The 72,089-nt window shown below is 31.1% G+C and overlaps 1 protein-coding gene across 1 annotated transcript; it reads left to right on the forward strand.

Annotated features, from left to right (window-relative positions):
* The first annotated feature begins 3,517 nt into the window (after nt 1–3,517).
* MS3_00009285 (uncharacterized protein) lies at nt 3,518–41,233 on the forward strand. Its single transcript, XM_051217640.1, has 11 exons — nt 3,518–3,935; nt 9,527–9,609; nt 11,331–11,541; nt 16,305–17,268; nt 19,510–20,682; nt 21,628–21,749; nt 23,234–23,584; nt 26,017–26,151; nt 29,870–29,958; nt 36,573–36,777; nt 37,865–41,233. The coding sequence occupies exons 1-11, from the start codon at nt 3,912–3,914 to the stop codon at nt 37,991–37,993; spliced, it is 3,486 nt and encodes a 1,161-aa protein (XP_051073951.1). The 5' UTR covers nt 3,518–3,911; the 3' UTR covers nt 37,994–41,233.
* Nucleotides 41,234–72,089: the final 30,856 nt, after the last annotated feature.

Consider the following 72,089-nt stretch of genomic DNA (forward strand, 5'->3'; position numbering starts at 1 on the left):
GGAGCTGGAAAGGATTGCGCAGGACAGGGTTGGATGGAGAATGCTGGTGAGCGGCCTATGCTCCTTCACGAGGAGTAACTGGCGAATGTAAGTAGGCAAGCGCAAAATACTTCAGATCTGTTGACCAGACACTATGAGCAACAACCTACAGTGAGAGAGAACACACCAGATTTCAGCGGAGGAATAAATCGAGAAGAAGCGTTGGAAGTGGATAGGACACACACTGAAGAAAACATCCAACTGTGTCACAATTCAAGCCATCACTTGGAATCCTCAAGATTAAAGGAGAAGAGAAAAACCAATGGACACGCTACTTCGATTAATGGAAACAGAAATGAGAAGAATGAACAAAAAATGAATAGAACTTGGAAAGAAGGCCTAAGACAGAGTGGGTTGGAGAATACTGGTCGGCGGCCTATACTCTTTTGGGAGTAACAGGCATAAGTAAAAAAAGTAAAAACATTAACTATATGTGAAATGAATCGGATAACGACTAGCTTTTCCTCATTTGGTGCATATAGATCCATAGACACCTTGACAATATATATTCACAACACTAAACAGTTATGTTTAAGAATTTGCCTGAATAAATAGATAAGAATAGAATAAAACAAAATGACAATCTGACACATATTACAACTGAAATCAGTCAGTTGATTAATCAGAAAATGGTATATTTTATAAGGAAGATAATTTAAGCATATGACTAATTGTTAAGATGAATTTTCTTTTTCTTTTAAACATAAATATCTGATCATAATGGTATTTGATTTCATCATTAAAGTATATCAAAGTACAAAAATAAGAAAAATCACAGTCATTTTTGTATGCAATACTTTCTTTCATTAATGAAATAAGTCATATATGTATATATTGAAAACAAAAACACTGGAATAATATTCGTTTACTCATCATATGCCAATTCATTTTAAGCAAAGATGGATCGTGGCTAGCTGTGGAATCCAGGATGCGCGTTTCGACCTAGTTGGGACTCCTCAGCTGTATGTACCAGCATCCCAGAGTTGATGTTCACTCCGAGACTCGAAACCAGCACCGTTCACTTCAAACGCCATCGCGTTATCCACTTAGATACTGAGTCCTGATAACCACCTGCTTGTGCAATGGGGTAAACATCAACTCTGCGATGCAGGTACATCCAGTTGACGAATCCCAACTAGGACGAAACGTGAGTCCTGGATTCCACTGCTAGTCATTATCCATCTTTGCTTAAAAAGCTTGTGACTTAAGGTGATCTGCACAGGATGCACATATGCCAACATGAGACTGATCAATTGCAGTCTTAAATAACAATGGGAAGATACAAGTAAAACAACATCAAGTGAATTTTCTTTACTAATTCATTTGTTTATGAGTACTATATAATATGATTTTAATAATACAATATAATTAAATAATGGAAACGTTTCAAAACTTAAATATGGATGATGTTTATTTCCATTATAATTGAATTAGTAGTATCGTTGTTTAAACGAAACAATTATGATACAGTAAATCAGTTTTTGGTGAATGTAAAATCAATAAAAGTGATTTGTGAAAAGTAATAAAATAATCTTGGAACTATTTACTTTATTGATTGAACGAAATAAAAAAAAATTATAATGAAATCAATTAACAAATGAAATTTTATTTAGTTGATTGAACAATTTTTTAGAATTAATTTCGTTACAAAATACGAATAAGTATCACAGCTATTATTTTCTAATTTGATACACTTTAGTAGTAAATATTAGTAAGCTAGTTGGAAACTAAATTCACAACATTCAACATAAGTTTCAAATCTGTCAATTTGTATTATTGGAAAATTTGAAATTAAAACATCGGATGTGAAACGTTTCTTAGCTTTTACTGACTCTTCTACTGATATTAGTCAGTTATAAGAATCTTTAAGTAGAACTGTCGTTGAGAAGTAAATTAATAGTTTACATCAGAGTTCAGTGACTATCGGTAAAATTTTCAAATATCCATTGAATAATTAATGTTAGTCCATTTTGTTTATTTAAAGGTACATCAACATTATTTGCGAAACGACGATATAACTCACTAGTTGTACTAACCAGATGTCACTTACACCTAGAGAAGTAATATACAATCATACAGAGAAATGGCCAATCTGATTTTCAGTATACTGTTACTTATTGATTTCGAATACTATGCATAAGATTTTGTTTCTTTTTTTCTGCTCTTTTAATCTTGTTTTTATAAAATTCTGTTTAGTACATCGATTTCAAATTCATTGACTAACTTTTGTGCAAACGGCATTCTTAAATCACGTTACTGTCCATAACTTTAGTATATTTGTGAATAATAATAAAGATTGAAATAGAATGGAGTGATTTTATTCTGTGAATCTTAGTGGATGAGACTATAATTTATGAATGACCTTAGAGCTATACTAAAATGGTATTGAGAAATTTCAACTACTTACTGGTGTTAAAATCGGATTATAAATTAGCATTAAGAATTCGGACTAGTAGTTATAGTATACATAAAAAACTGACATCACCTATGATGTTGAATTGTTATTCAGCCGATACGAATAAATGAAATTGATACGAAAATCTAAGTCTCTGTACTCACTGCTGAGGGGTCCCACAATAGGACGAAACGGCCGTCCAGTGCTTCCAGGTTTTCAATGGTGGTCATACATCAATCGGTTCATGATCTCAATAAAAGGCTTAATAATCTCCACAAACCCGTACTTAGAAAAAAGAAACAAAATATTCTTATTCATTATTATTTAGTGTGTATGAGAATGGAATTGCAGGTTATTAAGTATCTTTTCTTTGAAATTAATTATTATCTTAATTGAACAGCTAGTACTAGTTACCAAAGGAAAATATTTTATAAAGGTTTCTAAAGTTAAGTATGTACAATCTACGTTATTTTTATGTGGCGAAAAAATTCCGTAATATGTATTAATTTTCTTCCATATATTGTTAAAGATTGTTTGCTGTTTCGCATAACTATTGTAAGATAAACACATCTATTATCGAATGACGGGATGCTCAGACCAGATATTTTATAGACAGGGTCATTGTGTGGAGGTTGACTATACAGTATAAAGATTTATTCAAATTTATATATAAATACACACAATCATAAGTACAGAGTCAGTCAATTAATCAATTAATCAATCAATTGTGAGTTTACAAATTCTAGATGCACACACAAACACTTTGCTTTAGGGTAACATTACTGTGCTCTCAAAGTGTATTGTTAGTATTTTTCTTGAAACACTATTGTAAACATGTCTGAGTACAAGTCTCATTTAAAAATACTATATATCTACACAATTATAAACATATTTATGTGTGCTCACGTGCCGTTATCACAATAGAAAAAACCAAGTAAACAAAACTCAGTCTTTTAAATAGCCAGTTAGTGAGCTTGCAACAGATACACCATCGACCTTGACAATGCTGAATGTGTGTGTATCTGACTTTATTATAAAATATGTAGTTCTATTTGTTGTGTCATTATTTATCTTGGTTTCAAAGTTTATGTGTGTATATTTGTAATTGTGCATATATGTGTACGTATATAAATGTTTACCTTCTGTGAGCACTCATCTATGAGTATGAAATATCTTGAAAATTCTTAAAAACGACTCATACTACAGAAGTATTAAAAATTATTAAGTGTTGTGGTATATTTCTTGGCAGGAACGAACATTTATTTCTCTATAATTGGTATTACAGTGTATAATAGACAAATACACATTTTGTGCATTATATCTCAGTCTATAACATAAACGTATATACATATACTGAATATAATACCATTTAAATATTGATAAACTGGACTATTATTTATTCAATATATTGTAAAATATTCATTATACTATTCAATATTCAACGAACTAATTCAATTTTCAAGAAAGTCATCTCATCATGAATGAATCTTTTGATGATCAGGTGAGTTTCACTTTTCTATTGATAAGATTGGATTTTCTATGATAATTATAGGTAACTGATTATTTTGCAGGTAGTTTCATTCCATATCTCAACTGAACTCAGTAACAGAACTTTTCAGAAACAAGTATTGGTTATAAGCTATTCAATTCATGTTTATGATTGTTCTTTAATGTTAAATCATAATATCTGGAGTAAATTAATCAAAGTGATTCAATTCATTGTATGACAGCTCTAGTTTTAATATCTAAATTCCCAGTTACTTTACAGCTGCACACATTTTTCCAATTTCCGCAAGATTATTATGATAACATATATTCATCTGTTACTAACATTGCTTGTCTGATTTTTTGTTATATTTGATTTATAAATGAAGTGATATGCTGTTTGCTCAGACGGAAATCAATAGAAAGGCTTTCCAACCTCTATTCTAACAATGAAATGTTGAGTTAAAATAATCACTTCGATATCATACCTAATAAATAAAGCTATGCGATATTCTTTAATGATTTATTGAAAATAACTATAATACTAGGTTGTTCTTACCAGAAGAGCCATTTTCACAACTTCGGGGTGAGACAGATATCAATATTTGTACTGAATGACAGTCTCCTTATATTGGCAACTGATCGGAGTTGGAAGTGTAAGTAATTGAATTATAGCTTATAGGACTGTAAGTGTTAGATTACGTCCCGTGTAGGGTCATGAGTGCGCCTCAGAGTGGAGTCTTAAACCTAGACAAAAGATCTGACTGAAAATATATTTCATCATTCTTTCATTATATATAAAATTTGGTTTCACGAACAGTAAATAGCATCGATATATTAAGGGTTTGTTTGGAGTCAATAAGAAAACAGATATAATTTGGATTAATTTTTGCTCACTATTATGAGTAAGGATTTTCATATAATGTTAAATCAATTTTTGTTTCTTCTAAATCTAGAACCAGTATATTTGAGTTCTAGAGACGTTACATTTAAATTACTCAACTGTTCCCTGAAAATTTAAATACATAATAGTTATAAATAGTGATACCTGAATAACACTATGATGAACGCTATTTATCCAAATAGGGAAACAATGTTTTATCTCACATGAAGCAAAACATGTCCTTAGTACGTAAACTTTGTTCAGTGCCAATCTATTCAATTCCATACACAACACTAAAAGTCATACATTTAATTTGTCAACATTATTTAGCTTTCGAAAATTTTTTGATATAATTATTATCCAGTATCATTATCGAGTAACTGCATCATTTACAATTCGAATGAACAGCAAGCTAAGTCAAGAATTGACAGAAGTTTTCAAATAAGAACCATGCTCATCGTAAAATGAAAATTTTCAGGAGTTAATGCCTTTTGATGTCCTCGGATCGACACTAATGAACACTTCTAAACTGGAGTAAATTATCTGTTCATTGGTTCATGGTTTTTAATGATATCTTATAGGCTTACATAAATTCGTGTTGAAACTTACCTTTAAAATATGCATAAACTCTATGAAATTATGTAATTCATTCTATGGCCGACTAACAAGGATGTGAAACCCATTTTATCTGTTTATAATTTACTATATACTAATATTCTGACAATACAAATCATTACATGTCTAATGTTCTTGTTCTATCATAAATGTTTGAAGATGGAATCGTTGGAAGGTATTACATTACTGAACTATTTCAAGTACGACTTAGTAGATATATTCAAATTATTTTGCTGCAAACCTGAAACAAATAAATACAGCAAATGAATAGAATGTTTTGCTAACCACCAGAGAACTTTGTAGTGAAAGTTGATATGTACTAATTAAGAATATTCATAACAAATCAACAGCCTCAATTGAAATGAAGGTTTTAGTAGATTCGGTTCTAGATTACTTAACAATCAATGGATTATAAACATTAAGGAAAACCGAATTAAATTCATCTGCTTGGTTTGAAGAGGAACGAAAAAAATATGAATATACTTTTCATTAGTGACGATATCATGGGAAATATTGGAAAACTTTCAAATAAACATTCATGTACAGATAACAATTTATACAGGAGTTGTACCACTTCCTCAGTGTTATTATCTTTAGCACAGTCCAAACTGTTTTGTTAATCAATTTTCGTTTACTAAGTTTCAAACAACAGATATCATGGGATAGTGAATGTATTATGTTTAATCATAAAACTGGTTTATTTGTTTAAAACTATTCCAATGTATTGAAATGCGACTCGAATTAAGAGTCAGTTAATAAGTAACTCAGCCTTAGTGTTTTCTCTATCAAATTTTGACTAGATAGCTAGAGAGAATCACTGTGCAGGTACGACTTTAAACAATCAAGCAATAAGAAGATATTAATATCGTTTTAATAAATTAGTCTTTAGTCATATAAAACTGAATCCATTTGCAATGTAGGGATACATATTCAGTTAAAAGATTTGAAATGATTTAATTACTGTTATCTAACTTGATAAATTATGTAAACAGAACTATGGGTCTTTTTCAATTTTTGTGGAACTGTATGCACGTGATATAAATCTATTGCTTTATGAAATAAAATATTGTAGTATGTTTGTAATGAGATGCATTTACTCATATCATAAACTGTGAAGTTTGAAAAGTAAGAAGTAAATAGTACTAAAGTTTGACATTTGTACTGACTATGCATTGATGGTGTCTTAGTAGTAATGCTGACATTGATTGTGAGCAATGGTATTAATTATTCATTCTTCTATGAAGACATCAGCAATAACGCTATATAATGCAGACTGTTTTAAAATGAGAATAAAGTTAGTGATTCCTATAGCGTTTTTAGTTACCATACTGTCATTACATCGCATTCAGGACATGAATTTTGTAACTTAATCAATGAATTTGAACAGAGTTACTGTTTTTATACTTTCTCGTCATTCTTATGAACAAAAATGGTTGTGAAAAAAAACTTTGTTTAGTGTCAGAAGGATGATTTCGCATACAATTCACAACTCAAAATTATCATCACAGTTTCATCTTTTCATTCGATCCCATTTATATGATTTGGCATCCTTTAATTAGTTTAGTAAAACAATAGCAGAAACCAGTAGGTCCTGGGTTCGAATCTCGCAGTGGGGGCGAGGTCGTGGATGCGCACTGCTGAGGAGTCCCACAATAGGACGAAACGGCCATTCAATGCTTCCAGGTTTTCCATGGTGGTCTAGCTTCAACTGATTTATGATCTTAACCATTGAAATAACAGAAATGGCATAAAAATAAACCAAAGTTTTTAAGCATGACACTGAAACAATGTAATTCAACTAAATATCTTAATTATACAATTATCAACAACTATTTTTATATAACTATGTATAATTTTCCATTAATAAACCTCATCATTACAAAATGATTGATAAATACGAAAACAACCCACTTATAGTAGTAGATAATGCATGAGGTTTATAAAATGTTTGTCTGTTATTACATATAAGCTATTCAGACCACGTTATAAGCGGAGATAAACTTAAGTCACCTTCAAACATCGCACATCAAGACATAGTGCATGCAAAAGAACATCACTTGGACCACTTACCACATTACAACTTAATAATAATATTTGATCAGGGTTAATGACTAGATAGAAAGGTTACTAGTCAACACTCCGTGATCTAATTGGTAAATACCTTAGTCCTACAGAATATCAGCTGCTAACCTGATGATACTACTCCAACACTGACGTTGGTTCGGATCACTTATAGATGAATAAACTCCCCCAGGTGTAGAGATATACCATGATGCAAAGTACCAACTTGTACTTAGCTTCAACCAGGTGATTCATGCGAGCAATCCCAAACCAACTAGTATTTGGGATGCCGTCTATCAGTGGTAACCAGCACCCTCATTTCATTTTATTCGTTCCCTATAGCTACTGACTTGAAGTAAAGCAACATTAAGTCGGTTATATCTTTTAAATTTTCAAAACAATTTCTTCTGTATAGTTATGCTTAGTTTGAACATTGATGAGCGTTTCAATTTTATTGAATGACAAATTTGGACACTTTCTTTATTGTCATGATTTATTGTACGGATATGGTATCGATCTAGTTGATTTTTAGCTTAATGATTTATAGACTTAGTTTTAATTTGTCAGTTATGTAATCGAAGGTGACTTTTACTGGTTGAAAATTTTGTAATAAGGATATTTCTTACAGTAAATGATTGCATAGTATTTAGTAAGTAGAAGATTTTTCTCAAGATTCATTTACAAGTCTTTACCAGTTTAATCAAAAGTGCCATATGTTCGTATGGTTATTCATACATCACTTCGTATACTGATCGCTCTGACAGAACCTGGAAATGTGGACCTTCGGATGTTAGCACATTAGCTGGACTGCAGTACATTGATTGCAAGATATGCAATATTCTATTCTGTCTTGTGTAAATGTGTGACTGAGCACAGGTAAAACTTTCTATTAATCACCTAACTTATTGAGTGTTAAATGTCAATCAACCGGGTATAAAGTAAATTAGCGTACAAACTTCTTCTACCATTCAACTGTTCTTTCTGAATTTCCAAGCTTTGTCAATAATCTAATCTTTAGATTAAATTCATATCCACAAAACTTCCCAACGAAATTCACTTAAGTCTAGTCGCATATTTTCATAAATGATTTTTGAATAGAAATTTATGATTTGACTAATCAAAGGGCTACCAGTCTATAAAAGAAACGATTTTTCTCTATCACACATTATATGATCAGATTGATTTAAACAAGTTACTAATTAACATTTTATTTAATATAATATCATCATAAAATTAAGAATATGACTTTTGATTGCTAATAAGACAACTACACTTGAATACCTTTTCTTCATTTTTTAATCTTCGATAGTGATTCTTGAAGTTTTAAGCTTAACAGAGAGATATAAGGAAAATAATACTGTTAAAGATCTGAACGAACTTAAGCTTTAAACATACAATTGAAAAAATCTCGTATTGATATTGAATTACATGAATAGCATTGTTTTATAACTAAACATATTTACTCAAATTGTATGCTAAGTAGCTACATTTCGTGGTATTAAAAAAGATATATTGTTCTACTCCTTAATTCGTTGTTGATAATTTCGGGAGTTGATTTGAATTAAATTATGCTTTCAATAGTCTGACGCTATAGTATATCGTCATCTTGTGTAATAGATATTTAACAAACAATATAAAGTATTGTTAGTTTTTACAAATGACTTCATTAATAGAGTAGTGATGATGTATCTGTTCCAAGATTTATTTAATGTTCTCTTCGGTATTTTTTCAATTTATAGAGTGGACACAATAGTAGGCCGTCTAAATTGTTGTAATTAATGTGACAAGCTATAATTTCAATCGATTTAGGAGTTCTTTTCTATGAAAACTTCCATATATTATTCAAACACTGTGAAGAGTTACGTTATTTGCATACAAAAAGTTCTAAGTCAAAACATTTACGAGCATATAAATTATGAACATGTTGAAATGAGGTTTCACTTATCATCCAATAAATTACAAGAATCATATTTAAAGTTTGTTTACCAATTTCTCATGGTTATTTATTAATCGAAGATGTTTTAATATATTTTTTTGGATTTATTCAGGATACAGAATTCACGTATGAAATACCGGATTGTTTAATGGATGGAGACTATATTGAAATTCATGGAGTTTGTCATGGTAAACGGTAGGTTATACTGAAATTATTCTTTACAGCTTATCAACATAGTATTTTGTTAATATTGAAAAAGGGGTTAAACTGATCCTCTCAGAAAGTTCACACTAATAATAAATAATGAGCTACTTAAATTATTTGATTTTCAGAATAATTTTATATCAGAGTGATGGTGATTTAAGTTGTTAGTAAGAAAACGTGATTGAGGAATACAGCCTTGAAGATTTGTGTTGCTGATTACTACAATTTACTATTTTCTATGTATTTAAAATATGGTTGCCAAAAGTTTGAAAATGCATTAATTATTATCTCATGATTTTCATTATATACAATAAGACAGCAGATAATTACCAGGACACCAGATCCAGTTTACATTTATATATGATGAATTTAGAAATAGTAGAGTATTAGGTTCATAATTTTTAAACTGAAGTCAAATAATTACATGACAGTTTTCTGACTATCAATAATTTGATTTTCTTGATGCTGCATACTCTAAGCTAGGCAGTTTCAGTGTCGATTTCGACGGCATTATCAGAATCCACGTTAAGTATATTACAAAACTGATGAACAACGACGAAAGATTCATAATTGAATCATTTAGCTGTTAAGATATTATTATATCTTTCTTTCATATAAATACACCAATAGTGATTCAGTATGATTATCTCAATGAACTACAATTTATTCATGTTGAGATGATTTGGAATAATCAATAAAGAATTCATTATTCAAATGTGTTTCAAATAACAGTAGAAGGTATCAGGGTCAATGTTAATAAGATTCATTTAAAAATTGAAAAGAGATCCCTTCGCTGAACTTAGTGTTTTTAATGTTTAAATGAAATTTAAATGTTAATCTCTTTCTAACGCGGGAAGTGTAATGATTACATATAGTTAATTAGAGCAAAGATAACAGAGACACACAGGCCAATCACATAAAAATCCACATGAATGTAATTAGCAAGGTCGCAGATAATATAGAAACAGAAAAGTCATATAATACTTGACCAGTTTGAAATAAACCATTAAATGAATAGAATTGTGCAGACAAAAGTAGATTGCATGGAAATATAACAATAACTCCTACAACACCTCGAGACTTGTTTTTGCTCCTCTAGACTTGTACAGATAACTGTGTTATATGTAAGTGCTTACATCTATCTTCTTAAAAAGCATGCAACTGGAACAGTTTCTTTTCAAACAATAGCAGTTTTTGCTACTCATTGATATCCACTACACAGGTCGGTTATATTTCAACTGACTGGTTTTCAAGCATGGAATGTGTTAAGTGAAGTAGGACCTTCAACCACATAACCTCTGCTGAACATAGACTCAGTTGAATTGACAAAACCTGACAAGTAGCGCATTAAGTGAAACACAGGCATTTAATGGAACCATTTAAATCACAGAATGTCATTGTTAGTTTTCGGTCCTAAATAAACCGTAGCTAGTAAACAATTTTTTTGAAAGATCTACTTGAAGCCATTTGTTATACAATTAAGTAACTAAGAGAACAAGGAACTAACTAGAAACGGTTGCCCATATCCCAACTTAATTTAACAACTTTTGAATTCTCTGGAAACAATATCAAATGATGCCAATTGTACATTAGTTTGTGATTTAATTTGAATTTTACATTAAGTATATTAATGAGATTAGAAAATTTTATTATATAAAACATAAAACTATTTACCTTTATTTATACTATCTATTGTTTGAAATTTCTTACAGAATAGTTTTTGAATTATTAACAGAAGAAGCATCTACTCAAAATATATTTGACAAATTACCTCTACAAATCATTTTAACAACAGATGGTTTAGTAACTGTAATTAGTCGTAATCCAGAAAAGGTAGCAAAACAAGAACGTTCTGTGGAAAATGGAATACAAATTGATAAAGCTTTCGAATTATGCGTACATGCTTATAAGAAATGTTATGTTGTAAGCTGAATAAAAATGAATGTTTTATTTTACTAATATTGTTCATATAATATATTATTTTTGAATATTTTCATGAATTCTGAGTACATGTTTTTACTAAGTGACCTATTATTTTGGACAGACTCAAAATTGCATTTGATATGTATTATGTATGTATAATGTATAGGGTTTCCTTTTCACATACATCCTGCTTCTTAAGGCATATTCTAAAAGTCATCCATAGAAATTTCAAATAGAATTGTTATGGTTGTATACACTTGCAAATATCAAAAACTGTGCTATAAAGATTACATCTATACCATTAAGCTTAAGTATGGGATTTTATTGATTTTTTTTACTAATACAACATATATATTTGTGAATAATATCAAATAATCTATCCAGATATTTATCAGGAAATAAAGGTTATGAATAGTATTTACTTCCAGCTGGTGACGATTAATTAAGCGGCAAAAAGCTTGAGAATTAAAAGCTCTGATTACGTTTGAAGTCCAAGTTAATTCAAAGTGCTTTGTTCCTATGGTTACATAGTATCTAAGCAGTGTGAAAATTAAAATAAGAGAAATTTGTGGATTTATTTTATATTTTGTCTTTTTTGTTTCATCTAAACCAAGTTTAGGCGTTATTGGAGTACAAAATTAGAAGTTTAGCTACTTCTCTCAGTTTGACAAACTTATTACTTAAATAATATTACGGTGATAAAAGCTCCATATCATCTGTTAGCTTACAGCCCATACTTAAAAATTTATATCATTTGCTTTCAGGCATTGTCATTTAAATATTATTAGATCACTAAAATGGGTTCGAACATTGAAACTGATAATGAACAGTACCAAGAATAAAATACTCATGTGTATATGGATAGACCTAAGGATGAAGTGTTCGCTGTTAACCTGCATGATACTTTGTCTAACCATTGACAGTGGATATTAGTGGGTACCTCTGAACTTATCTAGTTAGTTACTTATGTCTGTTACCCCTCATGGAGGAGAATAGGCCCCCTACAAACATTCTCCATCCAACCTTTTCCTGGAAAGTATTTTTCAGTTTCTATTCATCCTTTTCATGTCTGCTTCCAACTCTCGACACAGTATGTTATTTGGCCTTCCTCTTTTCCGTTTCCCTTCAGGATTCCAAGTTAGCGCTTGCCTCGTGATGATTTCCTTGATGTGTGTCCTATCCACTACCAACGTCTTTTTATAGTTTCCTCTTCATCTGAAAGCTGGTTTGTCCTCTGCCGCAGTAGACTGTTGCTGATGGTATCTTACATATTCAATTGTTGGTAAATACTCATACATTTCAGCTCCATACAGTAGAACTGTCTAAATGTTCGTATTGAGGATTCTCACTTTGATATTAGTTACCAGTTGTTTTCAGTCTCATATGTTCCTCAACTGTAGGAATGCGTTCCTCACTTTGCCAATCCTCGCCCTAACGTTTGAATCGGATCCTCCTTGTTCGTCGATGATGCTTCTCAGGTACGTAAAATACTCCACATCTTCCAGAGCTTCTCTGTTAGGTATGGTTGGGTTAGTGTTCTCCGTGTTGCACTTGAGAATCTTGCTTTTTTCCTTGAGTATGTTGAGGTCTTCTGATGCAGAGGCTGCTGCTACACAAGTTATCTTCATATGCATTTGTTGATGTGTATGGGATGGATGGGCTAGGTCACCTTCGAAGTCCAAATCGTCTAGTCGCATCCAAGTTGTTTATTGTATTTTGTACTCTCCATGAGTAGTGGAGGTCTTCATAATCCAGTCAACTACTAGAAGGAAGAGAAAGGGGGAGAGTAAACAGCCTTGTCAGACTCCAGTTCTTACTTGGAATGCATGTGTCAGCTGTCCACATGCACCACTTTGCAGTGTAACCCATCCTAAGCCTGCACCCTGTTACTGGGGACTATCTTGAATTAATTGTGTCAGTGTCTCGAAGGAAAACTGTACCACGTTTGTAGTGCTGTTTGTCCAGTTGTCCAGTGTTTCTTTAACTTGATTTTGTTCTTGACCACAACCAGGTGGTAATCTGAAGCTACGTCGGCTCCTCTACTGGTTCTCACATTTTCCACTGTCCTGAATTTTGTATCAATACAAATATGATCTATCTGGTTCTCCGTGGTATGATCTGGTGGCACTCATGTAGTTTTATGTATGCGTCTGTGTGACAATATTTTGCTGTCCAGAACCAATTTCTTGAATGCACATAGGTTTGAAAATCTCTCCCCATATTCGTTTCTCTCTCACAGTCTGTGTCGTTTCATGATATCTTCATATCCGGTGATGTCCATTCCGGCTTCGGCGTTTAGGTTTCCCATCAGGATTTTCAGGTTCTTTCCTAGGGGCTTTGCTATAATCGATCACACCCTCTCGTAGAATTAATCTTTATGGTTGTCATTGGTATTATTGGTGGGTGCATAACATTAGATAACATACATTGTAGCTCCCTCCCTCTTTGTTTTAAAGGATGCTTTGATGATCCTAGATCCATGAGATTCCCATCTTGTAAGTGCATTTCGTGCATCTTTGAACAGCATTCGACCAAATCACTGAGTGTGTGAAGCATTTTCCTCTTCATTACCGGAATACAGCAGCATCTCCCCAGTATCTAGCATTTGTTGTTCAGCTTGGGTACAATGGGTTTCACTGATTCCGAGTACTGCCAAGTTGTATCTCCTCTTTTTTGTTGCTATTCGATCAGTTCTCTTGATTTCCACATTGTCCGGACGTTCCATGTACCTATATTAACTGTTGATCTGGTTGCTAGAAGGAACATTGGCTCCGTAACCTCCGAAGAATCTCAGCTTTCATCATGAGGCGTCATAATTCTTCCTTCAACTCCCAGGAAAGACTTTAAATTGTTTATTCTGGTTAGCGTTTTTTAGCAAGGTTGTTTTCCACGGGATGGGGTCGCCGGCCCCACGCCCAACCCTCCTCCTTTACCGGGGCTTGAGGTTGGCATTAGCCTTAGAAGAGCTACAGGTGGAGTTAACATGTGGAATGCTTCATAATTTCGCGTGTTATCCTTGAGCAGGGGCCATGCTGATCTTCTGTATCGTCCAAATTTTAGAATATTTGTCGAAAAAGTGAGTACTGCTGAAGTTGTAAACTAAATCTAAACAGCTGTCTAATTGTGCCTGTACATAGGGATATTTCTGATGATGTCAATTGTTACCACAAGCAACAGTCACCCAAACTAAAATAACCTGTGTTTATAAAGAATATATTTTTCACTTTCTTTAGGGGAACTGCCAGAAATACCAAGAATAGAACAAATTTTTTTTGTTTCCTAAGACGAGTTGTCTCCAGTATACATAAATCGTAGAGATACAGTTTTCACTACAGTTCTTTAAATGGAGAAACATGTCAACTTTATCAGTTATCTAATAAATGATATCTTTTACCTATATAGATCAAGTGCGTACATACGTTCTCACATATAATTGTAGCCCTGGTAACATAGTGCTTGTTTCATAAAAAAGAATTCATAAATGAAATGATTTTCTGTAGAAAGCTTAAATGTCCATTTATCTAATCACCTTACAACCTATCATTTTATATTTGTTTTCTCTAAACATATTATTTATTCATTCCACTAATCTTATGTCATTAATCAGTGAAGTGAATTATTTTTTCATGACTGACGGATATCAATTGGGATAAGCTAACATTTTTGCGTTCATATTTTGCACAAACTTGATAACACGTTGTTAAAAGATCATAACTAGTACTAAATAACTTTTTTGTACCTCATGGTGATCATTTATTTTTGGATTGTGTCAGCCGACAACAAAACCTAAAAGAAACATAACTAACTAAATACAAACTATTTTCAATGATTATTTCATAATCCATAATCAAGTATATGTATCATTTTTCTTCTGATCATCATGTAACTATTCAGCTATGGAGTCACATAATTTTCGTTTGTCGATTTAAAAAAAACATTTTGCCATACACAAATGTCCGAGATTTATTTGTTTTACTATTGTAATTGTTAATTACAGTGTACAAAAGTAACTTTTTTTAAAAATGTAAAACGATATATATTAAAACATATTGCGGATACTATGACTGTGATATCCTTACATCTTAAATAAAATAAGAACGTTTCATGTGAATTTATTTTATGGTAACTTTGGTAATCATATTCATTTTAATGGTTTAACAATCGGAAATACAAATGTTGAGTAAGAACTAAGGCTTAATTTCTGTAAGTAATTAATCTAATAATTGATCCAGATCGATTATTGTAATATGTCAGGATGTAACTACAGAATCGTGATCGCTTAAAAATAATTAAAAAATGTGTTTAACATTTAGTTTTATAGCAAGAAGTAATGTGTAATACTTGTTCTATAACTAGTTATCAACCATATTCTATGGCTAAATTTTAAGATCTAGACTTTAATCCCTGATCCAAATTCCCAGTTATCAAATCCTCTAAATTGGGCAATAATTGACATAATTAAGAATATATGCTATGGTTCATACATCTTTCTGCATTAAAATTGCCTAAATGTTCAAACGAACTTTGTGGTATATATCGTAAACTCATCAATTTATTACTGTGTAGTGAAGATAATAGTCAATATTCCACAGTTCTGAAATTTATAAAGAACATATAGAATTAATTATATCACCCCGAAAAAGAGGAAAGACGATAACTGAACTTGAAATATAAATTTATATATTTCAAATGAAATTTCATTATTAATTTTCAAATCATTCAACTTTTCTTGTCCTGTTCTTATTCTTTCTCTCGTTCTATAGGTTAAATTAAACGGGGAGGACGTTTGTGGTCAAGATCATCTTGTACCATTGAATGAAGCGTTTGCTTTATCAATGCAAGGAAAAGTTGATATATTATCTCTTGAATTTAAAGACATGTATTATGATGAAGAGGAAATGAATAATAATACAAACATGTCTTCTGCTAATAATAACAGTAATAGCATTAGAATGGATGATGCACAAGCAGGCTTTGTACGTGTCAATGAGTTAAGACAAAGTTCCATACGCAGAAATGATCCGCCAGTGATGGTACCAACAAGAACAGGTTCCAAATTGGAGAAACAATCAATAAAAAGTAAAGATAGTAATCTAGAAGTTACTGCTTGGAAAACGTCAAATGATTTATCTAGAGCATATTTAGACGTTGATTACAAAGTATCTACATTAGATCGAAATTCTGCAGCCCATTCATATCGTAATAGTATTGATTTTAGTCACAATTCAGACTCAAGAATCTCTGGAACATTACCACCTCTAGGCAAGTCAGCTAATGACAGAGTATCAGATTACGTAATGGGAAGTCGAGGTAACCTTAATACAAATGATGCGTCACATATAAAACCGAAAACATCTATTTTTGGTTCTCGGAAGTCTGCTACCTTAAGTAATAGTAAAATTGAACAACGTTTTAACGAAGGCAGAAGTCAGACAGATGCAGGCGATTTACACCATGGAAGCTATTCTGTATTGGATGACGAAGATCATATAGGATCTCAACTTTCTGCTACAACATCAACACCTAACTTGCAAGACAAACATAAGAAAAAACGATTCAGTTTACTTGGAAAGAACAGAAAATCAACAGGCTCCGAGTCAGATGTACGTAATGACTCTAAGAAATCCAAAGGATCTACTCCAGACATAAGGTTGAAAGATGGAGAAGGCGAGAAAAAGAAGAAGGGTTTACATTTAAAAAATCCTTTTAAACGTTCGAAAACTAAAGGTACAGTCAGTATGACCATAGCTAGATTAGTCAAATAAAGTTACTGTGGATGAAGGGAATTTCACAGTGTTAATACGTACTAATGACTATTATCTCATCTTTATCGCTCAATCCTTCTTCTCTAACTTATAATACTTAACAATCAAATAAGTACATTATACATTTGATAAAGCAACAAAAAAACATGTAAAAGTCATTAGAATGACAAATAGCAGAAAATTGTGTTATCAACCGCCCAAACAGCGACAATAAAGTTGGTCTACTTCATATCAATACTAGACTGAAAAAAAGAGTAAATTATGAATATAACTGGGAGCAATCCTAAGCTATCTGATGGGGGTACTATTTAGAAGCTAGTGTGTGTAACTAGAGCTTTTTGGATATTTCCAATGTCGAAACATTTCCCGAATAAGGTTTTTTCTCTGTTCATGAAGCGGTTCGTATAGCAGCTGATATAAGATCCTATTTCAACTGGTTTTTAATAATATGTGCCTACGTCTGTTGTGAAAAGATCCGAATACTATCTGTCTTCAATGGAGCCACAGTTTTATCTTCTCGATCTCTCTAAACTGTTTGAAAGTTCGAAAAATAGGTTATTAGTTAGCATGTCCGTTCATAGAACAGTTTAGTTGAAAACATCAGTTTTAAATCGATTCTTCACCATTCAATCAGTTATAGGTTATACAGTTTAGCCGATCTCGTAATTTGTAATATTATCCGTTCATCGAGATTTAAATTTAATCATTTCAGTAGTTTTATATGCTGTAAAAATCCAACCACTTTTTATAATAAACACCATGACTATTGTACAAATCATTCTCAATAGTACAAACATCTTTATTTAGAACATCCAGTTATTATTCATAGTAGTTTCTGGCAAATTAATTTTCAGGGGCTACTGTTAATTAACCAGATAATCCTGATTCATCACAGTGGCAAATCTGAAATTCTGTATGTTCCTTAATGCAAATGTACTAAGTATAAGGTTTATAGATACATGTTTCCAGTACGAAACCATTGTTCTTAGCTTCCTTCACTCAGATTATTCTAGGTCAGATAAGTGAATTGGATTTAAGATTTTAAAATTTTGTACCCTTGAATTAAACCACTAAATTTTCTCAAATCCACTAGCTTAATAATAATAATACCCCTAATGTTGGCTAACCCCGAGGAGGATTACTAAAGTTCTAATGAAAAGCTGAAATTAATAGGATTTAACTATAGCTATGGAAAGACAATATGAAGTAGTATTAATCATGTAATGACTTACGTTGAAAATGTAGACCACTGAATTGTGACATGGTAGTATGAATATGACATATTTATTATATGACCAGTAGATCTTGGCTTTAATCTTGTTTCAGGTTATGTGTAAGAAATTCTGAGGAGTCTTAAACTATACCACACTCATTTTCGAATGATACTGATATGAGTTTATTAAGAAAATCGAAATTAAATTAAGCAATCTAACAGAAGAAATATAATTACCTATGTAGGTATCATTAACAAGGTTTGAATTGATGATTTCGCATAAATTGAGTATTGGGTAGATTGTTATAAGTAAAAATCATATATTTGTAATATCCCAATTAGTAGAAAAATAGTGTTTCTGACGTTTCATGACCTAATGTACGCCAATTCTTCAGAGTAAACAAATAACCGACATTAAACTTGTGTTAATTTATTGTCGGTTATTTATTTACTCTAAAGAAGTGGCTTACATTAAGTCATGAAACGTCAGATACACAACTTTTCTACTCATTTTGATATTACAAAATGTATATTTATTATTAACTCTCTACCAAATGCTCAGTCTATTTGAAACTATCAAATCCAATCTTGATATGGATACCTATATTTGAAACAATCTTGAATTGACTAATATTAGCTATTAACCATTAACTAAACAAATAGAGGACGATTCCTATCGAATATATACAATTGTTCATTCAGAACTCGTCTTTGTAAAAAGCAAATTATTTTTATAGTAATTTTGTATAAGTTTTTTTAGGACCTAAACAACCATTGAAGAATAAATGACACGTTGGGTAAGAATACTGTAGGTTCCTTTCCTTAAACTTTTTAATTTTAAATCAATATAAAATCTGTAAAAACGTAAATTATTTAAGTTTACTTATTGAGAAATAAAGTATGATGGCTATTGAAATTTTGTTCTGAAAATTTTGTTCTGTATGGTTCATTGTTATCAAGTAACCTTGTTTCATGTTATTACGATTTCAGATCAAACACCTTCAGTATCATCAGATCTTGCTTTTACTAGGAACACTATACATCCGGCAATTAATGTAGCTGTCACTGAACGATTACCAAAAGAGATGTCTAAAAAACCAGCACCTGAAATTGCAGCTTATCTTCACAAATCCAATCCATCAGCTGAATTTGATACACTTAATTTAACTGGTCGTGAAATATTGAGTGAAGATACTCATTTCGCACCTTTTGATAGGAAACATTATGATGGATATGAAAATGTTGGTAGTTCTTATGATCCATTTAAACACAAGACGTTGAGTGACTCAAGAAAATCCATCGAGATTTCATCTCTAAGTGATTTGCACTCACAAGGTAAACTTAAAGGACCAGCTCCGGAATTAGCAGCTTTAATTCACTCGAAGCATCCTACTTTAAATCCAGAAGATATAACCATTGCTCAAGCTTCAGGCTCACATATAAGACCATTCACACCAACAGATCATTCACCGAAGCAATCAAGATATCATAATGAACCTCCCTCTGATATTGCAAATTTAAAATTAAAAGGTACAGCTCCTGAAATAGCGGCGATAATAAACTCGAGAACTAAAAGTCCCAACCATGAAGATATAACTCTTACTCAGAGGTGTGATCAAAACTTCCATCCGTATCCTACAGTAGATACATCAGGAAAAAAACCTTTTAAGCCCAGTGGAAGTGCATCAGAGATAGCTGCCGATATACACAAAAATAATTTAGCAGATCATCGACCCTATGCAGATTATACCCTAACTGGTACTAATACCAATGAAATACAAGGAACAAAATATGTACTGAAAGAAAAAGTGCAATCTACACGTAAAGCTCTTTCTTTGAGTGAACATATATCAGATGGTGATGAAACAGAGAGTGGAGGCAGTGAAGTGTATACTGACAATGAATGTTACTTAGAAGTAGGTAAAAGTGAATATTATTTTGATCGTAAACGTTCTCTGAGAAATTATCGCTCTAAACGATCAACGAAATTGGAACGTGAAGCTAGACGTAATATGGGATTACATAGAAATGACAGCCAAGAATCAGTCAGCAGCAGTATCTCATCGCTTAAACCAACTGATCGAAAATTGACCCCAAAATATAGAAAACGTCCAGGTACTAAAAAGGAAGAAGTCTCATCTTGGTTGAACAGCTCTAATTCACGTAAGGAGGTTTTTTTTCACTTCCTATTTACTCTTAAGTTCACGTTATATTATAATTTTTGTGAAATATTTTCAATAATAAAAACTATTATTTTGACTTCTGAATAAGTTATAAGCTACGAAACTCTGAGAGTTATTTATATTGAAATGTAATATCCAAGTTACCAATAACTTATATGTAGAATAATTAATAAATAAATGTACCTGTACCCGATGATCTTTGTTGCTTTTTCCAAGGATCAAATCATGCCTTATAAGCTATTCAGTATCAAACTACTGTTCACAAGTTCACCGACTGTAAGGGTTGAAATTTTCACTATTTTAAATGAAAATTGCATGTTAAAATAATAACTGTGGAAGTTTTAGATCTATACAAATATTTTTTGTACGCTCATAGACTAGTTGAAATCCAGTTTTTGCTTCGTTAGAGAAATTATGGTTTCTATGAAGCAGTCGAAAACCGATTATTTTAAGAGCAATTATGCTTTCTGATTATAAGGTTTGGTTATCCGAATCATCTGTATGAATGTACATGCTTTTGTTTCAAAAATTGTAGATATTGGAAACCAAAGTACGAGGTGTTTTACCTACCACTTTTTAGCTTCCATAGAGAAGGTTTATAAATCGACCTATGTCGTACGTCAGTATAGAAGTAGTCATATAGTACATGTTGACTATACTAGGTACTTATGTGCTCAATATTTTTCATCATTTTAACTTCACTGTTATGTTAGGATTAAGCTGTGTCAATGTTTTTGAAGCATTTAAATATAAATGTTTGTAAACCTACATCTTTTGTAACAGAGCTACATTGGAGATAATAATTATCATTATTGATGTTTACCAACTGTTCAACTAATAATCTTCACAATAAAACTAAATTTTATTAATCTTAGTAAAACTACACAGGTATATACAACACTAATTTTTCATACATTTCTTTTAGCTTATAATCCAATCCGTATAGATGGGAATGTATATCCAAATTATACATCAAATGTTTACGCTTCAGCTCCTATTGTTCATAAACATTTAATTCAAAACTATTTATTAAAAGATATTATTCAGGTTAGTATATTATAGTAATTTAACAATAATTATAAACATGAATCAACTGAAGTTAGATCACCATGGAAAACCTAGAAGCACTAGATGACCGTTTCGTTCTATTGCGGGACTCCTCAGTAATACGCACCTACGATCCCACCTCACAAGATTCGGACCCAGGGTTTATCAGTCTCGCGCGCGAGCGCTTGACCACTAGACCACTGAGCCTGCCGGCATCCAATGGTGTTAATGTCTAACTTCAACCAATCCAGTGGTTTAGTGGTTAAGCGCTTGCGCGCGAAACTGACAGTCCCTGGGTTCGAATCTCGTGAGGCGGGCTTGTGGATAAGCACCCATGAGCAGTCCTACAATAGGACGAAACGGCCGTCCAATGCTTCCAGATTTTTCATGGTGGTCTAGCTTCAATTGACTCATGATCTCAACCATCGAAATTACTATTATATCCACAAAAACCCTTCTGATAATAATTATAAACATTTAAACTGATCGGATGTAGTGACATGAATAGTTCATTTTAAAAAATATCTATAAAAAAATTCACTAAAGAATGTATCACAACAATAATCTTAATAAAGTTGTCTAACATGTATAGTAATTAATGAATTAAGCTTCATAAGTGAAGTACCGTTGTAGTTTTATTTTAATTGGTTTACATAGTGTCCCAATGTGTTACAGTTTCTCATCAGATCTTTATTAACCCAGATCATATTCTTCTATGATAATGTTTTTCTTCTTAATATTTGGCAAGTTGGTTATAAATTTTTAATTAAATTCCATTTAATTTAAGATTTTTATTTGACATAGATAGAATTACCGTTTTTGTATGTTACTTTATCTATCTATCTATCTATCTATCTATATATATATATATATATATATATATATATATATATATATATATATATATATATATATATATATGATCAAACCTTCATTTTGCCAAATCATTATGGGTGTACATTATTGTTTATTATGTAATGTTGTATTATATTGAAGGCTTAACATTAACAATTCAGCTAAAATGAATTTATGAGGATATCAGTTTTCAGACACAAATCTAGTCAAAAAGTGTTCCAATCTAATAATGTTTGTGTTACGAAATAGAACTATATCGTACCATTTATAATTGTTTTTCGTACTTGCAAAATTTATTATATAACTCATTTTGGTTGATTACACAATACATATGATAATGAGCCAATGGGGTTTTTTTCCTCATAGATACGACATAATTCAATCCACTTATGATGTTAATTCATGTTCATAAAATATTGATTTTTAAATAAGTTTGGCAAAAAAAATAGTTCATTGTGAATCTATCAACATTTTATGATGACCAATGCAACACTATAGTAGTTTCAGTGGGAAAGTAACAAATATATACATTTTTGAAATGTTTTGCTTTAATGTACGATAAAAAGGTTTATTGTTTCACCGTTCTGATTATAATCATGCTTTTACTTTAACTCGTTGTTTTATTAAAGTCAATAAAATGTGATAGCAGTATGGATTTACCACATCCTCTAACAATTGGACGAAGTGCATTAGTTTATGGTCATTTCAAGTACAATTCAGCTGCACGCCAATCCTGTTTACTAAAACTTGAGTTTAACACCTTCTATGAAGAAGCTAATGAATGTGAAACACTTTATCTTCAATTATGGTCTGATGGTGGCCTAGATATTTTGAATAGCCAATCCATTAATAGCAAAATTCTATACAGTTCTTCAAATGATATTCAATATTTGACACTAAAAAATAATGAATTTTGCAATAATGATAAGCAACAAGTAAATTTCACTCTGAAATTCATATCTCAAAGCTTCTATACTGCTGTAAGTTTCAGTTTAATCATACTCCTTATTATTTTTGCATTTTTGATAAGCTATTTGACGTGTGACATTCGGTTTTTTCAATGATTATAAAAGACAACATCTACTGATAGCTTACTGAATATCAAATTTTAATTCACCTAGTTCATTTACGCAAGCAGATAGAAATCTAGTTACTGATATCATTTTTTTATTACAACTGCAGTATATGAGATGAATTACAATTACAAATGATAAAAAATTTTGTGATATCTTTGAGAATACCTTGTAGTATAAAGCAATACGCCAAAAATACGAGTATATGAATTTACAAAAAGACCAATGGATTTAATTAGTTGATAAATAATATGAAACAGTTAGGATGTTATAAAATATGGTTTCTTGTGAGTGATGAGTGTCTGTATGACCAAAGAGGTCCAAGCTGAATCATCAGTTTTATATAGGAGAATCATTATCTCCAAAGAGGTTTATATATATGTAACCAAATATTTGAAATGTGGTTTTCACCTGATAAATATTGGAGAAAGCAACTTAAAATATGTATGAACAGGTTTATATAAACCTGATGAATTAAATACAGTTAAAAGAGAGAGCACCAAATGTTGTGAGTAGCACATGTATTATATTTAACGATTGTTAATATGACAAATATATTTACGCGTGGAAGCTAATTTGACAATTCAAACAACATTTTACAATAAACAATGAGAACTGTACAAATAGAATGAAATTTTGAAGGATGTGAATAATAACAAAGACCATTCATAAATTGAGTCCAAATTAACCACCTCCGCATAGCTTCCTCTTAGAGTGTCCCAAGGTGAAAATAGATTTGCATGTGCTTAGGTGTCGGATAATCTGTTCACTACGAGTATATGTGCATGGGGATCTGACTTCATTTGTTTCCTTGTTGGTAGTGACAGTTTGGCAAATCCTGTTGAGTTGCCATTCAGTTTATCATCCTCGTTAAGTAGTTGTCTGGGTCAAATTAGAGTTGTGCCACACACTAATTCAGCTGTTGAACACTGGATATTTTCGTTAATACTAAGTCGGATTCTCAAAAGAACAAGTTGCAGTATATCACTTCATTTTATTGTATTCGCCTGTGGCATAAACGAGTTTTTTAATTGGCGATGGAATCTTTCCACTAAACTGTTCAATGTTGGGCTGTTTTAGTGACATGGTGTACTCCTAGAAGTCAACTTAAATCACGGAATACAGCTAATTGGAACTACGAACTACACTTTATATTTGTCGTAGATAGAACACTGAATTCAGAAATTAAACAGTCACAAAATGCATAAGCGATTGTCTCTGCCAAGATACCTTTAGTGAGGAGTACCACTGTCTATCTACTGAATCACTTCATTGCTACACATATATCTGTAGACGACTATCCTATAATCATAAATTTGTGGGACACTGAGAGTGGCTAAAAATTATGTGACTTTTTTTAATTTGTTAGTAAACAGATTGTGAAAATCATTTCTTTTAGCTTAAAAGTAATGGAATTACACTATATTTAGTGATTTTACTTAACTTATGAATCCGTAATCAGTTTCCAAGCTTTATATTTTTATCAATAAGTGTAACAACATAAATTGCGTTTCCTTATAAATTCTAAACCACGTAATCTCTAAATATAAGTATCAACTACAAAGTTATGAATAAGGTTGTCACTAACAGCTACAATCTTTTCAACTGTGCATAATAAATCAAAAGTCCATATACAGATACTGATTAGTTGAGCAGTATCATATAGTTACATGATATATATTGTTACTTAGACAGTTAATACAGCATAATTATGTAGACAAGTGAATCAATTACAGAATTCAGTTGATTTAGTGGCACAGATACATTTTTTACTTTTCTCATTATTCTTTTTTTGATCTATAGATGACGTCAAAATATGGTTTTATCAATTCAATAGTTTCATTCAGTCTTTTATTAGAATCATAATATTTAATGGTTAACCAACTAGAAAATATAAATGGCTAATATCAAGTCGATATTGCATGAGATGTAATTCTGGAGAAAAAAACACTCTGGTTGCCAACTATGTGACCTAGAGAAAAATGTAATCATATATACATAATATTAAAAAAACTATAGATTTTACTCAACTGATTGAGTAATTTTTTTAATTTTATGAAAGATAAAAGAGAAGTTGACTCAGTTTACACAGTTTTTTTAAATCTTCAATTGGCAATTTGTTGTGGAATAACTATTGGTGATTTTATAGAATCATCATTGTTTACGCTACACATTCTTTATGTTGTGATCATTTAGATTGTAAACTTAGTCCAACTAAATTTTAAGAAAAAAAAGTGTTAGTTATTCAGAATTATTTTTTGATAGATTGGCTAAAATGTTATGAGAATATAATGTACTTGTAATACATTGTATTTGTATTTATTTAATATACTGTTTAGATTACTTCAAATGATCTATTTACATTAATATTGAATAATCAATTCTTGAAATCTATTAATTATCACTTGAAATCATTTAAACTTGAAGATTCAACAAATGCCGAGTTGGATAAACTTTTTATGCCAAGGAACTTAGTAAGTGTGTTGTTTTTAAAAATAAAAATATTATATTGTACAACTTGTTACCTTAGTTGCTTATTCAACTGTTTTAAGTTAGTAATCAAAAGTGAGCTGACTCAATGTTTACCTATAGTTGTTAGAGTATATCGAAACAAATTTCCGGATATAACTGTTTTTATAGTCTCGTTTCATGATAAACCCTCACGAGGTGAGTATAATTCATTCAGTTCAACTTATAAAACGTGTCTATAACCAGAATAAGTATGGCTGAAACATGAATTTTATGAGGGCTTTTATCATAGAAAACATTGGTAATATAATGGCTATTGAAAAACCGTTCAGTGGGTTTCTAAGAGGTCACAGTAGTACGCTTGAATTCACTCTGTGATGTTGTATCAGATATCTGAGTTTATAACAAGTTCAGACTTTCAGAATAGTCCGCCTACTGGTTGATATTCAAATCTAATAGACATTAGGTTATTATGAATTATTCATTTATATCTCAATAACTAATCAGTAGTGTGGTTTCAAAACTAATTTCAAGAACGTTCCGTGTTTAATGATCGAACAACCAAAGTGGGAAGAAACAATTACGTAAAGATGATTAACATATTCATTTGTTATATATATATATATATATATATATATATATATATATTCTGTGTAATAAATCGACTAGTTAAATAGTTTATTTTACATAATTCACGTACAAAAGTAATAGATTATGTAATGTTCCATATAAATCATAATATTAAATGCTAAAAGTGCTTAAGCATTCATCAAATAGTGGTTTTTATAGTTGCCTTAAGTATATTACGTTAAACAAGTTACTTGAACCGGAATCAATTAATTCTTATTGTTTCATGTGAATAAAAGTATGTCACCTATGTAAAATGTATATGTGTACTTTAGTCTTTCAATTTTTAAATTTACATAAATGCCTATTAAATTGATCATATAATGAATACTAGCTTTGTGACGTTTTCCATTTAAACATATCATGTGACACAAAAAAGCGGTTTTCAGTAGTTTTACATACGGTAATGCATAGTCTCTTAACTATTCATATCAACTGACATTGCCAGGTTATGGTTGATGATTTGAACCTGAAAGATTTTGTGAAATTTTTGAGGAATATATCTGCCTATGCAAAGAGGTAAAAACCAAAATTGAAATGAATAAAAATTAGTCAAATGAGTTAATTATAATGTATTGTTGAAAGATAGCAACAGAACAACTATTATTATGTAATTCTAAGTTGGTCATATTTAAGATTTCTATAAAACATATGGCATACAATCTATCATGGATCACAGTGTAAAGTGATTAGTAGATTATCCCAAACAGAAAATAAGTCGGAATTGAAGAAATAAATGGCTAATTATATGTAACTAAAAGGATTCCTAATCTAATGTGGTAGTGTTTTAGTATACTTTGTTTAGAGTAACAAGGTGTTTGCAGTTTTTATAGTGGCGTTAAGGTTTACCGATTTCGGAACAGAATTGCAGAAATGCCTTTGAATTCTTCTGATTTCAACTTGTAATTAATGACTTCTTTGTTTGCAGTTTACATATTAACACGCTCGAAAACTCTTGAGTTTCCGATCGCAATAATATCGGATTCATATTCTTAGAATTAGATAAAAAGAACTGTTTTTTTCTTTGAATGTAGTAATTTCATTAACCGAATTCGGTAAAAGGAGATTGTGTGTAAATCTTTGTATTTGATAATAATCCATAGTTTCATTCCATAAATTATTTCGAAATTGATGTTGGCTGTTTGTGGATCGTTAAACTGAGACTCAGTGGTTTAAAGATATCGTATTATATATCAGACGTAATCGTACTGAATCCGAACATACGTAGGATGATGTACTCGTCATTATTGAACTTGGGAAAGATGTACATTCAGACGTACTTAATCTTCAATAATCTACTGGTCATCGCCCATATTGATAAAAACTTTAAATTGGGTAATTTTCACGGAAATCCTATCTCAACACTTATCTGTTCTCATCGCAATTATGGATTTTTTTCACCATTTATATTATGCCTTTGTTGTCATAATACAATTTTGAGATAATTTATTGGAGTTTATATCAAATTAGGCTTTATACAATCCTACTGTAAATATATAATAAAACCAATATCCTAAAGCCTGAAACTGAGCCAGTAGTAAATAACTGAATGATTGAGCTACAGTCGAGAATTCCCTTTAAAAGTTAACACGCTACTACCACACTTTTTGTATAAGACAGAATAGAGGGAATACGACTGTAAATAAATTAATATGAACGAAGAAACTATAAAAGATCGTTGATACTTAAAAACAACAGGACTTTGCCTAAAATTTATTTTCACATTAGTTAACCGTTAGCTGTCACATCTATTCTTAATCATGATCTAGTTATAACAAAAATTTGATTTGTATCAATTATAGTAATTTATCCCATTTCTAGTTATTAGTATGAGCATAATAATTATGAAAACTTGATTGATAACTTTTATGTAATGAAAAAATAATCTTCTTCAATCAATAGACGGATAAAAATTGAGGGAATATATTCATTTGAAAATTTATGTGGGATTTTATTATTATTATTATTATTATTATTCGGCTATAATAATGTCGCTGACATTCAAGAGAATATGTTCAATGAACCCAGTCAGAACTTATTTAGATAAAAGGAAAAAAAAATATTAAAAAAATCATTAAAGAACAGATCACTATATCACTAAATCCTCATGATAAATATTTACAAAGTTTAGATTTTATAAATTTCATCAATTCTAATACCCCTAGAAATAGATCTACTACTTTTTTTCCAAGGTCAATATTATCCAATTTACATAATAATCATTATGTGTTTTTAATTTTATGTGCACTGATTTAATACACCTAATTCATTGTTCACCATTAAATATGAATGCATAAATTAACTAGAATTAATTCATTTAACCAAATAGTAGTGTTTATTTAAGTGTTAAACTATCGATATCTGTTACTATGTAAGAAATAAAAGTATACGATTTCTCTTTAAAGATTTCTAATTAAGAAGAAAACACTTACTATTGTAAATGAATTTAGGTAGATTTTAACTATTTAGCAATAAATGTCATAAATGTTAAAGAATGGTAAAATTGTTTAATATATAGGATAGAATATATCTGAACTTAAATGTCGTTTGGAATATTTATGATTTAACAATAGGAGTGCACTATATTCCTTAAATTTGGTGTTTTTAAACTGTTCAAGTGGTAAGAATATTGATGAAACAAGTCAAATACTTTGAATTAAGTTTATTTATATCATGAGGTCGTTAACATGTTTTATGTAGACACATCTTCTATACATTATAAACTTGAGTTGACGTATTCTAACATGGATAAACTGGTCCTAAGTAAAGCACGGTTATAAGTTAACTTTTATGTCAGCTACTAATATGTCGATCGACTGTAATTATGAATGTTATAGCAACATTATAGAACTTTCTAGATCACATTTGAACCCACTAGCGAAGCAGTGTTCTATCACATATTGGTGTGTTTAAATAAATTCATGGTAAACTTTCATTCCTACAAGGAATGAACATTGTTTAGAGTAAAAATTAAAATACGGTTATGATTCACTTCCTACAAGTTACTTACAAACTCATTTTAAGTTCTGTGAAATGGATGTTTTTTGTTAAGACACTTTTTATCAATATTTTCTTTCTTTCCTTATTCCCATATAGTGTTTACCACTTATTCTTCATATGAAAGATGAATCCCGTCAAACAAACACATTAAATCTTTTAACAAAACTAACTGCTGATACCAAAAGGTAAGTCTTTTAGATATTTTAAATGTTTATAATTATAGTTACATATTAGTTTCTAATTGTAAGAAAATGTTGAGTTATATATATTTGCATGCAGACTAATGGCGTTCACATTATCAAGTGCATTGTCAATAACTTGACGTAGTACAAAAAGATTAAAGAGGAGTGACAATAGATGAACCTGGTTTTAATCACAATGAATAATTCGGTGATTTAATTGAAGTAGTGAAAAAATGGAGATATGAACTAGGAGTTGATATTTTATTATAAGTGATAGTATGCTTTCATCTAATTACCAATAAAGTTTATTAGATTATGTATTTGTAGTATTTCGTTTCAATAACATTATAACAGAAATAGTTATGAATTCACTTCGTATTGTTTACTTGAATCTTCCCATTGATGCTTAGGACTGCAATTTATCAGTCTATTATTGGTATATGTGCTCACTATGTACATTGCCTTAATTCACAAGCATGATAAGCAAAATGGATAGTGGAAGCAGTGGAATCCAGGACGCGCGTTTCGTTCTATCAGAGACGCGTCAGCTGGATGTACCTGCATCTCAGGGTTCATGTTTATTCTGTGAATTAAGGCAATATCGAGGCAATACGCATATTATACACATATCTCAATAAGCGACTGATCAATTGCAGTCCTAAACATCAATGAGAGGATTCAAGTAAACAATACCAAGTGAATTTAAACTTCACCTAATTGCACAAGCAAGTGGATATCAGTACTTACTAGCTAAGTGGATAACGCGATGACGTTTGAAGCGAACGGTACTGGCTTCAAGTCTCAGAGTGAATACCAAATCTGAGGTGCAAGTACATCCAGCTAACAAGTCTCAAATAAGACAAAGCTTACGTTCTGGATTCCACTTCTGGTCACCATCCATCTTTGTTTAGAAATAGTTATGGTTATAAATATACTTGTTTAACTTTTAAAATAAATTTATTTAAGGTGTTTTTAGTATAAATATTTTACTTGGCCTATCGTTAATAGATATCTGTAATACATGACGTTTTAACGATCGAAAGTTTCCATTTTTAGTTGTCATATTTTAAATTTATGTTATACTATATGAAAAAAAGTGCCTAACCTCTGTTTGAATGCCATTTCAGAAAAACAAACTAGGGTTTGAACAAATTCATTAAAATCAGATATATCTACTATATACATGGTTAGATATATAGTAATTTTATGTATAAGATGATTTAGGCACAACAACAGACTTTGTAAAAATTGTAATTATTGAAAAGGATAAAGCTAACATTATCGATACACTAAATAAGTGATATATATTTAATGTGTTGTTTAGAGATTTTACTCTTGAAATAAGTTAATATATTGGTGAACTTTAATTCTCATCGAGTAAATTCAAACGAAAGATGTACGAGAATATTATTTTTTAAAATTAAATCGTCATTAGTCGTTTTCTAGTCGATCAATGGTTAGTGCCCAACTAAAGAACATACTTATTATTAGATTAGCGAGTATCTGCTCGCGCGACTTGAACATGGTCATCTTATTTTTTTAAGTTCTACCAACTGGATTAGATCTCATTTTTGCGTGTAACTGTAGACATGGAAATCAGAGCTAAAAACCCTTGTTTTTGCGCCCATAAGACGTTCGAAATATCAGTGTTCACACATCAAGTAGTCGACGCTATTACAATAAGTGTATTAGATACAATTGTGCTCTGTACTTCTATAAAGTAAACAAAGCTATCTTATTTTCACTTCCTTACTAACCAGTGTATAAGCCCCATATTTTTTTGCCGACGAAGCCTTTTGATATTCACCCAGTGTTGTTTATCTGAAAAAATATTGTCATTCATATATCAAAAACGAAGTCTGAAAAACTGTATACCGGAATGCAATGTGTGTCAAAAGTGAGATTGTTTTCCCAATAAATGGTTTACCAAAAAACAGAATATACAGAAAACTAAATAAAATAACAAATGTGAGAAATCACAAAAAAACGTGACATGACCGCGGTAATTAAATTAGTGAAATGCTACTCCTTTGAAGTTGATAGTTTTTATTCATCTGAAAGTAGACTCTACATTGGACGATGAGAACTACGTCACCTTTTGATCTAAGGGTAGGAGGAACAAGAGTATATGAATATACAATTTCACACTTAGAAGAATTAAATTTTTGGGGCAAACCATAACTTAATAACAAATGGTTAGATTGAGTATTTGCTATAAACGTATAATGTAGTAAAACTGTACTGAAATTGCTCGACTAGTGTTAACCCTGAATAATTTAATTTTATATATAATTTCAACCTAATGGATATTGATTTGATTCTCAAAAGTTTTAATTTGAGATCGCATATCCTAAACAGTATTTTGACCTTCTTCCCATGATTAGTCAAAAATCTTTTATCTTACTATTAAATTCGATTTATTGCTCATCATAATAAGTTATGGAATGTATTTCATCATTATCTTTAACTTGGAATTCCCTTGATTAGTGTAGTATTTTTTATCCATGAATATAAATATTATTGTATATTAAGGTAGTAGATTTGATAAAAATCTCAGTAACAACAATCTCGTTCTCCTATGTGCACTGTTCTAATTTGTCTCTTAATTTCTTTTAATCTAAACTTTTCTTCGAAAATTCCGGTCGATGTTCAGCAAACAGTTTTATTTAGTTTACATTTTCGAAATTATTCCATTTAAAAGTGCATAGATGATCAACTTCACACCTTTAAGACTATATTTTGGAGAAAAAAGAGTAGCTTTCATTTTAATGAGTGGTGAGTTATTTTACCTCAACTCTCATTAATTCGAAGTATCACTGAATTAATAAACTTTTAGGGAAAAAGAGTTCTAAATGAAAAATTATATTTCGTTTTGAATATATATATATATATATATATATATATATATATATATATATATATATATATATATATAGACATTACCATGGCAACATTAGAAGTTCTGCTTACAAAATATCTAGCTTTAACACCATCATCCGATCTAAGATTTAGTTTTGTCCATCTGATGTTTAGTGATGCTAACTAGAGTGAATCAGTCAGTCAGTCAGCTACAACGTAGAACCAGGCACATATATGCATCGATCCACGTTGCCATACCTCGTTGGTACAACAAGATGAACACCAAATTCATAGAAGTAGTTAATTCAGTGATGGTAATATATAAAGGAAAGATTTTATATAGGGATATGATACAGAAAGAAAGAATTAGTTCGTAGAAAGAAAGTTATAAAGCAATTTTAATCTCACGGTTTAAGGGAAGACAAACAGTGTATACACCTACGCCGTCGTGATCGTTTCTGAGCGCTGTCACCCAGAGTCTCCAACCGTTGGTTGGAATAGTCACGTGAACCCCAACCAAGTAGTCAGCATCTACCAACATGGCTCAGACCAGAAGTTAGTGACTTTGTAGGCCGATGCCACGTTTTTGGTTTGGCCACTCCGAATTCTCTTCCAACCATCCCTAACACTGGTCAGCATTGTGCGTCGTGGTAATCAGTGTTCAGGCATACCTCTAACAGCATTCTAGTGAATAAAATTATTTGTAGTTGATTTCATTTACATCTTAATCAATAAATCTACGTAACTCAGTGATTACTTAGTCTGTCATTTCATTTAAGTATTGTTAATTGGTGATGCTTAGCTTGTGTTCATTTATTTATGCTAAATGGAATAACTTTTTACAATGTAAGCATACTTTTGTGTATATCTGTTTTTGCATGTGATAAAAGTAGCTTTTGTTTGACTATTCACATGTGCATGTATCCATAGTAAAGTGATGATATTTATGCCAATATCAGTGTACTGAAACACAATCGCTATTACACAAGTGACACATTACAGAAATTTATCACTCTAGTTTACGCACATACGAATAACTTAAATAATATTAATTTGATCATATTTATTCTGATTACAAATATTCTTATATTTACTGTGTAAATAGAAAAACACAATGGTTTAACTAAAATCATATAAGATATGGTTTATGAAAAAGAACTAATTACCTTCATTAGTAAACATTTTAAAATGAACTTTAGTGAATCTATAAAATAAGCTTGTTTCATGTGTATGTCAAACTGCATAAACATGTTCAGATCGTTCTATTGTTCAAAGTTAAATTTATAATTAAAACGCAAAACGTTCTTTTACTGATTAGTGATGAAGTGATGTTGATTTATTATCATTGACTTGCATATTTATTCGAGAAAATGATCAACGTTAAGGCTAGGATTTAAGTTTAGTTAATGCTTAAGCATCAAAGTTCCAAATCTTGCTGCTAACAAGATCTTATTCCAACTGTGCAAATTCAATATGTAAATTGAATCTTATCAGAGAGAATAAGATAACGATGTGCACAAAACGTCATATAACTATTGGGTTTTTCTCTATTTAAGACAGAATGTATATAATATGCTGAATCATACGTAATTATTGTCATTATTATCACCTTTATTATTCACCTTTCTTATAATTATTAAGTAGACTATTATCTCCTACACGTTTCGTTTCATTTTATTTTATTTTTCTAACTTCTTAATTGATATGCGATCTTCTTCTGACATTTGAAATTGTATAATCTTCACTTTCGACGTTTAGTATGTTCAACTCTAACATGGTACGCCTCTGACAGATGCAGAAAATAATACAAGTACATTTTTCACTTCAAAACCATAACTTTTATTTACAGTACTAAAAACGCGTGAATTATACTTTCAAGTAATTGCAGCTCACGAAGCATAACTTTTTAATTTCTTCAAACTTATAAACATCAGCTTTACCTTGCATTCTAGTGAACTTCAGGATCAAAGGTGCACAACATGACTTCCGTATACAGAACGTATTTTTACATTAAAAGCATCAGGATAAAGAGAGATATCTATCAGATGTTTACTGTATTAGAACTAGGACTTTCAGTTATTTAATCATTTATGCAAGTGCAATTGTCATTACCAAAGTTTGACTTTATATTTTCAGACGACCTGAGCATTGAGTAGACTGTTACTAATACAAATAATATATTTGTAATATCTCGACCAGTAGGAAAATTAAAATTTGTGTTGTTTCATGACTCATTATCAGAACTTCTTCGGGGAATAAACTCAAGTTTAAATAGTACAAAGGAACAAAACGAAAATATATAGTTATCAGTATAGGGTTGTTGAGATTATTTAGTTTTGATTGAAATCACAAATGGATCAATGTTAAACCACCTGGAAGCACTTGAAGGCCATTTCGTCTCAGTAGAGGACTCCTCAGCAGTGCGCATCCGTTTAGTACAACCAATAAAAAAGCAGATTTGATCAAGTCAATGTGGCCAAAGTGATTTAAATGAGACATAGTTATGTATTTGTGTGTGTTATTAAGTGAGAAGTGTGACATTTTTAATATGAAAGAATAGAGTATGAATTTCTGTAGATCCGAATTTTAATGATGTACTAAGTTATTTAATTAAATGCTGGCATATCAAGTAAGTAGTGTGAATAGACTACTTATTCCAGGATCTGAAGATAATAAACAAAAATAGTAAATGTCATCATTCTTTCTGCCATACTGTTATCAATACACATTATATTACAGTTTAGAATGTTTTCTATACTTTAGTTATAAAGTCTACGACAAATTCACTTTGACATTATGTGTTGTATGTGTGGCAACATTTTGTCAGTAATCTCTACAATTGACAATAATTGTAATTTTAGATTAAATACGCAAAATGTTATGTTCCTAATTAAATTCGAGTAATCATAGTCCTTTATGTCTTACGTTAGATTAGTGAAGACAATCAAAGGAAAGCTAGGTGACATTCTGGTATGTCACTTCTACAATAGACCGTATAGCCAACGTTGAAGTAAACTGATACACCATATGAATCAATAATTAACTACACATAAAGTCCTGATGTCTGCTCTTATTGCTATATGTGAATCTGTTTACAGTTTTTCTGACAGCCACTTTTCCGCTTTTAGTCTTTTTGCTAACTCCGGCTTAAAAATAAGCATTTTCGAGTTGAATGAAGTTGTTTAAATTACAAAAATAACTTCGTTACTTAGGCTTAGCTTTGTTATTTAAATTCTATCGTAAAATTATTTTCTGTGTGTTGATAACTTGTTGAACTAAACTGTGTTGTTTAATGGGTTTCCAGTGCTTCGTTGTTTACTCGTACTAATCACTAACCTGACTCATTAAACCACTGCAACAGTAACATGAAAAGCCTAAATGACACAGTTATGCATATAATATGTTTACTTATAATTATCAATTTTCATAGTTTCTATCACGTACTGATCTTAGTTAGACAGCCGCTGAAAAGCAGGAAGCCTTGAACAACTATTTTATCCTAGTATGGGACTTCTCGGAAGTCCAGATCCACAACACCACAGGGGGTCGAGCCCAGGACATTTCTCGTAAGACAAAACCTTTCAATAAAATTTATCTACAATCTTATAATCACCTGTTCATTCGGAGCTGTCGACATTTGAGTTATTTGAAAAGTCACTGTTTTTTTTAAGCAAAATTGAGACTTCTACAGACTAATTATTAGTTTATCTATGATTAATTTGATACTTTATAGGTCTTACTGATGTTTATTTTTACAGAGTCATCATCGAATATGTTTATAAACCTATCAGTAGCTCTGAATTTGTCTCAATGCAAATCCTACTGAATTTTGAGACAAGTAACTTAATAATACAAGAGATCGCAAAAGAAACAAATAATATTCAATATGCTGAAAAAGAGATAACATATATTCCTGAACAGATATGTAAAATGAAATTCAGTTGGTACAATAACACACTAAAGGTAAGTGACTTCACCAATTTCAATTTCTATTTAATTGATATTTTGGTAATCACCTTTGATTGTAATTAAAAAATCAATATGACAACAATGGTTGAGATTAAAGTTATAACTTCTAACGTTCAAAGTGTTTCATCACAAAATTCAAACTTTTTCTATTAAAGTTAACTTCATGTTTATGAGTTCAGTGATTGATGAGTTTGTGATACCTACATTTTCAAAAATTATCAACTGAAAATCCTCATTTTCCCCCCGGAAACAGACTTGAGAACTGAAATATTAGATGTAGTGGTTAGATTTTAAACACTAGTATATGTATATCTAATTAATTGATATTTGTAGCACAAAATATCTAAAATTACTCTTTTGTTAGTACAGTACGTGTTTTTATTCCTACTCTAAAAGATTATCAAAGCAGAATCTTGTTATAGTTTTAGTATATCATTATTCGTTTTTAGGAGATGTATTTATGAACAAATCATGCTGATTGAATCATGAATTACTGTAGTTAGACTTTCCATATTTCGAAAGAAATGTACCTGAACTGAATCATACTGTCATCATTAATAATTTAGGTTGCATATTATTATTATTATTAGTGTGAATGAATACTCAGGTGGGGACAACCAATTTGTTTGTAGACATAAGTACCATACACCACACTATTAGTAATATTGTACGGCTTTTACCTTGAATAAATTTCATTTCTACCATTTATGGGAATTAAATTTTCTACTTTAATAACAGAAACTGAAAATTTACTTTACATGACAGATCTTTCTGAAGCAATTAATTTTTTTCATTATAGTACATACATTTTCAGTTGAAACCTGAGACACATTTAAAGCTTTACTGAACTTTTTCATGTGTATTGACAAGAAATTAGACTTTGTTATTGAGTCCTACTTTTCGTTCATAGAAATTTCTATTTGTTCCATAAGCTAAAACAGTCAGGAGATTTCCTATTGAAAAATGAATCAACGTCCTATTTTTAGTTATACTGATTGACATTATCGATTCTATTAACTTGACTTAATTTTTCTAAAATCAACACTATAAACTTTATTTATATTATTATCTTTACTGTTAGGTACTTCTTAATAGTGACGAATCAATGATGTACAATTTTGAACAGTATTATCCTCTTCAATTCTTATCACATATTCGAATCAATGGAGATTTCATGCTTTTAAATGCAGGACTTCAATCGGATGAATAATATAATTTATTTAGCCAGGGTATTTACAATACATATATGTCTCCTAGCAAAAATGAATACAAATACGATATACATATACATTGGATGATTCGTGACGTTTTAACCATGACTGATACAACTGACATCATAAAAAAAATTAAGTGTATTTTCCTTATTCATTAATTACTCTACTCCACTTTATTTTCTTTTCGAATATTTCAAAATAAAATTTGTTAAACATTATTTTATAGTTAAAGTATTCTCTTCTTGATGTGTGTTGATTGATATACAAATGTGTCTTATTCATTATTCTTTTTATCTCACTATTATTATTATTACGTTTAATGACAATACACTCAAACTCCTAATTTCTAGAAGGTTCCTGTTTTCTTTTTTTCTTCATTGAAATCCATATGATTTTTCATTATCATTTTATTCAGTAAATTTATTCTATATAAATTTATATCTTGAATATATACTGATTTATCATATTATTCAATCTATATTACGATTGGTTTAAAAGTAATATTGTAATAGATCTGTTCAGTATTGTATCGTATTGATAGTTGACCGGTATTACCTATACATTTTACTAGTTGTATTCATTCAATAAATAAAGTAATTAAAAGCAATTAGAAGATAATAATAATAATAATGACGAGCTTTATTTAGTATAGTTTAAATGTTTTCGGTTATTTTATTATTATAGTTGTAGGTAAACTTTTTTAAAAAAAATCGTTTTGTTTTCTTCTAATTAACGTTGATTTCTATTGTTAATGATTTAAGTTTCTTTTCATTGTTTCCCACTTTAAATTTCGATTCATGATTGTTTTAATTTTCACTATTTGTGAAATGAGTAAATTACATTTTACCCATTTAAAAATACAACAATAGAATGTGAAGAACACAGTAGTTGTTATGCAAAACGAAAATAAATTTTCAAAAAAATAATAATCATAATAATGAGTACTTAGATATAATTTGGAAAGAATGTTTTTGGGACAGTTAGCAACTATGAAAAAAAGTCAAGATAATAACATTTCTAAATACTCTCCATTTAACTAAAAATATTGAAAACTGGTCATATTTAATCTGATTTATACAAGATTTTATTGAACAGTCAATGTGTCTGTATGAATAGTTAATATCGGTATGAAATTGGTTTGTGTTGAATTACTATTTCTATGTTGATTAATTTGTGTTGATGTATTATAATCAGCTAGCAATTATATTGTAGCACTTCTATTTCTATTGTATTTTATTCGAAAAACAAAAAATTCATAAAATATATTTATAGATAGAATCATCAATGTATTTCTTTTCATTTTTAATCATTAAAAAGGTTTACACATTAAGTGAAATATCTTGATGATAAATGATGATTGTAAAATTTATTAGTTGACCTATGAAAATATTTATTGTCGGAAGTGATCTAGAATATACAGATTACTTAATTTAATCATTAACTCACAAATCGATATGAAGATAGATCATCAGATCCTTCATTTCTTGATGTTGTTTGAGATTAATGCTTTCCAAACAAAAACAATACTTACTCGAACCAAGTGAAGTTATAAAAAAAATAACATGCTACGAATGATCATGAATATATTATGTTAAAGTACTTGATGATCATTATAAAAATGATTTTATTGACAAATATTATAGGGACAGAAATAAGAACTCTGAGTTAAATTATTTTTTTTGCATGGATTTAAATTATATTTTGGTAATGCAATGAGAAGAAGTTTATCAGAATTCTGTGATATATTTGCGCAATACATTTCGAACAATTTGGATAGACAGACACAATCCTCCATTGAGAAACATTTGGTTGAGACTGGTCATTAGGTTGACATCAAGCCAGCATGTGTAATGTTACACAAAAGTTTTAAAGGATGTATACTAAAGTGTATTGAAGCCTTGGCTATACGGAAATTGAAACCCCCTTTGTGCGTCCAAAAACAATTTGTCCTTACACTTAACCTATCCTGGTAATAATGATTTATTATCCAGAGTGGTATTCACATGGCTTTTGTGTACTTTATTATTTTTCCTTTGTTATGACTTACCCTTAATCTGTCTAGTTGACCTTTTAATTTTCATATATAAATGTTCTTAACAAGTATATGTGTGATCAGATAATTCGAAATGTATTGCGCAAATATATCACATAATTCTGATAAACCTAGTCTTCTCATTGCATTATCGAAATTTATCAAAGGGACTAAGTGTTTCAAATTTTATATTTTGGCAAACAAATAGTAAATTTGTTGGAATTGTATTTGGGAAGAATATCTTTCTGTAGAATGTTTCATAAAATACAGAAATAATAAGTTGTATAGATGAATGGTACGGTATTGTACATATGTTTTTCCCCACAATTTCACTTTGTTCTGACAAAGGTTCTACTTGTAGCCTCTCTATTTTTGAAGTAACTCAGTAATAAACGTTTACTTCCTGTCCTGTTTTAAAGTTTAAAGTACAAGATATATCCAACTGAAGGTGAGATTTATTAGTAAATTTTCGATATAATAGTATATCTGAGTGGCTATTCTTGCTTAATAATATAATGATTCTTCGAGTTTTTCTTATCTAAGAAATGTTGTAAATGATTATTTATTAGAATTTGTTTGAAGAAGTGAAAGTTTTGTGATTGTCATAAAACTTATCTATGTCTTTGCAAACAATTTGTCAACATCCCATCTTTTGATTTAAAATGCATTGAAACTTTAATGGCGTTGTGTTAATTTCTGAAGCTGTTCTAATTAATAAAAAATGTATTCACAAACTAAACATTTCCTAACATGAAACAGATCGACAGGAAGTATTTCTATGATAAACAAATGATAAAAACTAATAATGACAAATAAAATTTTTTAATAGGATATAATTCTGAAACACATTGTATTCAAGTACAAACGGAAGTAAAGCTTACATGTAAGCAAGCATTAAATACTTATGTGTATCGAATACATTATTTAATTTTCATACATCTGACATATATCTATATAAGAAATAGCATCTACACTGTGGCGAGCATGATCAAACAAACATTCTACATTAATGGATCTACAAAGCCATCTCTCATTTAATCAGCATCATCAATAAAGTATCCCTTCACTTTCGAATTGATTGACTTTGGAGGTTACCGATTTTTCAATTAAAACTGTAAGAAACCTATTTCGACACAAGCCATTAATAGGACAAACTTATAAATCATTAAAATATTTATGATTTTACAAATAATTTTGATAAAACGAGCAGCAATTTTATTTGTGCTCTTGCTGCATAAATAAAAAAAGTATATTAGACATTAATGTATAACTTTCGTAATCCTATGTCAATAGCTATGAAGGGAATACGCTTTCGAAAGTGATCAACATAAACATGCATCTTCAGTTGGAAATAAAAACAAACGTAGAAGTGTATTCAATTTTAAAATAAAAAGTAAATTTACTGTACTATTTCGACCGTGCTTCACAAATAACACTATACTTTCCTTCGTACTGTTAAGGAAACAGTAATTTAACAAATTACTTTCTGTAATATAAGATTGTGGTGTGTGCTACTTATATTAACATAAGTAGTATATGATGTTAGTCGTGAACAGAAGGTCTGGCAGCAGAGAGACAAGAGAATCAAACGGTAAAGAATGGAACAAGATGCAGTTTGTATAAAAATGCAAGAACAATGAAGTCTGGGTCATTTTGAGACAATTTTCAAATTAAGCATTTGCTTTATGATTCTTAGATTTTATTAACAAGTCCTGTAATTTTGTGTTAAGTACATTCGATTGTCTCCACTCGTGCTCTAATCACTACAAGATTGTTTAAATAACAAACAATGAATAGTATTGAAACTATTCAATGGTGTTCTATTTAGAATTTACTGAAACAATGAAATCATTAACAATTCTAATAGACTTTACAAGTTCATAAATCAATATCTTGAATAAAATCAACTAATTAATTATTTTATTCATTAATTTTTATTATATTACTGCCAAATAAATAAGATGTAGACAAATATACTTTTTTGTTTTATGTACGTATCTCAATATATAGGCGCCAAATATTGGCTAATTATTGTGTGCAATCTGAACTAATTCATTTGTCTTTATTTTGTTAATTTTCACTGTGTTTTTTTCTTTTTTGTTTTGTAATTTGTGCACTTATTTAGAAAAAAGTGTTATAACACTATAAATCGTTAAAGTGCAGTATTTTATTATTATAGAAAAATATTAAAACAAAAGGAAAAGCTGCCAATCATCAACATAGAAAGTAAATAAGTTTGATTACACTCAGTCGTGTGAATATCATAAGATTATTTCCAATCAAAAAGGGGGGATATAAATGAATATGAAACAACAAGAAAAACTATGTGGATATTTCTTGTTGTTATGGTAAATAGAAATTTTTAAGTTAAATATCGTTTATAACAACTCAGTTGATTATTACAAATGTCAAGAGAAATAATTAAAGAATTGGAAATCTCAGTTATGTTTACAGACTTTATTTAATTTCTTTCAAGAAAACTCAGTTACATTTTTGATTTGATACTTTTAAATCTTTTCATTTTATGTATTCCAATTAACAACAAGAAAGGCAACAATGATAATAATTACTTATTACTGATCAACAGGATTATATAACATGATTTATACAAGTGAAATAATACATTTGTAATATCTCAATCAGTATGAAAATTAGATTTTCTGACGTGTCGTGACTCAGTGTAAACCAGTTCTTCAGAGAATAAACCAAGTAGCTTACATATACTGCACATAATGAAATGATATACTGGAATATTCATATGACTTGTACACTGAAATATATGCCCCTTCCAAACAATATTTATTATTTTTAACTCTGTTGGCGATAGACAAAATTGGATAAGTGATTTTTGTCAGTCAACACTGAACTATCAGTAGTTTCATGTATAGCATTCCATGTAAAATTTTCCCCATGTGATTAGTCTTCATACTGATGTAAACATATGAAATAATGCATATCAAAATGTTAAGCAAATACCACTCCCTAGTATTTTCTTAATTTAATTGAATTTATTGATACTGTTTGTTGAATCAGATAAGCGATTCTTTGAGATAATGAGTTATACGTAAATATATATCTTCCTTGACCGTCTAATAGAGTGTAAAACTGGGAATATATTACAAACATAAAGTAATATAATGTAGTAAATGATTGAGCTTGATGCAAGACAAGTTCTGATTTTTCGGATCATAGATTGTATATCAATAAATTTAGAGGAGTCTCACAATAAGAGGAAATGGCCGTCCAGTGCTTCCAGGTTTTCAGTGGTAGTCTAGCTTCACTTCACTCATGATCTCAACCAATAAAATTTGGATTTCCTAGATAGTTTGTAAGTTAGTAATTATATGAATATATAGAAACATTTAATGCCGTGGTCAAAAATACAACTAATGTTAATAGCGAAAAACGTTGATTTTTTTTAAAAACATGAGCCACGGAATCGACATTTTTACTTCTTAGCAATTAGTCTATTAAATATAATTATTTGTTATCACATATACAAATAGGGATTCATGGCAAAGTTTTTATTTTATGAACCTTAGTAACACACAACTCAGAAGTTCAATATTGAACATTAGTATATCATCGTTCGTTACTATAGGAAAAAAGTTGTTGATGGCTATATTGATTATCTTAATATCGTCGAAGATATTATATCATTCTTATTCTTTAAAGCTGAGTTCTTTTAGATACAAAACTGGCACACCATATTTTAACCTAATTAAATGTTGGATTACATTTAAATTGTTCCAAAGTCATATCTTCGATAGGACTTAAATAGGACTATGCGATCTATATTCACTACAGTTCTTGAAACTGGTTTATGAATAGTGAAATGTATTGAAATTCTACTTATCCGTCCAAACCATACATATATACTTGATAATCTTCTGAGCTGTTGAAAAGCTCTGTCATTATGGAAAAATTTATACATTATTACCAAATTTTAATTCTTATCTCGATATGATTCAAAAACGCCAGATCTAATGGAAGATAAAGAATAAAATTTCATATTCCTAAATAAGAAACAAGTCATAGCAAATTATTTACGTACATCAAGCGATATTGTAGTTGATATGTAAGAGAAACTATCCACATAAGAAAGAAAGCAATTGTGACTAGGATAGTACAATAGAATTTTCTTTGAAACCCATTCCAAGCAAGAGATTTTACTGGATTAATGCTTCTAAACAGTAAATTACGATATAGGTATTTCACTGTTGCATCAGTAAATATTGCATTAAATAAAATTGGTAAGGATTATTTCGTCAAACTATCTACTTTAAATCAGTTTAAATTTTACTTAACTGTTGGTAATTCCACCTGTTTAACTCTGTGATTACATTTTCATTATTTACATCATACCTCTTTTTAATACCAGTGTAATCCTGGATGTTTGTTATTTACGGTCGTAATAAATAATTGTTCTGAGATGATAGAGAACAACTGTGGTTCAAAATAAGGATACTGGAGGTGTTTTGTTTTCTGAGCTGGATGCTTAAGTTGTGAAGCTTAAATCGTTTTTCTGGACCACATCGTCAATATATACTGTAAAGATAGGTGAGCTATTAAAATTTCTTCACAATTGACTAACAACTTGTACTATCGACCTTGGATCCGGTAGCTTGATGTCCATAACTGTGTGAGTGTTGTTTCTATGTTTTCTTTTGGAAATCAACAGGCGAGTCATTGTAATGACAGACAGATTTTGTTTAGTGTTTTGTCACAGATAACCTGAAGTATGTATTTATTTCAAGGTATAATGAAGAAACCTTGTTTTATTAATGCTAAACTCACCAACTTTTTCACTTAGTTGTATTATATGCGGCATATACAATTCTACAGTGAAATTAATAAGTAAAAAACTGGTTTGTATAGCAATAGAAATGAAAAAATACTATGAGAAATCAACTTAACTCCCTCAACACTCCCACATTATCATTGTGGTAATATTTTAAACGTAATAACAAATCCATCAATTCATATATACATAAATGAGCGCGGCCTGCTTGAGCATCTGGGCTACCTGTTCCTGCCATCTAAATATTTCAACAAGTCTATTTTTGTTTGTTTTAATATATCATTATGTTTATTAATCGCATGACCTATTCTGCTGCGTTTCTGAAAAGTGTACAACCTTTCGTTGTCAAAGTTACAAAAAACTCAATAAGAGACAATGTGGTTGCTGGCAATATACAGCGAAAAGAATGCACATTATTCAGATGTTCATTTACTGAACTGCTAACATCTAACTGGCGATCACTCAATATTTATCGCCAGGACCGACCAAGAAGAAAGAAACGGAAACTTGTTGAAATACTTTGAGCTGAAAATTCTATATTGTACCAAAAATATAATATTGAATAAAGCTGATGATGATAATAATAATAACATATCAAATGTATTTACGATTAGAACGAAATGTATAGTTACTCCTAAAATGTGATAGGTATGAATTGATTTGAATGGAATTTGTTTTAATTTTTTTGTTTCAATGAACCTTGAAAAGAAATTCCATGAATCATAATCATATTAATATGCTTTCAGAAATGTACTCCAGATTTCACATCATCTTATAAGTACACATTGAATAAAGTTGTAAACTGAAACTGTTTTGTTCCTAAGCATTTCGCTATGTATGGAGTATGTATTGACTTAACCTATATTATTTTATACAGGGGTACATGTACCATAATTTAACCTTAAATTTTACAAGTGAAGTATTTTACTCAAGCCTATCTTTACAAAACTATTCCTACAGTACAATTTATAGATAAAGTATGGAGATCTTATATTGTCCCTAGACTAATTAGCATTTATGTGTTTACGTTAATCTATTTCACTGAACAGTTTGTCAATGTTTCTGAACACATTTTCATCAAAATCCCAAACATAGTTATCCTCATATTGGGAATATGAAAATGTTTTAGTATGAAACAGCTTGAAAAGTTTGATATGAACACTTCCTTCCGGTTAAATTAGTAGAGAGCACAAATCACCTAAGTGATAAACAAGTTAATTTGAGCAAGCTTTTTCACAGTTAGTAATAAGTTCTTACATTCAAATGCAAAGGATAAAGAACATTTCTTTCTAATCATTCAATCCATAATGTATGTACTACCAAAACGCTCAATCTATGATTTATATATAAATAAAGATAATCTAATTCAAAGTCTAATTTAAACAAGAACTACATTTTCCAACTATTAAATTACTGTCTGGTTGAATTACTCAGTGAATTATTATAATATATACATATTTATGACCACTTTTTGTGGAGACATATACTAAATACTGTTGACACAAATGTCGGATAAACCTTTACATAAAATTAGCTCAAAATTGAAGAGTAATTACAATAACACCACATAACATACAAAATGAACAAACGATGCTTTGTAAAATTCCTTTGTACAGTTTCGTAGTCCAATATGTGAACCTGTCTTTGTTTCATACGGGTTTCTTGCTTGAATGTAGGTACACTTAATTGCTAATTCTCTGATTTATGCATGTGATAAAGTTTAAAAGCCCGAAAATGTTCTGAGTATGTCAGTTAGGATGATGCTAGAAAATCATAGAGGTAAATTAAAATAGTTATCTAATGATCTACGTAAACAAAGGTTGGTAGAAATTAAAAATACAACAAAGTAAACTCATATAAACAGTATTACGGCTTATAAGCAGCCAATGACAACCTAAAAAAGAAAGAAAATTAATATATGTTAAGCAGCTGAAATCATTATTTTTTCTCGATACATTAGTTGTTTGTCATGAAGTCAAGACTTATGTGTTCTAAGGTCCTTATCACTGTTTGTTTAACTGCGTATGATGCATACAATTATGTATCATGTATTTATAAATAATTTTAATATGATGTAATTCAATAATAATTCCATTAAAAGACTTAACATGTGTCAATTATATGCTAATATTACACGTTTCGTATTTATGAGTAAATGCACCATTAAGTCTTATTTGATTTTGGCATCATGAAAACGGTGATGTATCTCTGTACAAATCATCGATTTGCAGTTCCGTGTTTGATACGTCAAAAAATATTTTTGTCAGTGCAAATATAATGGGTTCCAGTCTATCAACATTAAAACCATTTTGCCTGTTTTAATGTGATAAAGGTTACGGTAAACCTCCTGTGTAGATTGTAAAGTTTTGTAAAGAGTGAGCATGGCTTTAGTTGAGAAACAAAATCCGGTGAATCACTGAAAATGAGTAGGTATTGAACAAGTATTTTTCCAATAAATAAAAATCCTATCTTAGGTAACTAGGAGAAATCTTAATAGTCCTGAATCTCAGTTCCTTGCCAATCGGCACTCTATCTCAAAGCATCTATAGAATCAAGTGAGAATGATGTTTTGTATGTGATTTTAACCTGGAACACATAGTATCACAGCCAGAGAAATTGTCACTGAGCTGTTCTACTGGCCTCCTATAGGATTAAATTATTCATACTAATAATTTATTGAGTAGTTAGAACGCCATGTTTATCTAGCAGATAGTTCTGGTTGATTTTAATTGTATAACATCAATGTCATTTGATGTCATACAACTCCATCAATACATCTAAACAGGTTAATGTAATGTCGAAGCACTTGCATAAGTTGTAATACCGCAAATAATCTACAGAGTTCCATTTGTACAGGACACTAGAAAATGTAACATCGTTTAATAATCAGTCATCAATTAGGATAAGAAATATATTTTCCCTATTGACTGAAAGTATTCCGTTTACGACCTAAATATAAGAATCCATCATTCCAAAGCTTAAATGTCTATGAAATTTCACTAATATATGTACTGAAAAGTGCCATGTACTAGTGAAGATTAAATTACGGGTAACTTCTGAGAACTATTAATGAACTAATTATATATATATATATATATATTCTATAACTGTCCATTAACTAGATTACGTGTATCTACATTCCTCTTATTATAAGCTTCATTTTGACATATATATTATTATTATACGATTTACTGTTCTTAAGTTATACTCAGTTTATTAATTACAGTCTTCCACATTTACAGCCACTTTTCGGCTTGATCTTGTATAAATGTTATTTCCTATTTTATGTTTTGATACGGTCTGTTCGGCTGGTATATAAACCAAGTATGTTTGAAATAAATTATTCTCATAGTGAGAGTTGTTATTGGCGTTCTGGACTCAACTGGACGGGCTAGGCGAACACAGGACCATTAAGGACGCTATGCTGCTCATACCAATCGAACGTCATTGGTACTAAGATTGAATAAATCGTATTTCGATTGGCAAATAAATCACGTGATAATAAGCCGACCTTTAAAATCACAGCAAAAAGACTATCTACATTTTAGCTGACTCATTATTACGTGAAACATAAATTAGTTATTCTGATTATGTATTAGTGATAATTAAGATCTTGTGAGAAAATCAAAAATATTTTTTTTTTTAAATTTGAATTTTGAATTTTTTTGTTTACATGTAAAAAGCGCCAGTTTCGATTTTCATAGGAAAATAATTAAAATTTGCATTTCCTACTAAACCTTTTTTAATTTTGTTATAGTTTCAAATTATCCATTTTTTTAAAAAAATTTCATTATATTTATAAGTAAATCACTTAAGGTAATAGTAGAAAGAATCGATTGAATTTAGAAAATCAATAAAAATGATCACATTTTGATCGATATGTTTGCATAGAAAATAGTGAAATAACATGTCATTTTAGCAACAACAAAAAATGTATCTATATTACATGTATTGATCAAGTTGTAAGTTTATCTGTTCATAACGCTGATTTACAAACTGAAAATATACAAGTAAATATATGTTAATAATTGTACGAGAGTTGTTGAACCTAAAACAAAGAAACTTGAGGTTATTTAGGTTAAAGTGATTTGATAGATTTCAGTTCATTAAAAAGACATACTCATTGATCTACGTTAAAAACTACTATATGATGACTTTTAAGAGAGAAATATAGATAACTAAACAGAATGACAGAGGTTTATAGATTTTAACATAAACATAAATCCAACATGGAATATTTTACAATCGGGATTAATCCAGCAAAACAGTTTAGTGGTTATTTTGTGGTGGTCGGTATTAAGTATAATCCTTAAGCTTCGTATACCGTTTGTCCTGATAATCGTCATTAGATAACGTCTCAATGGTGTGTTAGTCAGAAGGCGAATACGAAGTGTTGATTATGTTTATTATTGCACCACGCACAGATAACCAAAATTATAGGAACGCTAAACAAGCATGAAAGAGTAGTGACGAAAAGTAAGCAGGTAAGAGAGTGAGAGTGAGAGTGTGAGTCGAATGAGCGAATCGGCGAGTCAAAAAACAGGATTAAAATGTACATAGTGAAATGAATGAATGGTCGAATCAATTAAGCGACTAATAGTAAGGCTAGCAGAATGAGTGTGTGCGTAGGCAGTAAGCGATGCACAAACATACAATTCATACAAGTGCAATAATGATAAAGGTACATTGATATAAGTTGTTATTGTTTGGATGACTCTGTTAAATGAGTTAACAAAAGATATAAACCGAATTAAATGTGAACAAACTTAATTGCACGTGAGCTTCTTTAAACTCTTAGATTTAGCAGATAATAAAACTTTACATATTTGCATATTACAGCATGAGAGTAATAAATAATAATTTTTAACTTCTCTCGTGTCGAGATAATTAGGTAAAACATTCGTGATCGTAATCATTTTTCACCCATATTGGTTAGACAATAGAAATAAGTCGAATAGAATTCCATATATGAGCCTTAATCCCAACAGTTATCATATATCACATAGATTAGATTATAGCAAGTAGTGGTCTTTAGCTAACAATGCAATTTCGACATTTTACTTTGTAGAATATTAATTTCTCTAATTATGAATGTGCAGTAAATTGTTCAATCCCAGCGTAAGTTAATGAAAAACCACAAACCTTAGGCCTAATTCAGATTAGAGAATAAAATGAAATATTTACTTGGCAGTCAGTCAGTCAGTCAGTCAGTAACAACGTAGAACTTCGTACGTACGTACATCAGTTCGAGTTGCCACACCACATTAGCACAGAGATACAGTGGTCGATTCAAATCCCATAGTGGTAGACGTAATAAGAGTATAAGCAGTAATCGGGAAGATTAGGGTTTGGAGATGTAATTTAAAGAGTATAATCCAGTGAAATAAATTTGGAAAGAGGAAAAAAAGGGACATGAAGAATTCAGAAGATTAGAATTTGGGAGAACACAGAGAGTGGATGCACCTACGCCATTGCAAACGATTTTGAGCCATGTCAATCAGGGTCTCTAACCATCGGTTGCTATCATCTCGTGGTCCCCAACCAGGTAGTCTACACCTACCAACATGACTCAGTCCACTTGTCAGTGACTTCATGGACTTGTGCCATGTTTTGGTCTGGCCGCCCCTAGCTTTCTTCCAACCTACTCCTATACCACTGAACATCGCACGTCGAGGCAGTCGGTCGTTGGGCATACGTAACACATGACCCAGCCATCTCAACTGATGAAGTTTCACTATTTCATCAATTGATTTGCCATCCTTACCTAGTACCCGTTTCCTAACAACTGCATTACTTACTCGATGGTCCCATGATATACGAGCAATGTTTCGAAGACACCTATGATCAAATACTAGTAGCCTACGGATATCCTCTACTCTTACCGGCCATGTTTCACTGCCATAAAGTAGGACGGAACGAACTGCTGCGCAGTAAACACGTCCTTTGGTTGATAGACGGGTATCTCGCCTACACCATAAATGACTCAAGTTGGTAAAAGCTAGTCGAGCCTTCTGTATCCGTGCTGAGATTTCGTCACACACCAGACCACAAGGGCTGATCAGACTTCCAAGATAGGTGAAGCGGTCGACACACTCAACTACTTCACTCCCTATCACTAGTTCGGGTGTCGATGTAACCCAATCCTGAAGCAACATTTTGCATTTCGAGGGAGAGAATCGCATGCCGAACATGCATTGTTGCTTAGAGTGGTCAGAAGACTCTGCATTTTGTCAGCGTCTTCACCAAATAAAACTATGTCACATGCATATTCCAAGTCAACAAGTGAATCTCCTGGTAGAAGTTCAACCCTGGAAATTTAGATGAGGAGAGTGTTATCTCTAAAAGTACGTCGACCACAAAGTTGAACAAGAATGGGGAGAGTGGACAGCCCTGACGAACACCACTTGAGGTAATCAATTCTGATGACAGTTCGTCATAAGCTCTCACTCTACCAGTTGTGTTCGAGTAGAGAGCCTTTATGAGGTTAATGTACTTCTTTGGTACTCCTTTCAGTGACAAACACTGCCATAGAACCTCACGATCAACAGAGTCGAATGCCGCCTTAAGGTCGAGAAATACTACCATTGTGGGGCGTCTGAATGTGTGTCTGTGTTCTAGAACCTGACGTAGTGTGAATATGTGGTCTATACAACCACGTCCAGGTCGAAAACCAGCCTGATTTTCTCTAGTCTGCTCTTCATGAGCTTTAGTTAGGCGTCGAAGTATTATTGAAGCTAACATTTTAGACACTATATTAGTCAAACTGATTCCTCTGTGATTGTCACAAGAGGACTTTTGTCTTTTTTTGCAGACTGGCACAATCAGTGATTGAGACCAGTCAGATGGGATTACGTCCAGTTCCCAAATTCTACCTAAGACCTCGGTTAATCTCATTGCTAATACTGGACCACCATCCTTAAAAATCTCAGGAGTAAACCTGTCAGGGCCTGCTGCTCTCCCTCGTTTCAGATTTCCTATGGCTTTTTCAACTTCGTAAAGGGACGGAGGACCTACATTAACTTGCCATTCAGGTTGACTAGAGATCGTGGGAAACCGAAGTGTGGCTGAAGGCCAGTTGAACTGATCCCTAAAGTGTTCTGCCCATCGATCCAATCTCCTCGATTGAGAATGAATAATATGTCCATCATTCTCTGAGATTGTTTCGCTAACGGTCGGGTTCCTAATTCCAGTTTCCTTAACGAGTCTGAACAATTGTCTGCTATTACCTATTGCCGCTGCCTTTTCCATCTCTCTTGCTTTCGCCACCCACCACTGTTCGCGATCATTGCGTAGGCTTCTTGTCAGCTTGCGCTTAAGCTGACTCCGCTCTTCATTATGTTCAGAGCCAGGTGGAATGAGTTTCCGAGCATCTATCAGTGAGATAGATGCTGCTGAGATCCAGTGTTGCTCCCTAACCTTCTGGTTTACCGTACTAGCAGATATCACTGCTGTTTCCACAGCTTTTCGGATATCGTTCCATGCTGCATCGGGGTGGGCATCACATGGATGGCTGCCTAACTGTTTTCCTAGTTGTTCCTGAAATATACTCTTAGCTTGACTATCATTAAGTAGGCCCCTAAGAGGTTTCCTTGCAGCGTCTTTCCTACGTCCAGTAAGACGCAAGCAAATACGCGCTCGCACTAGAGCATGATCTGAATCTAGGCATGTGCTCCAGAATGAGCGACAGTCTTCTATCGAGCCCCTCCATCGGTGGCTGATAGCGATGTGATCTATTTGGGTCCAACGTTGGGACGAATTAGGGGTCTCCATGTTAAAAGATGTTTTTCCTTATGTTTAAAGTTAGTATTTGCAAGGAACAGGCGGTTATCTGAGCATAGCTGCAACAGACGGTAGCCATTATCTGTTCTTTGAGCCACGACACCATAAGATCCACCTAGGTGTCTTTCCCTATCGCTTAGTTTACCTACTTGAGCATTAAAGTCACCGGCCACTATTACTACATCAGAGCGCCTAGCTTTTCGGAGAAGGTCCGAAAGCTTTCTGTAAAACTCATCTTTTACATCATCTGAGCTGCAGTCAGTGGGAGAATAGGCAGAGACGACGAAGAGGCAACGACGAGTGTCCCTATCTTTTCGGATTCTTACTGTTCCGTTCAGTCGGACAGCGCACAAACGACTGTCTACTGGGATCCACTCTAAGAGAGCTAGTTCTGCCCTAGGACTCAATGCTATACCTACGCCGGCGAGGCCACGGGTAGCAGAATCAGGGCTTCCAGATACACGAAGCGTAAATCGAGTCGGTTCTTTATTTTGGTATGGTGAGGTCAAATGAATGACGCTACTTGGATCCTGTATGCGCGTTTCGGAGACGCATCACACATCGATGGCGCGAGATTCTAAAGTTTTAGCTAAGGAAGCCTGCTGTCCTATTTGGCAAAGTGTTCGCACGTTAAAAGCTCCTACGTGTAGTTTAGAGCGTGGTTTCAGGAGACCAGGAATGGCGTTCCACGTACTCGAATCGTTTGCCCTAGCGGTGCGAGGTGATAAAGAGACGTGGGGAGGGTTAGTCGGGGAGATAAGAGAGGTATTAGAAGGTGTATGAAAGATTTGAATGTGACCACCTTGGTCTCTTGTGCTGTCACGGGTATGAGGGCTGATATCACTTCCCGGCTGCCCACACCGTGGAAGGGTATTTCTTGAGGAACCTGAAAAGGAAATTGGATTAGTGTTGGCCTTAACGACCTGGGAGCGTGACCGCAGAGCCCAAGGGACAACTGCTTGAGGCCGGTCGCACACGGCCTTTTTGTGGAAGGTTTTTGACGTGTTAGCTCCGTTCTTCAAAGGGCCTTACCGCCGGAGACGGAAATCCGTGAGGTAAGGTGAGGTGTGACATTTTTAGGGTCGACCTTTTCTAACCCCACCCCTCCTTGTGGGAAGGCAGCATCGCTGTCATGCTGGATGTCCGAGGGAAACACCTTACTGCTGTCACACCCCTCTACAGTCAGTAGTTTGACTTCGCCCTCAGACCTTGAGTTGCTGCTTTTAGTCTTACCGTTCACCAATCGACCTGCCTGGCATGGTAGAACCTGCAGGAACATATGTTCCAGCCAATATAGCTCGGTTGGGTCATCACGATAGGCAAGCCCGACCACCGCGTCAAGGTAGCAGCTTCGATCGGGTATTTACTTGGCAATAAGCTTTCATCAGTTAGCAATGCAAATGATTCGGTTGACAGTTTTAAATGTAGAAATTCTTACGGTCTTCGAACAATTCACTGTTTTCCCTAAATAGTAATTTGCTTCAAAGGCCGAATAACAACCAAAAGTAAAAAAATTATTTAACCGGATTATTTCTAGCTACTAAGCGACTTGGAAGTTTACAAAATGTTTACTAGAGTCTTTATCATCAAAGCTAATTTATTTTGAGTACACTCTTTGCTTGTTCATAAATTAGTCTTCTAAACATAACAACATTAATGCATCCTGTAATTTAAGTCCTTTTTGTATTGATCTAATCTGTTTTGGGATTGAACATATCAATGCAAACATGGTTTAAGCATACTGTGAATTCCTAACGGAGTGGAAAAATAAATAGTTTTAGAACGGTTCTCAAAAGTAGTTGAAGAAAAATTTCAACTGATATATTCGCATCTTCTGTCAACATGTTAATTCGCCGACACTGACTTCCTAATTATTCTAAACTTGAAACTTTTGAATATGTACCTATTTGTCTACAGATGTTGTTGTTTTAGGTTTTAGACTTGAAGGGTGACAAAAATTGAAAAATACTTCCAAATATACATTTAATAGTGAAAACGTTTGTTTTTTTATATCAAAGACTGACACACCTTTCGTTCTATTCGGAACTTGTTAGCTGGTTGTACCTGAGTAACGCGATGGTGTTTGAAGCAAATAGTATTGGTTTCGAATCCCGGAGTGAACATCAACTCTGGGATTCAAGTAGGTCCAACTGTTGAGTCTTAAATAGGACAAAATTGTAATCCTGGATGCCACCGCTAGTCACATTCCATCTATTGTGTACGAAGACTTTTCTCTTCGATTGAATCCCCATTAGATTTTACAGTCATGAATATGACTTAATTAAAAGGACTGCTAAATATGTGATAAATGTTTTTTGTGAGTAGATTGTAAATGTAGAGTTATAAGTCAAAGTTTATTTAGTTTATGTAGATGTTCGTAATGACGTGGATTATATTTAAAATCTAATATAAATCCCAGATTTTCGTTAGGAAAACATATTTTTCAGTAACATCCAACGTTTTATGAGAATCCTGTAAGAAATAATAAGTTTAGAGAAAATATTAAATTCTTATGTTTTTTATCAGAACATTAGCCTCTTGGATTTGATTATTTTGCTCACTTAATAGCTAATCGCCTAGTAATATTTTATCTGAACCTTTGGGCTGGTCAAACCCTATAAACCATGTCCTTCTGAAGTTAGATGTTTAAATGATTTGAGATCATGGTGCACATTTTTTGATGTATCGTACAAAGACTGAATGTTCCTCATGAAGGACCATTAAGAACATGGTAAGATTAGTCAATTTAGGTAGCTGGAGCTGTTACACCTGTTTTCTTTTCAATACAAAACTCAAACTAATTAATTTTAATGACTAATTTTACTGTATTTGAAAGCATTCAGTCCTTAACTGATATCTGTAGATTATTTTCAGATTAGTAGAATATTGAAAATGACAGAATAATCCGTTACAATTTACTCAGATTATGTTGACCATCATCGAAGTATTCACATTTTTAACCTATGTTCTGCCTGGTCACACCAGATTTTCATGTTCTAATGTTTCTTTTGGTTTAGTAGATTCATCTATCATGATATACTACGTAATTCCAAGTAATCAGACCTTTTTATAAGTTCTGTAATCTATGATCGAACACCTGCTGTAATTCTTCATTTTATTACTATTTCCTTTGACCTTCGATTTCCTATCTTTACATTGATTGTATATCAAGCATTGTTCGATAGTAACTTGATTTCACTCATCTATTTATATTTTTTTGATATAATGAAACTTTTTTTAACTCTTTAAAATTTCATTGAGAATAATTTAATTGAAATCTCAATCCCACTAGAGATTCTGTTATAATTTGTCGTGTAAATGCTTATTGTCTTGGCCTTTTTAATGCTACTTTTTGTATCTGGTCGTCGCTGATTGTTATGTCGGAAATGCTTATCACTTATACTCGGAACGAGGGACCTCTGCAATTCCCACAACGCGAAAGTAACAGCACAAAGACTGGTATAAGTGATGATTTATTAACCCCAAAACACGACGATGACAACGACGATTCTAGTAGAAAATACACTCATTTAAATATTGATTGTTCACCCATTGTGATTAATAATTAGGATAAAATCTCATATATAAAAACATACTTAGAGCTATAACAAATCACATACTGAGCATAGTTTATGTCAATGGAATACATGAATATCGTATATTATACAGAATAAAATATCATACGAGAAAAAGAAAAATATTACATTGAGTAATTATAACATTGAATCAAAACGGAAGTAATGTTGAAAAAAAACACATAATGAGTAAATCATTCGAAAATTAACTTTTGTTTCCATCATAGATTCAATTGTATATTGTTTCTTGAACAAATAAAGGTTTGACCTCTCACAACTTTTCATAAAATAGAAACAGACAAACAAACATCAAAACCGAAAGCAAATTAATTATTCAAAGAAAAAGAAAACAATTCAAAATAGATTTACATTTTAATTAAAACTTTAGTATAAAATTAACTTGATAATAGCCAATATCATTATAACCACAGTTATTGATTAAAATATAGTTGATATTTTTAATAAAGGTTATCTTTACTTCACTTTTACAATTCATGTACTCTTAATGATGGGTAAAATTAACAATTTACCATAATTTTATACCCGAGTATGAGGTTTTAATTTCTTAAATCCTATTATAATAGAAAGTGCCCACAGACTAATGAATCGATTCTGAATTCATGAAATGATTATGTATCCATATCAAGGGAGCTAATAACGATAAGCTTTGTTCGTTATGTATTATCTGGAGTAAAATGAGACCAAGTATTTCAATTTTGAGCGTATTTCATTGAATCGAGGCAAACCTATAAAGAGGTACTAGAAAATACTTGTGCTTTTCTCTGTTAAATATCTATTGAATATTTATCAAGTAATTCCTAAGAAACAACTGAAAATGTTTTTTTTATTTATGAAATGGTTACTTTAAAAACCTTACAAACGTTGGTTCGTAAAGTATCTGCCTTCATATAATAAGTAATATTTCGTACTAGGAAATATTTTTTGCAGTAATTTCTAGCGAATAAAGCATTGAATAAGCAAAAGTATCGCCTTTAATAGTAAACAGTTTAGTTACGATTTATGTGTTTTCAAAAGGTATATATCACAATTACATTACATTGGGACTTAATAAGATTTGCACAAACAATAAGAGGGGACGATTTGAAGTGAAAAGTAAGCAATCAGTTATATGTATCAAGTAAGATACATATAAATGTTAGCTTTAGGCAAAAAATATACGCTACTTATGGCAACTTGTACTTTATAAGTGTCATTACCCATCCTGAGTATCTGGACACAGTAGGTCAGACAAAGAGACTAGTATTTTAAGGTGAAATCAGTTTTTTCAACCACAATCACCATTATCATCAAATATATTTTGCACGGCTGAAGAAATAGTTATACTATGATGCAAACTTATTCAACAAATTGCCGAAGAACTTTGATGTTTGAGAATTGCGGTTTTAAACATTTTTACCCAAAGAAAGCCAGTTTTCACAAGAACAAATGCTTTTTGAACTGGAATATATACTCAGTATTTAGTGACCAAACTTATACGAAAACGACTAAAGATGAGACATAGATGAAACATACACAAATCCTTCTAACAGTAACAGATATGCATTATGAATGGTTATCGACTATGGTGTAGCCTAGATCTAAAGCTCCTTGGGTATTTTACTCAACCACCTAACATCAAACGATAGCAATCGCCATTTCAAGGCATTAAGACAGAAGGCCTTACTGCAACTTTATGAACAGAAATTGATTAACAGTAGGAAAATGGTCTTATTACAGACGCAGGATTTGGTTATGATTAACACCATAATTTGGAAGAATTGTTTCATCGTTTAAAAGGTTCATCATTTGTATGTATATGGATCTATGTATTGATATTCTGCATTAAGCTAGCACACTGTTTTCAGATGTATTGTTGTAGTGTATCTAGTGGTCTGTCTATTTACTCAAGATCATTTTGATAAATTAACTGCAGATATTCACCAAACTAACATTTGACCATGAAATGTAGTCAATTTATTATAATGTAATCTTTATCACTAGTCAATAAAAAGCTACTGTATTATACTCGAAAAGCTAGCAAAGAATGGTAGGAAAACTGAAGTGCATTTAAACCATTATTAGTTAATTATCGTATCCTAAGTTAGTATATTCGAAATATTTTTGCTAATTGCCTTTTGTTTGATTTGACCGTCAAATAATTTGCTCAACCTAATCTGCCAAGAATGCTTATTGTACTAGTGGAAAGTAAGATGGTGATGAATGGTTAAAAAATATTAAGTAATTAGGTCAGCACTGAAGTAATTTAACATACATATTCAGCCATGGGGAAATTATTTAATTTTCGGACATTATTTGATTAAAAATATGCATTTGTTGTTCGGAATGGTTGCATTTCATCGATTAGAAACCAGTCAACCATGATATAAATTGTTCATTATTCGTCCTGAATACTATGATTCCTTTTACTGGTGACTATTATTAGAATGGAGTGAATTAGATCGTGATAAATGACCTAATATTTTTAAGAAATACGATATACTATAATTATTAGAGATGGTAATTTAAGTTTTATATGTAAAATGTAATTGTACGCATAAAAGAATTAACATTTCATGATTTCGAATTTCAAAATATATATGATTAGTAGGACAATTGTTTTTTTTATCAGAACGTGTTTTGTGGAGATCTCGCGGGGTGCGGGATCATGGATGCGCACTGCTGAGGAGTCACATACTAGGAGAAAACGGACGTCCAGTGCTTCCAGGTATTCCATGGTGGTCTAGCTTCAATTGACTCATGATTTCAATCAGTGAAATTGTTTTTTGTCAATTACTAATGTCGATTAAAGGAATGTTGAGGACTGATGTGTACTGTACGCTTTGATCTTTTTATTTCAAAACGTTTTACCAATATTCACACACAAGTCCATCAATAATTCTGTGTGCTACTTATATCGATATAAGTAGTAGTAGTAGTAGTCAGGGTTAGAATATCTGACAGCAGAAAGTCGAGAAGATTGAAGATGAAAGAACGGGAACAGAAAGCAATCTGCATATTTGTACTCATATTAAAACCCACCATTCAAACTGATCTTCCTTTGATGGTCTTGATGTACGCATTTAATCCTCTGAATTAGTAAGATTGGGATAAATCAACTTCCGGATGTTAGTGAGAACTATTTTTAATCGGAGAAAATACACAACAAATATTATCGGGTTAGATAGATGGAGTATAGCTATTGGATAACTGGAATATTATAATCCCTAATATTCTGACTCATTAAATTGATAAGGAAGAGTTTATGTTGTAAATCATTGACTGGATGCTTGCATAGGAAACCATGGTCCTCCCATTTTTAATAGGTGTCTAACTTGAATCAAACCATGATCTAACTCACCGAGTTCACTTTCTTTTTGATTCTTTACAAGCGAAAAAAATGTAGGATAGTTCATTCGGATTGACTGTTTGAATAAATAAATTAAGCTCCATCCTATCGCACAAGCTAGTGACTACCTGAACTCAGTAGCTAGATGGATGAAGCATTAAAGTTTAAATCAAACGGTATTGAGTTTGGATCCCGGAGTGGAAATTAACTCTGGGCTGCAGGTACATTCAGATAGCGGGTCCCTAAAATAAGACGAAAGTCGCGTCCTGAATTCCACCGCTAGCCACTACCCATCTCTGATTATAATTATATAAGATAATCTCAAAAAAATTAGGGTGTGACTGCTTATATAAGTATAAAGTAAATAAGAATGAAATATTCTTTTTTATATAAGACAACCGTTGAAGGGATCAATTTCCATTATTATAAGCAGCTTGCACAGATCGTCCGTCTGAAAGTTAGCTGTATCGATGTCATACTACTTCTTAATTAATTAGTAGAACATGTCACTAGTAGAAGATTCCTTTCTCTCCCTTATATATATATACGTTAAATAACAACGTCGCGTCATATTACAAACTTGATTTTTAAAGGCAAATTTATTGAAATTAAATTTAGAAGCAATTTATTTGTCAAAGATATATTGATGAACACAGATCAAATCCAGAAAGCTTGTTTCGTCCTATTTGGGATACTTCAGCTAGATAAACCTGAATTTATTTGCTAGCCACTATCCATCTTTATATAAATACTCATGACTTTATGCCAATATTCAGGCCAGCTTCTCTGGATACACATATAGCTAAAAGAGAGTGATTGAAATTCAATCTGTAACATGAACAACATGAAGTATTAAACAAAAAAATTATTTAACTATTTACACCCATAAAGTGTATAATTTCATTCTCTAAATGATATGAAAAATAATAAAATGACACTTAAATTACTAGGTAACATAGTCATAAATAATGGTTGAGTTTTTGGAAACTGCTAGGAATAAATCATTTCTACCTTTGTAAACTTAAAGTCAACATTTCATTTGTTAATAACTATACCAAGAGGATTCTTGTCTATCTACCTGTACTTATCTTCAAAAATTTATTACTTTTATTAGCTTTTATCTGTTTGAGTCTGATTTTCAGACTCGATATTCAAAGTTCAATTTGTAAAGTAACTTATTTCTCAAAATACGTCGTAAAAATCAATAATGGTCGCGTTTGACATATTGATGATGATATGTAGTGAATTCAGCTAATTTGTTTACTTTTGTTTAACTACTTATTCAAATTTTATGAATCCTTGTCTACTTGATTAACAATGTTTTGTCATAATCCTGAGAACCACAAGGAAATTAATAAAACATCAAATTATTTATCAAATTTTATATTCTATTTCTTAATTGTATATAGTACTGAATGTGTTTAATTTATTCTATAACATAAAATGATTGATTACAATCCAATTTAAATTAATAATTATGGGAATTTCACAGATTGAAATCAAGAGTCAATTGAAGCTAGACCACCATGGAATACCTGGAAGCACTGGACGTCCGTTTTCTCCTAGTATGTGACTCCTCAGCAGTGCGCATCCATGATCCCGCACCCCGCGAGACTCGAACACAGGACCTGTCAGTCTCGCGCCAGGTGCTTAACCAACTAGACCACTGAGTCGGCATCCAATGGAGTTAATGTCTAACTGATAGGTCCTGGGTTCGAATCTCGCAGGGTGCGGGATCGTGGATGCGCTTTGCTGAGGAGTCACATACTAGGAGAAAACGGACGTCCAGTGCTTCCAGGTATTCCATGGTGGTCTAGCTTCAATTGACTCATGATTTCAATCTGCGAATTTCCAAAATCTTCACAAACCCCTTGTGATAATTGTGGGAATGTTTATATTCTCTTTCAGAATTATAATATAAAGAATTGGCCGATTTTAGTAGTTTCCATATTAGATATGAGTAGTAGAAAATCATTAAATCTAATGTAAATACGATTTATGTAGTAACAATATTAATTGTATTGAATAAAAGAAAATAATGTTAATTCATTAGTCAAATAAGTCAGTTAGCAAGAGCTAATGAAAGTTAATGATGTTTGATGGGTACTTTAAGTCATATTTTACAAATAATCATTTATATTTTCTACTTTGCCGATAAGTTAACGAGATACAAATCAAAGAAGTAATGTATTGTGAATCGATCAGCATCAAAGTAAATAAAAACACTGAAATATTTTTCATTGTACAATATTACTTTTGTTTGTGTGCACAATACACCGTTACTAAGTAATTTAAAATAGACTATATAATCTATAAGTCTATCCTTTTATTACTCATCCTTTTTTAAAATTATCTGTTAAGACGCAAAATAGATGGCTTCAAACTTCAATAATTTAACTAATAATTCAGTAAATAAATAAAATATATTTACGAAAAATTGCAGTTTAAACTGATCTTTTAAAATTTTACTTAGTTTAATTGTACTTTAGTAAAAACTAAAAAAATATAATTATTGTTTCACAAACTGTTTCATAGTATGAGCTAAGCAACAATTTATTGATTGAATTTCATTATATATAATGTGTATTATCTTGATCAAACGTGTTTAATTTACCCCTTTGCATATGTTGACCTGTACCACTAAACAGAAAGCATAAACAATCAGTATGAAATTGTACAACATAAATTCATGATTGACTAAACAATTACTTTTGGAAAAATTGTCTTGTATATAGTCCTCTATAATTAATAAATAATTCATAGTGACGTCATAATCAGAAGGTAATATTGTCAACTGTTGTTTACTCGTTATTGATGTTGTAAATGATGTAGAGAGCTTTATAAATATATATTGAGTATAGAATACAAAAAGGAACCAAGAAACAAGTGGTATATTGACAAATGATCATAAAATATTTAAATAACCTGAAATACTATTTTTCAATATAAAGATTAATATGATGATTTCCATAAATTTCATTTTCAGAAGAGATTTTTGTGGAGATTTTAGAAATTTCAATAGTTGAAATCATGAGTCAATTGAAGTTAGACCATCATAGAAAACCTGGAAGCACTGGACGGCCAGTTCGTCCTAGTATGTGACTCCTCAGCAGACCATATCCACAATCCCGCCCCCGCGAGATTTGAACCAAGGACCTATCAGTTGTGGATTCGTACTCTTGAGGAGTCCCATGCTAGGACGAAACGGACGTTCAATGCTTCCACGTTTTCCATGGTGGTCTAGCTTCAATTAACTCATAATTTCAACTACTGAGATTTTATTTGTTTAAATATGTTACATAAATTTCCAACTAACTTGAATAACATGAACAAGCTTTTGTACAAGATTTATTAGATTATTATTTGTAAACAATGTTAAAAAAACAGGTTTTTTTACATTTGCAACTACTAACAAAAGGATTCATTTTTGTTTTATTTTTTTAATTTTCCTATTGATGTTTAGGACTATAATTGGTCAGCTTCTTATTGGCATTACACAAGCTAGTGTCTATCTGGACTCAGTAGCTGAGTGGATAACGCGATGGTATTTAAAGTGAAAGGTACTGGGTTCGAGTGTCTGGGTGAACATTAACTCTGGGATGCAGGTACGTTCGGCTGACGATTCTCAAATAGGACGAAACGAACGTATAAGATTTCACTCCTAGACACCATCCATCTCTGCTAATAACACACTAATTTGATTTGATCAGTTTGAGTTTCTAGTTTTACAAAATTGTTTGAGTCGTTGTATTTCATTGATTGTCTGAATATCTTAACTTGAATAGTCATACAACTCAGTAAGGTTGTACACTCACAACACTAAGTATCTTACAATCCTTATAATATGTCATAGCTTTAAATAATTAAAATATACTTATTAACTCTATCACTAGATGATAATCCACAATTTTGCTATTTATTTCAGTGCAAATGACTTTAAAGTTGTAAGGTTAAGGACGAGTTATTCCATGAAACTATTTGCATTATTAAAGATTATCAAACATCTCTATGAGAAACTTAAAATATAATCATAAATGTATCATCATTTAAATGCTACTCTTATAGAGTATTAAAATATTTAGAAAAAATGAGAATAAGTCTATGATGTTATTAGAACTGATAATATAAATGCAAAACACATGAATTCGCATTTGGTTCTGATTCCAAGCAAAAGTCAATAGGAACTAATTCCTTTTTCTATTGTCTTGAGTGAAACATCAGACAAATGGTGTCATAAGTGATGAAATGTATGACAGGTACTTTGTTGAATATATCTAAACAAGTCATAATATTCATAATTATGGTCTGTAAGTTGCATCGTAATATCACTTCGGATGTGGATGAGAAAATTTTATGAAGTATACAAAATTGCTTAGAGAAACTAATATAAGGTTTCACGAAGTATTCAGAAGAAAATCGATCGGTTATCAAGTGGATGAAATTTTGAACTGAATATACCTTTATTTTAAAACTTGAAAACTCAATACGAATTTCGATAAATCTATAAACCATTTAAAAAGGTTGTTTTTATTTACGTTATTTTACTTAGACAAGAAAATCTTCTTGACCTAACCTATAATCCAGTAGCATAACACCGATAATGTTTTCATGCTTACTACTAGTGTCACTCAGTGTCGGATGTGATCGTCTGACCGGTGACTTCATGTCTACAATACTTGACAGTTGCAAATTAAAGCAAGAAACTTGTCCCTGTTTCCTTTTGTTTATTACAAATTAATTTTTTTAAGTATTTCCAAAATACAGTGACTCAACTCCCGCTTATTGTTAAAAGTTTAATCAACTTTAATATATCAATTCTATTAGTAAATAAGAATATCAACATTTCAAAAAGGTGAAAGAAACTTTGTTTAGTCAATGAATGAAAATAAGAGCATGAATAACTAGTCAATGAAATAATGTAAACTTTAAATATCCATCATTGTTTCAAAGTAGGGAAATCTTATATTTATTCTATATTTTTACCTGAATTGATTTGATATGTATTTAAATTACAATAAATTACAATAGCAAACTTAATGATGCAATTCCTCAAATGAACAAATAATATAATTTGTAATTTATTGGTTGAATTTACTAATCGATTCAAGTTAGACCACCATGGAAAACCTGGAAGCATTGGACGGCCGTTTCGTTCTAGTATGTGACTCCTCAGCAGTGCGCACCCACGATCCCGTCCTTCATTAGATTCGAACCCAAGACCTATCAGTCTCACCCGCGAGCGATTAAACTCTAGACCACTGAGCAGGCATCCAATGGTGTAAATGTCCAACTTCAACTAATCCACTGAAATTTGTATTTTGTGTAAAATCTTAGTGTACTGAAAGAAAGTTCACGTTTAGATTTAAGAAGGGATTCACGGTAAACATTCCTGTTGTAACGTGTGGACTGCAGGTTAGATGCGCAACGTATTTATCGGTCGGTTACAGTAACACGTAGTGAACGGCCCAGAGTCTCGATTGGTCCTGCTTCGCTGTCTAACCCAGCCAGTTGAGTCCAGAACACAAGTCACAGCCTCTGAGATATGAATCATTATATTTCAGACATATTCTATTTATATACCAAACAAACAAACCACATCATACCATAAAATAGAAAACAACATTTACACAATATTTAACAAGTGAAACAAATATCGATCAATAGGGAGTGTACATTTAACGTCCAAGGTCACCGTTAGACTTAACATGATAATTATTGGTACATTCCTCTGCATCCCTAACAATTCCATTTGTATTTTATTTAAACTGAATAAATTAACATCATGTTATTGTTTTACAATTTCATTATTCAATATCGAATTTCTATGGAGATTCAATTAAGCTCTCATTCTATTGATTGAAACTCAATAAAATAATTTCATTTCTGGACAAATATTCAAATCATAACTTAACGATATCAATGAAATTTATAAATGAATTTCATTGATGATAATGAATGGTAGTTTTACTCGTGATCAATTAATTTATTTCAACTATTGTCCTATTTAGAACGAATAGTTTAATAATAAATAAGGCCTGATTTTGTATTAAAAAAAACATTAATGAATACCAAAATTGATCAACCCAAAACGTTAAATAATATCGATCGATTTCTCTCAAATGTAAATCATTAAGTTCAATAAGTTGAGATCATATTGGATGTTAATCCACCTTTTAATAGTTGAAATTTTCCAACCCTTGTAACATAGCCACTGATTACACAGTATTTTCAAAACCATTTTTGTAGTTGACATTTATATGTCACATTTTATTGGGGTTTTTCCTAGCTTCACTATACTAAGCTGAAACATTCTAGCACTGACTTTTGATTTTTCTTCTATCGTTACAGACATATTATACTTCATTTGTAATTAGTGATACTAAAATGTTGCATATTGAAAGTAAGTGATGAGAAACTAAAAACATAAAATAATATTATGTTATTCTAGTCAAATTTCTGCCCTCCCTATTTATATATTTCAAGATAATCATAAATCGATTACATAGAAGACATTATTAATCCCAACAGGAAATATGTCACATATTACAATGAAATGTAATATAGATGTTTTATTCCACAGAACACTGGAATTATCTAATTTTAATAGCTAAGCTTCTTGTTATTATATCAGAGAAAAAACAACTTGTTATAGCAGTGACATTTATTTTTTTTATATTTTAAATGAAAGGTTTTATATGAAGTACTAATCACAATAATCATGGCATACTATTGTGATGTGTGCTACTGATGTCAATGAGATATAAATAGTATGCATCATCAATTCAAAGGAAAATGCCTGGAGGCACAAAGTTAGAAAAATCAAAGAAAAGAGAATAAGAACAGAGAATCATCAGTGTGGAAATGAAAGAACAATCGAATCTGAGACAATTGATTGACATTTTGCAAATGAATTATTTACTCTATAGTTCTCAGATTTTACTCAGACATTTTATAATTTTGTATTCAATTACATTTGATTGTCCCTCACTTCTGTTCTCGTTCCCTTCACTATTATTAGCTTGACAAATTGGACTTTAACAATTGTAACGTAAATAAAAAAACAACTGTCCCTCCACCCCCATCACTCCCACGAATGTGTAAAAAATAAAGATAAAAAAATATTTGAAGCAGATTTTTCATGATTATCTGAAATTAATTCTAAACGATTCGTCTATCAATGTACATTCTGTAATAATTATGATTAGAATTATTAATTATTGAATATTGAAACTGTATGTGTGTGTGTGTGTGTGTTTATATTAAGTGATTCGGATAATTATGATTATTATAAATTCCTAAATTCTTTTGTTTTTTTGTTAGACATATTTAATGGAAATTTGTTCAAATGATTAAGTTACATGAAATTTTATACATTTAATATAATCCATTAATTAATCCTTATATTTTCATTCTAAAATATATTTCTTTAGAATAATTGAATGACTATATATATGAGTAATGGTAATAATAATAATAGTAATAATGGTAATATTAATAATAAAATACTGTTGTTGTTTGTTTTTATAACAAAGATTTATTTTTGTCAATTTGAATGAAAAGTGAGAAGAATATTCAAAAACATGAATTTTGTTTAGTTTATAATATAAATTATTAAAAAGCTGTTTTATAATAATAATTATTATTATCATTATTATTATTATTAAATTCACTTGGTGTTAATTATACTTGTATCTTCCCATTGTTATTTAGGACTGCAATTGGTTAGTCTCATGTTGGCATATGTGCATCCACAACGGATTGCCTTGATATAGTCTTACGTCACAAGCTTTTAAAGCAAAGATAAGTAGTAACTAACAGTGGTATCCAGGACGCACGTCTCGTTCTATTTGGGACTCGTTAGCTGGATGTACCTGCATCGCAGATTTGATGTTTACTCCGTTGCACAAGCAGGTGGTTATCAGGACTCAGTATCTAAGTGGATAACGCGATGGCGTTTGAAGTGAACGGTACTGGTTTCGAGTTTCGGAGTGGACATCAACTCTGAAATGCAGGTGCATCCAGCTGACGAGTTCCAAATAGGACGAAACACGCATTCTGGATTCCACGGTTAGCCACTATCTATTAGTATTATTATTGTCATCACTGAGTACAGAAAACATTGTTTTAATTTGTTTATTACTATTGCATATCTTAGCCGATTTAATAAAATAATCAACTACCCATAGGTAAATAGATTACATTTACTAATAAAACGTATTATACATGTACCTATGTGGATTTAGAAAGTAAATCAAAGTTGGATTTTTGCAACTGAATTATGTAATCACGTACTTTATGAATGAACATACTAAAATGTACTGATAATCATTTGTCTAACATTCTGTTTTCTTTAGTAAACGTTTGAGAAGGTAATAACGGTAATAATAATCCCTTAATTTTAATATCCAATATTTAGTTACGGCAAATAATATTCAGTATAAAATACACACTATGACATAATTCTTCTTTAATAACCAATCAAATTTTAAATATTCTCGCTCTGTTTATATGTAAATATATTAGTTCTTTTAACAGCAGCTATCCTCTTTTAATTTACAGTTGTAAACGTTAACGGTCAGTTTTTATATCCTACAGCATATTTCAATCATAAATTGCAATCTAACAATCTCTTGTTCCTTCAAATAAGGATGTAAACCAACCAAACACGTTAGTTATTCTTTCGAAATGTACAGTATTTAACTTAGTAATTAGTTGTAACCTTACTATGAAAACGCCCAAATATATGGTTTCAGCGGTAATGTGTAAATATATAGTTTAAAATAGATCAAAAGCACAAAACGTTATTTCAATGAATACATAGTTGAGTCATTCAGTTGTGTGAAACAATAGATTTGAGGTGATTTATTATTAGTGATTATGAAGTTGACGGTATTGGTATTAAATAAATCGTTAAATAATTTTGTCTTTATTTTCTAATTTCTACTTAAGTGTAGATATTTCAGAACTATTCATAATATTCTTAATATTTTATATTAACCAAATAAAACTGAATTATATTTTGTGTTGATATTAAGAAGTGTCACAATCAAATTGTTTTAAGTGTAGTTTACACGGATCAGTGAAAATCAGAACATTAAAAAAAAATTGGATATTCGAAGATGGTGGTTTGAAAAAATTGTAAAAAGCGACTAATAAAAACATGGAATATTTCAATGAAAGATATCTAAGCATGATACAAGTTTAAATGGTTTTACATGAATAACGATGGAAACACTTAATTAACAACGACAGACAAATATGTTGTGATAACTTAGTTACATTTTCATGAACCTATTAACTCACCTTGTGTTGATATTCAGCACTCAGGTGATTAGTTTATGCAATTATGTTTGCTTGTTCAATTCATATCTTGAAAGTAATAGTGTTCACATAATGGATGAATCTTCTATCAGATTATAGCAATGAGTACGTGTTTCATACTATTAGCTATGAATGACGGCCTAAATGATCATGCTATTGTGTTTGAAGTGATGAATAATGATTTTACATCACAGTGAAAATATCAAAATTTATGCAAGTATATTCAGTTAACTAATCTCATGTAGGATAAAACATAGAATCCATATTTTATTGCTAACCTAATAAAGCATGGAATATAGTTATTTACATGACAACAGATTGATATATTTTTATCTGAATATCTTAAAAAAATTATCATATGAAACAGGCAATTTCAAAGGCGTTTTTTTTGTTTTTCATTCATGTTTTAATAAGCTATCTAATTTTTCTATAGGTAAACATGAAAAAACAATGTTTCAAACAAATGTATGCCTAAAAATAGAATATAGATATGATCTTATATGCCTACATTTCTTTATATTATTTGACATAAGTTTTAACAGATCAGATTGATTTGTTACAGTTAAATTCATTATATATCAAATTCTGTTTAATCGCTAGAGCTATACAGTCGTATGGTTAATAAAATGCTCATTAGTTATCCACTTCATAATTGATAGGTAAACTGTGAATCTAAAAGATAACCTTAGCTAACGAGAAATTAAAAGCTAAGTTTATTATTTAACAAAATATTGAAAAGTATTACTTTTCCTAAATGGTTCATTAACGACACATAAGAATGCAGTCTATGCTTTTGTTTACGAATTCACTACTTAAGATAGCAGTTTAAATAAGACATCAATGTAAATATAAGATATCAGGCAAACAATTTGGTAGAAGATCAGATTTCTTGAGTTTATTTTCAAATAATTAACTTTAAATGACTGAAATCAGGTTTAAGTAACTATCAACCTTTTTACATATCATATTTCATGAGAAACAGTATCATTCACAATAGTTTGACTGTAATTCTGAATTGAATGATTCATGTTATAAGATTCCGGTCGATTAGCTTGAAGTGACTAGGCAACATTAAACAGAGTTTCATGTGAAGTATCAGTTGTTTTGAAATTGTAAGTAATCTTAAGTGATGTGTACAAACTATCTCTGTCAATATTACGTCATACACCTAGCACCATCAAACAGAAATAATCACGATATTAAGTCACTTAGAGTTGAGGATGCTTTGTGATTTGTTTAAACAACACCAATGATATAACAACATGACACCGACCATTTTTCGGTAGTCAAATATTCGCTCTAGATCCGTTCGCAAAGTTAGTTTGTTCGTAGATAGGTAAACTAATCATGAAATATTCTCACTGTATTAAAGCATGCGTTTTCTTAGTGTGAAATAATATTATGTGACAACAATGGGTAAAGAAATGTTACTCTTGCCAGTTAATTATATCCACATATACCAGACTTACAATATATATGGTTTATTAATTTTCGTCTAATTAATGGTACTGCGGTAAACGAAAACTTAAATAGGGACAATTGGTGTTTTTGAACACACAAATTACAAAATATCTTACTATTATCTGAGAACCATACAGTAAATACTTCATTTGAAAATGTTAATCAGTTGTCTCAAACTTGGCTGTTTCTTTTGCAAATATCAGTCAATCGTCTCAGACTTCATTATTCTTGCATTTTCATACCAACTGATTTCTGTTCCCATTCTTTCATCTTCAATCTTCTCGACCTTTTGCTGACAGACATTTTATTACCGACTGGAGTTGTATGCTACTTATATCGACATAAGTAGCAAACACCACAATTCAGGAAACGGCATGAAAAATAGTTAATAAACTTTGATTACATATTTTAGATATTTGTCTGTATGCGTTGGGTTTTTTCGATAATAAACATGATTATCGTATAACACATTTTGAACATAATGAACCAGATTTTTGGCTACAATTTATTTTCAACCATCTAAAGCTTTCTCAATATGTTCAAACAACTTAGAATTACAAAAAAAACAAGACATATCGTTTGAAATAAATATCTGACATAATTTAATGGAGAAATTTAAGATCAGATTTCAAAGGACAATAAATCAAGCGAATAAAATATGAATAATGATATTAAATACTTTAATAGAGACTACTACATATTCTTACTTACGTAAACTAACTATATAGACTAGGAAGTAGGGTAACAGATCCCTGAAATTAATGGCTGAATAGACATTAAATGTAAGAGAATGAAATCAAGTATTTATTAAACTATAACTTGATCTTAAATAAAAATTTTCCAACTCTGATGTGTTTTACGCTGTGGAAATTTTGTGATTTCATAAAATGTACATAATATGAACTACATAAAAAAGGAATAGGATAGAAAGTAGTCGAAACTATCTTTGTGTTAAATGTCCTGTCAAGGCTAAACTGACGTAAGGAAACGACTTATTATTCTTGATAAGTGATTTACTTTGTTTGTTACTGTATACTCAGTGGGATAATTAACTGTTGTGGTGAATGACTAATAATATTCATTTCCTGATTTTATTGTTTAAGGAGTTTTCTAATCTATGTAGTTGAACATTGGGCAATAAAAATTATTTTATGACTTACAATACTTTAATATATGTTTTGATTTGTTCAACAAAGTAATGAATAATTAAAATAACTAGTAAACCACAGATTGGTTGACTAGAGTTCCGCTGATCCTGATTGTGAATAATTTCACTTCAATTATGATACTTTTAGTTTTGATATTTTTTAAAACTTAAACTGACTCAGTGTCACTTACGACTACAAGGATAATTAAAGTAGAATTTGACCAAACTCTATTAATAATGTCACAATACTGTTTGTCTTTACAAGCTGACCGTACTTTTGGGTAGAAGCTAACAAAAATATATGAATAGAAAGAAACTATTAGCCACTACCATTGTTTATAAATATCATACAATTGAACATAATGATTATCCTTTGAACTCAGTAAGTAGCATTAAAATGGATAAGTAATGAATTTTAGACTGAGTATAAACAATAACATTAAGAAACAGATACTTTCAGCTGATGAGATTCGAACACAATAAAACATAAGTCTTGGATTGCATTGTTAACTCCTATCCAAAATTATAACAAAAATTATGACTATAAAAAATGTCAAAGCATTTGTTTGAGTTTCTTATATTATAACAGGGTTTGGTCAAATGGATTTCTAAATATAATCAACAAATAAA

Source organism: Schistosoma haematobium, chromosome 1 (genome assembly GCF_000699445.3).
Source record: "Schistosoma haematobium chromosome 1, whole genome shotgun sequence".
NCBI classification, from domain to species: Eukaryota; Metazoa; Platyhelminthes; class Trematoda; order Strigeidida; family Schistosomatidae; genus Schistosoma; species Schistosoma haematobium.

Excerpts from the sequence above, each read along its gene's own strand:
- MS3_00009285 (XM_051217640.1), top strand. The coding sequence starts at position 3,912 with ATGAATGAATCTTTTGATGATCAG. Across the intron at positions 3,936-9,526 it reads ATGAATCTTTTGATGATCAG|GATACAGAATTCACGTATGA; the intron begins GTGAGTTTCACT and ends GGATTTATTCAG. Across the intron at positions 23,585-26,016 it reads CTCAAAGCTTCTATACTGCT|ATTACTTCAAATGATCTATT; the intron begins GTAAGTTTCAGT and ends TATACTGTTTAG.